We start from the raw sequence: 61,101 nt of genomic DNA, 5'->3' as shown, positions 1-61,101 counted from the left end.
AATAAGCTTTCTACCCCTTTCTCTCTTCTCCTTCTGGAACTTCTATGTTAAGTAATGAGAATGTTATTCTGCTTAATGTTGTCACATAAGTCCTTTAAGATATCTTCACTGTTTTTAATTCTTTTTTTCTTTTTCCTGCTCTGTCTGGGTGAGTTCCATGGCTTTGTCTTCCTGCTCTCTGATCTGTTCCTCTGCTTCATATAGTCTTTTTTGACCCTTCTAGTGTATTTTTCATTTCAGTTATTGTATTCTTCAGCTCTGTGACTTCTGTTTGGTTCTTTTTATATTTTCTATCTCTTTTTTGAAGTTCTCACTATGTTTATCCATTCTTCTCCTCAGTTCAGTGAGCATCTTTATGACCATTACTTTGAACTCTTTATCAAGATTATTTATTGCCGTTTCATTAGTCATTTTCTGAGGTTTTGTCTCATTCTTTTGTTTGGCAAGTATTGCTCTGTCTCCACATTTTTCCCAGCTCTCTGAGTTGGTCTCTCTATATTAGGTGAAACAACTACCTCTCCCAGTCTTGAAGGAGTGGCCTTGTGTAGAAGATGGCATGTGGGGCTCAGAAGCACAATCTTACCTGGCCACCAGAGTCTAGTGCTCAAGGAGCATCCTCTCTGTGGGCTGCTCATGCCCACTGGCTGTGGCAGGGCCACACCTCTGGTGCAAGGGGGAGCAGGACACTTGCCTGGCTGTTGCACAGCTTTGGTGCAGGAGTCACAGGGCATTCACCTGGCTGGTTGTGGTCTGGTTGCAGTGTGGGGTGAGTGGGGTGCTTGCTGACCTGGCTGTGGTGTGGGTGGGCAGGGCACTTCCCTAACATGGCTGTGGCCTGGCTGTAGAGCAGAGTGGTCATTTACTTGCCCAGTCCAGCTGTGGCATGGGATGGGCGTAGCATGCCCACCAGCACTAGCAGGTTAGAGGAGAGTACCTGCCAGCACTGATACTAGCAAGGTAAAGTGAGATTACAAAAATTGTGTGCACCATCACTTCAATCCTCAGAGAGAGCCCCAGTAGGTTCCTGCCTCTCAAGCAGATGTTTTAAGATTAGTAGGTGGGTTTCTTACTAATCTTAAAACATCTTAAACTTATTGTCTGACATTTTTCAACCTGTTGCTTTTACACTGGGTCCCAGGCCCAGTAAATCTGCATGGGAGCCCTTTAAGTATGGGTTCTTCATTCCCTACAGTTCTGTCATTCTCCTAGATGTAATCCCTGTTGATTTTCAGAACCAGCTATTTCAGGCACTTGTCCCTCCAGTCCCAGATTCAAGGGTTGGGTTGTTTGATAAGGGGCACTAACCTCTCACTCCTCAGGGAAAAGTTTTGTATTTTTGAGATCCCTCCTGATTGTGAGTCATTGTACCTGGGGTGGGGTTTTTAGTGAGAGCATGTCTCTACTTCTCCAATCCATCTCAATGAGGTCCTATAATCCTTTGTTGTGGAGGTGTTCATCTAGTTTTCAGATCTTTTTCAGCAGAAATTACGCCATGTGTAAGTGAAGATTTGTTGTGTGAATGGGAGGAGGTGAGTTCAGGGTCATCCTATACCACCATCTTGAACTGCCTTCTCCCTTTTTTCTCTTGTTCACATATTTATTTACTAGTCAAACTCTTGCAGACTTAGGCTGTGGTAGCTGCCCTGAATTGCAGGGGCAGATCCCTCCTGACAACCAAAAGATGACCTTACAAGGAAAACTACTTACTTTGGGCCAGTGGTGGCCTTTCCTATCCAGTTTCCATGGAGACTGATCTGTGGAAATCATCTAAAAGCAACTATTTTAAAAGGCACGATGTGAAAATCCTTACCCTGCCGGCACTGATTTGACATCTATTTTCATCAAAACTGAGATGGTAATCTCTTTTTTTATTGAGGTATAATTGCCATATAACATTATATTAGTTCCAGGTATACAATATAATGATTTGATATTTGTATATATTGTGAAATGATCACCATCAGTAAGTCTAATTAACATCCATCACCATACATATTTACAAATTTTTTCTTTTGATAACTTTTAAGATCTACTCTTTTAGCAGCTTTCAAATATGCACCACACTATTATTTTTTTTTCCTGGCAAGTGATTTTTATTTTATTTTTTACAGTGATGGGTAGTCTATTTTATTTTATTTTTTTACATCTTTATTGGAGTATAATTGCTTTAAAATGTTGTGTTTGTTTCTGCTTACAACAAAGTGAATCAGCTATATGTATACATATATCCCCACATCCCCTCCCTTTTGAGCCTCCCTCCCACCCTCCCTATCCCACACCTCTAGGTCGTCACAAAACATTGAGCTTATCTCCCTGTGCTATACAGCTGCTTCGCACTAGCCATCCATTTTACATTTGGTAGTGTATATTTGTCAATGCTACTCTCTCACTTCGTCCCAGCTTCCCCTTCCCCCCCGTGTCCTCAAGTCCGTTCTCTACATCTGTGTCTTTATTCCTGTCCTGCCCCTAGGTTCATCAGTACCGTTTTTTTAGATTCCATATATATGCATTAACATATGGCATTTGTTTTTCTCTTTCTGACTTACTTCACTCTGTATGACAGACTCTAGGTCCATCCACCTCATTACAAATAACTCAATTTCATTCCTTTTTATGGCTAATATTCCATTGTATATATATACCACATCTTCTTTATCCATTCATCTGTTGATGGACACTTAGGTTGCTTCCATGTCCTGGCTATTGTAAATAGAGCTGCAATGAACATTGTGGTACATAACTCTTTTTGAATTATGGTTTTCTCAGGGTATATGCTCAGTAGTGGGATTGCTGGGTAATATGGTAGTTCTATTTTTAGTTTTTTAAGGAACCTCCATACTGTTCTCCAAAATGGCTGTATCAATTTACATTCCCACCAACAGTGCAGGAGGGTTCCCTTTTCTCCATACCCTCTCCAGCATTTATTGTTTCTAGATTTTTTGATGATGGTCATTCTGACTGGTGTGAGGTGATACCTCACTGTGGTTTTGATTTGCATTTCTCTAATGATTAGTGAAGTTGAGCATCTCTATATATACACTACACTTTCTTTAAGCATTAATCCATCAATGGACACAGGTAGCTTCCATGTCTTGTTTATTGTAAAAAAAAATGCTTCAGTGAACATGAGGGTACGTGTATTGTTTTCAGTTAGTGTTTTTGTTTTCTTTGGATAAATACCCAGAAGTAAAATTGCTGGATCATATGGCAGTTCTATTTTTAATTTTTTGAGGAACTTCTATACTGTTTTCCATAGTAGCTGCACAAATTTACATGCCCACCAACAGTGCACAAGTGTTCCCTTTTCTCCACATTCTCTCCAACACTTGTTATTTCTTATCTTTTTGATAATAGCCATTCTAAAAGGTGTGAGGTAATATATCATTGTGGTTTTGATTTGCATTTCCCTAATAATTAGTGATGTTGAGCACCTTTTCATGTACATGCCGGCCATCCGTATGACTATTCAGATCGTTTGCCCATTTAAAAATTGGATTGTTTATTTATTTTTTGCTCTTGAGTTGTATGAGTTCTTTATATATTTTGGATATTTACCTCATATCAGATACAAGATTTGCAAATGTATTCCTCCTTTTGGTAGGTTGCCTTTTCACTTTATTGATGGTTTCCTTTGCTGTGCAGAAGCTTGAATTTCAATTTGATTTAGTCCTACTTGTTTATTTTTGCTTTTGTTGTCATTGCTTTTGATTTCAAATGCAAAAAAATTATTCAAGACCACTGTCTAGGAGCTGACCACCTATGTTTTCTTTTAGGAGTTTTATGGTTTCAGGTCTTATGTTCAGGTCTTTAATCCATTTAATTTTTGTGTATGTGTTAGACAGTGGTCTAGTTTCATTCTTTTGCATGTGGCTGTCCAGTTTTCCCAACACCATTTATGGAAAAGACTGTCCTTCCCTAATTTTATATTCTTGGCTTCTTTGTTGTAAATTGATTGACCATATATGTTTGGGTTTATTTCTGGCTCTCTATTTTTTTCCATTTATCTATGTGTATTTTCTGTGTTCTTGATGCTCTGGCATCTGGAGCCTCACTAATTCAAGGAGAAGCTACCCCTCTTAGGGTTAGCCAGTTCTTAGAGCTAGGCTCTTCTGGGAGCATACCTTTCATATGCAAACTAATCAATCCAGAGCGAGTACTCCAAACCACCTCCTCTATCTGGCTTTTACACTCAAAGAGTCCATATCCTTATGCCCTAATCACCTCACATGCAGGTACTAGACAACTAGGAACCACCCCTATAGCCCAGAGCCCACCAAAATTATTCAAACTAACTAATCTGAAGCTTGCTCTTCTGCTTATCCTGCCTCACCCATTTCTTCCTGTTAAAACCATAATAAAGGCTTTTGCCCATGCTTTCCCCTTGCTTTCTCTGCCTCCTGATTGACCCTGGCACTTCCACATGTAGCCCTACATGGCACAGCATTCCCCCTTCTCTTGGAAACTGTGAGTAACAAACTATTTTTTCAATGGCAATCATCTCCTGATCTGTTGACTTCACCATACCTGAATAAAACAAAATCCCAGGTACATTTTAAAACAAACTGAAGTTGTAAAAAGTTGATACCTCAACTTTTGTTGATATCACAGTAGTCTGTAATAAGTTACATATGTATATTGTAATAACAGTAGGAACTAATAAGGTAACTACACAAATTGATACATTAAAAACAATAAAAACAAATGTTCAAGTAACACAGAGGAAGCAAGAAAAGAGAAACAGAGGAATGGGAAACAGAGAAAACAAAAACAAATAATAAAATGTCACATTTAAGCTCTAAAATATCAATAATTACCTTAAATGTTAATGGTCTAAATACATCCATTAAAAGACATTGTCCGAGTGGATAAGAAACAAACAAACATGATCTGACTATTTGCTTTTGACAAGAAACTCAGTTAAGTTCATTGATATAAGTAGTTGAATGTAAAATATATACCATGCATACATAAAAAGGAAGCTATATTAATATTTTATAAAATAGACTTCATAGCAAAGGAATTACTATACACAAAGAAGGATTTGCATAATCATTAAAGAATCATGCACCAAAAAGACACAGTGGTTCCATACTTGCACCCACCAAACAATAGAGCCTCAAAAGACATGAAGCAAAAATTGATAAAGCTGAAAGGAGAAATAGAGAAATCCACAATTATAGTTGGGAACTTAAATACCACCCTCTCAGCAACTGATAGAGTTATTTTACAGAAAATCAGCAAGGGTATAGAAGAACTGAACAATATCATCAACTAATAGGATCTGATTGACATGCATTGGGCACTCCACTCAACAACAGCAGAATATACATTTTTTTCAAATGCCGATAGAACATTCACCAACATACACTGTATCTTGGGCCACTGAACAAATCTCAAAAATTTCAAATAATTGAAACCATACAGAATATATTCTCTGACCATTATGGAATCAAACTAGAAATCAGTAACAGAAAGACAACAGTACAATCTCTAAACTCATGCAAACTAAACAATATACGTCTAATTAATCCATGGCCAAAGAATGTCTCAAAAAATTATTAAAATATATAGAACTGAATGAAAATGAAGGTACAACATATCAAAATATGTGGGATATAGGTAAAGTAGTAGTGAGAAGGACATTTTTAGCACTAAACACTTATGTTAGTAAAAAGAAATGTCTCAAGTCGATACTTTAAGTTCCTACCTCAAGAAACTAGAAAAACTAGAGCAAAATAAAACTCAAAGCAAACAGAATGTAGGAAACAATAAAGATAAGAGCAGAAATCAATTAATTGGAAACAGGAAAACAATAGAGAAAAATCAATAAAACAAAAAGTTGCTTCTTTGGAAAAAATTTTAAAAAAGAGAAGACATAAATCACCAATATCAAGAATGAGACAGGATATCAATATAGATACTAAAGTTATTAAAAGGATAATATGGGAACACTGTGAACAACTTTACACTCATAAATTCAGCAACTTTGAAGAAATGGTCCAGTTTCTTGAAAACCACAAACTGACACATCTCACACAATAAGAAATAGATAATTTGAATAAATCTAAAACTATTAAGGAAATTAAAAACTCCTGAAAAAGAAATCTCCAGGCCCAGTTGGTTTCACTGGATAGTTCTACTGAACATTAAAAGAGAATTAACACCAATTTACACAATTCCTTCCAGAAAATAGAAGAGGAGGAAATAATTCCCAACTCATTTTATGGGGCTAGTATTACACTGATAACCAAAACTAGGCAAAGACAGTCTAGGAAAAGAAAACCACAGACCAATATTCCCCATAAACTTAGATACAAAATCCTCAACAAAATGTTAGTAATCTGAATCCAACAATTTATATAAAGAATTATATACCATGATCAAGTGCAGGTTATTCCAGGTATGCAAGGCTTATTTGAAAATAAGTCTAGGTAATCCACCATATCAACAGGTTCTTTTTTTTTTTTTTATAAATTTATTTATTTATTTATTTATTTTTGGCTGTGTTGGGTCTTCGTTTCTGTGCGAGGGCTTTCTCCAGTTGCGGTGAGCGGGGGCCACTCTTCATCGCGGTGCACGGGCCTCTCACTGTCGCGGCCTCTCCCGTTGTGGAGCACAGGCTCCAGGCGCGCAGGCTCAGTAGTTGTGGCTCACGGGCCTAGTTGCTCCGCGGCATGTGGGACCCCCCCAGACCAAGGCTCGAACCCGTGTCCCCTGCATTAGCAGGCAGATTCTCAACCACTGCGCCACCAGGGAAGCCCAACAGGTTCTTTTTTTGAATAAAAATTTTTATTAGTATAGTTGATGTATGATATTATATAAGTTACAGGTGTACAATATAGTGATTCACAATTCTTTAAATTGGAGTATAGTTGATTTACAATGTTGTGTTAGTTTCAGGTGTACAGCAAAGTGAACCAGTTATACATGTACAAATATCCATTCTTTTTTAGATTCTTTTCCCATATAAGTTATTACAGAATATTGAATAGAGTTCCCTGTGCTATATAGTAGGTCCATATTAGTTATCTATTTTATATATAGTAGTGTATATTTTAATCTCAATCTCCTAATTTATTGCCCCCCTTCACCTTTGGTAACCATAAGTTTGTTTTCTACATCTGTAACTCTATTTCTGTTTTGTAAATAAGTTCATTTGTACATATGAACAGGTTTAAGAAGAAAATTCATGTGATCATATCTATTGAAGCAGAAAAAGCATTTTACAAAATTCAATACCCATTTATGGTAAAAGTTCATACCTACTTAGGAATATAGGGAAACTACCCGAGCTTGATAAAGAGTGTCTACATAAAACCTACAGCTAACAGTATACTTAATGGTGAAAGACTGAATGCATGTCCCTTAAGATTAGGAACAAGTCTAAGATGTCCACTTTCACCTCTGTTATTCAATATAATATAATAGCCAGCATAATAAGGCAAGGAAATAAGATAAAACACGTATAGATTGGGAAGGAATATATAAAACAGTCCCTGCTTGCAGATGACATGATTGTCTACATAGAAAATCCCAAGGAATCTATAAAAAAGAACTCTTTGAATTAGTAAGTTCAGCAAGGCCACAGAATACAAGATCAATATATGAAAATCAATTACATTTCTATATACTAAAAATGAACATGTGGAAAGTGTTATTCAAGACATAATACCATTTATAATTGCTCCAAAGAAAATGAAATAATTATACACTTAACAAACATATATAGAATCTTTATGCTGGAAACAACAAAGTGCCAATGAAAGAAGTCAAAGACCTAAATAAATGGAGAGACATACCATGTTCATGGATTGGAATACTCAACAGAGTAATGATGTCAATTTCCCCCAGATTGGTATATAAATTTAATGCATTTTCAATCAAAATAGCAGTGGGATTTTTTATAGATATAAGTAAACTTATTCTAAAATTTATATGGAAAAGCATAGGACCTAGAATTGTTAAAACAATATTGGAAAAGAAAATAAAGTGGGAAGGGCCACTCTGTTCAATATTAAGGCTTACCATGCAGCTATAGTAATCAAGTCGGTGTGGTATTAGCAGTAGTAAGACACACAGCTCATGGGAACAGAATAGGGAAACCAGAAATAAATAGATCCTCATAAATATGCCCAACTGATTTTTGACAGAAGTATGAAGCCAATTCACTGGAGAAAAGAGTCTTTCAATGAATAGTGCTGGAACAATTGGACACCCATAGACAAAGAAAAAAAAAAGAAAGGAAGGAAAAGAAGCTTGACCTAAGCCTCACAACTAATACAAAGATAAATGTGAAATGAATCACAGACCTAAATCTTAAATGTAAAACACAAATCTGTAAAACTTTTAGAAAAAAAAGGAGAAAATCTTCTAGATTTAGGGCAAGTCAAAGAGTTCTTAGGTTTGCACCATAGAAGGAAAATTGAAAAATTGGAACAAATCAAAATTAAGAACTTTTGCTCTACAAAAGACCTTGCTAGCAGGATAAAAAGAAAAGCTACAGAATGGGAGAAAATACTTGCAAACCCTATATCCAATAAAGGACTAGTATCTAGAATATATGAAGAACTCTCAGATCTCAACAAGAAAAACACAAAACAAGCAAAATAATTAGAAAATGGACAAAAGGCATGACGAGACACTTTACCAAGAGGATATATGAATGGCAAATAAGCACATGAAAAGATGTTCAGCATCATTAAGTATTGGGAAATGCAAATTAAAGCCATAATAAGATATCACTACACACCTATCAGAATGACTAAAATAAAAAGAATAGTGACAAAACCAAATGCTGATGAGGATGCAGAGAAACTGGATACCTTGTACTTTGCTGGTAGGAATGTAAAATGGTACATCACTATGGAAAACAGTTTGGCAGTTTCTTATGAAACTAAATATGTAACTATCATGTGAACCAGCAACTGGATTCCTGAGAAATCCATTCCAGAGAAATGAAAACTTATGTTCACAAAAACTTGTTCATGTATGTTCATAGCAGCTTTATTCATAATATACAAAACCTAGAAAAACCTAGATATCCTTCAATGGGCAATGGTTAAACATTCTGTGGTATATCCATAGCAGGGAATATTACTCAGCAATAAAAAGAATTAATTATTAATAAACATAACCTGTTGGATGAATCTCCAAGGAATTATGCTGAGTGAGAAAAACTTAACCTTACAAGGTTACTTACTGTATGATTCCATTTATATAGCATTTTTGAAATGACAATATTATAGGGATGGAAGACAAATCAGTGGTTGGTAGGGAGTAGGTATGGGAGAGGGGGCAGAAGGGAGGTGGTTATAAAAGGGCAACATGAGGGATCCTTATGGTGATGGAAATGTTTTATATCTTAACTGTAGTGGTGGATACATTAAATTACACATGTGATAAAATTTGCATGGAGCTAAACACACACACACACACACACACACACACAAGTATAACTGGGGAAATTTGAATAAGATCAATATCACTGAGTAAAGGATATGCATGTGAATCTACAATTATCTCAAAAATTTTTATTTAAAAATATTTTTTTCAAAGATTGTATTGCTCATTTTCTCCTTTTTCATTTTTATTTTTATTTCATTAACCATGAGACACACTTGTTATATATTCCATGTCTGATAATTCCATTTTATGTATTCATCGGAGTGTAATCCTGTTGTTTGTTTTTTCTGATGAATCTCACTAATGGTGTCATATTTTCTCATGCATTTTGTTTGTTTGACTTGTGAGCTCCATTTCATGAGGTTTTTTTCCTCTTGGTGTTCTCTATGGCCTGCGTTGAAGTTCCATACCCCCAGAGATGATTTATCTTTGCTTCTGCTATGCACTCCAGGGCACTACCAAGCTGGGAACACGTCTGCTAATTTCAAAAAAAATTTTATTGGAGTATAGTTGATTTTCAATGTAATTTTTTTATTGTGGTTTCCTGGGCACACACAGAGTTTAAATTTGAGCCGTGACTCTTTGTGGTTATGAATCTCAAAAGAGACCTCATCCATTAATATATATATATACACTAATGCTAAAGCCAAAACAGCAAAGTTTGCTTGTTTTCTCATTTAATTATCAAGTGGAATTTTCTTCTAGTCTATACTTTGCTAAGGGTGTGGTCTTTTGGGAGTACTCATTTTTGTGTGTGATGATCTTAATTCCTACTCGTCCTTCTTACAAAGGCCCAAGGCCTTGTCTACTGCAAGAAGACATAATCAGAGCATCATAATCAAAGATCTTAACATTAAAGGCAAAACAATAGAGCTTTTAGGGGAAAAAATAGAGAATATCTTCATGACCTTAAGATAAGCAAAGATTTTTTTTAAATTGTAGTTGATTTACAATATTGTGTTAGTTTCAGGTGTACAACAAAGTTATTCAGTTATATATATTTTCCAGTTAGGAAAATATAGGTTATTATTTTCCAATATAAGTTATTATAAGATATTGAATATAATTCCCTGTGCAATACAGTAAATCCTTTTTGCTTATCGATTTTATGTATAGTAGTTTGTATCTACTAATCCCATACTCCTAATTTATTCCTCACCCTCTCCCTTTCCCCTTTGTAGCCACAAATTTGTTTTCTATGTCTGTGAGTCTGTTTCTGTTTTATATATAGATTCATTTGTATTATTTTTTAGTTTCCACATATAAGTGATATCATATAATATTTGTTTTTGTCTGTCTGACTTACTTCACCAAGTATAATATTCTCTAGTTCCATAGTTCCATCCATGTTGCTGAACATGGCAATATTTCTTTCTTTTTTATTGCTGAGTAATATTCCATTGTGTGTGTGTGTGTGTGTGTGTGTGTGTGTGTGTGTGTGTGTGTGTGTGTATATATATATATATATATATATATATATATATATATATATATATATATACCACATCTTCTGAAGTCAGTTGTCTGTTGATGGACACTTGGATTGTTTCCATGTCTAAATAGTGCTGCTATGAAATTGGGTTGTGTGTATTTTTTTGAATTATAGTTTTCATTTTTTCCAGATATATACACATGAGTGGGATTGCTGGATCATATGGTAGTTCTATTTCAGGTTTTAAAGGAACATCCATACAGTTTTCCATAGTGGCTGCACCAATTTACATTTCCACTAACAATGTCGGAGGGTTTCCTTTTCTCCCCACTCTTTCCAGTGTTTATTATTTGTAGACTTTTTGATGATAGTCATTATGACCAGTGTGAGGTAATACCTCACTGTGGTTTTGATTTGCATTTCTCTAATAATTAGCGATGTTGAGCATCTTTTTATGTGCTTGTTGGTCATCTGTATGTCTTCTTTGGAAAAATGTCTATTTACGTCTTCTGCCTATTTTTTGATTGGATTTTTTTTTATATCAAGTTTTGTGAGTTGTTTACATATTTTGGATATTAACCCCTTGTCAGTCACATCATTTGCAAATATTTTCTCCCATTCTGTAGATTGTCTTTTTGTTTTGTTGATGGCTTCCTTTGCCGTAAGATAAGCAAAGATTTTTATGATCAGGACATGAGTGCTAATCAAATAGGAAAATATTGTTACATTGGATTGTATTAAAATTAAGAAGATCTGTTTATCAAAAGATACCACTAACAAGTCTAACAAGTGAAAAGACAAGTCACAGAGTATGTAAACATATTTGTATTACATATATCCAACAAAAATTTGTATCCAGAATATACATAATCACACTATGGAATACTATACAGTAACGAGAATAAATGAATTATTGCTACACATTATAACATGGATATATGAATCTCATAAACACAATATTGGGTGAAAGATACCAGACATGAAAGATTACATACAATATAATTCCGTTCTATAAAGTTCCAAAACAGATAAAATCAATCTATGATGTTAGAAGTTACCTTTGTTAGAGTTACCTTTGAGAGATAGTGACCAGGAACAGGATATAAAGTAGAGGAGGGGTTCTGTTCTATTTTTTGACCTGGGTGCTGGTTACAGGGTGTGATCACTTTAAGAAAATTCATCAAGTCATACATTTAAGATATATGTACTTTTCTGTTTATGATATACTTTAAAAATTTAGTTTAAAACTTGGATTGGCAAATAGAAAAATGAGTGTGCTCCAGGTTTGGATCTGGAAAAATAATTTGTTGTTTTCTATTTTGTTGATGTTTTACTTTAAAATTGGTTTATTGGATAATAGCTTAAAATATAGTAATATTAAAAGTAAATCCAAAAGACAAAACAGCAAAGGGCCTTTTTTATGGTAAACGTGATGTTTGATGGTATACCTCTCCTCTACCCCAAAAAATAAAAGGTCCAAAATAAACAAACTCAAATCCCTTCAGCGTCTACTTGGTTAGTAATCCATACCTGCCTCCAGGGCATTCATAAAGCAGCATCAGCCCAGGGCTCTTCTTTTAAGCTTGGCTCTTTGTTTTGGCTCTTGGGGATTTAGCTTGATTCCTTTTGAGCTCGGTAATGTATTTAAAAGGATATTTGTTATCTTTTATCCAGTATTTTTAAGTGTTTTGTAGGAGAAAGTTATTGTCAGGATATCGCACATACAACGTTGCCAGAAATGGAAGGTGTAGTCCCATTTCTATATTCTGATAACTCCCAAATTCCTGTCTCCTCCCCTGACCTCACCCTTCATATCTAAGAAATATCTCATAAACCTGTTTCACATCTTCACTTGGATGTCTAATAGGCATCTCAAACATATTCAAAATAGAACTTTTGATTTTGCCCTCAAACCAGTTCCTCCCCTAGTCTTCCCCACCTCAGTGAATTGTAGCACTATATAAACATATACTGAAGCCAGAAATTTGGATGTAATCCTAGGTGTTACATCCAAAAGAAAAATCCTCCTTTTCCCTCACCCCCTACATCAGCACATCCTGTCAAATGCACTCCAAATAATATACTTAATTCCTTCACTCCTTTTTATCTCCACTGTAACCCATTTCCCAGATCCCATCATCTCTTTCACAGGCTACTTCCATAGCCTCCTTATTTGTTTACCTGCTTCCACTCTTGAATCTTTCTGCACAAAAGTGGACTGACTGTATCAATCCCCGTCTTAAAATCTGCCCATACTCCTAGAATGAAATCCTAGCTAACTCCTTATCACAGCCTTCAATGCCCTTGACCATTGATCCAAAACTCAAAGAGGACTGGTTAACTGGACAGCACGTAACCCTTCTATAAATGGGGCATCTGCTACTCACTTCCAACAGATTGTCACCTTGTCAAATGAGGATCCACAATTATCAGTTCTTTTGATATTTTTTCCAAGAGAGCTAGAAATCTAGGTCTAGATATGAGATCTTCTGATTTTTAATTATTGGCAGTTAAAGATAAAACGAAAATGAAACAAACAGAAGTAAGAGAAAACATTGTGCAGGCCAAATCAAACACCTCTGCCAGCTACTAATTTGCAGCTAACCTTGGCCCTAGATGATCTGCCCTGCTTGACTCTCCAAATGGTCCTTTTTCTGACTCTGCCCCAGGCTTACTAGCTATAGCAGACACTGTCAAAATCTTCTCATATCACTTAGATCTGTCATTTCAGTGCATTCTCACTTTCCAACAGCCAGTGTCTGCATCTTTGAGCCTGGCTGCTTTTCTGGAGATTTGGAAGGTCACTCTGCTCATGGAGAACAGCCATTGACCAATGACTTCAACTCTCTTACTCCTTGAGTTGGGTAATTTTGAGACGTGTGTTTTGCCCCATTTCCAAGAGTTTTCCTGAGGTATTAGGACTGCTACCCACTATGTAGCTGGCTTATTAACATACTCTTTACTGGCTGCCTTTACTGGCTACCCTTTATTGGCTGTGTTTCTTTCCCTGTGTCATTTTCTCATTGACTACTGGTATTCCCCTCATCTCCCAATAAACTACTTGCACTCAAATTCTTGTCTCAGGGTCTGCTTCTGGAAGAACTAAAACTGAGATAATAGCCTTTTTTCATTTTCTCCAATGAGTCAAGCTTGTTCCTGCTGCAAGTCCTTTGCCTTTGCTGTTTCCTCTGCTTATATGCTCTTTCCTCAGATGTTTGCACTGTTCATCCTCCTCTTTGTTCCTATCTTGGTTCAAAAGTAACCTCTGCAGATAGGCCATTCAAGACTACCCAAACTATAATAGTTCCTCTGTCCCTTTCACTGTCAGTTTTATTTTCTCTGTGACCTTTTCACTGCCTGAAGTTATCTTGTTAATTTACTTGTTCACGTGTTTGCTGTCTATTTACCTTCAGTATTAGCTCCATGAGAGCAAGAATCTTGTCTGACTTGTTTGCTGCCCTATCATGGGTGCAGGGCACTAATTAAATGAACAAATTATTATTTCCACAATTCTTGGAGCTGCAGTTCACTTCCCCTAGTACTCTATCCCTTGATTCTCTATTCTTAACCTGACCCCCAGGATGCCACAAAGCCAGTGCACGTGGGCAAAGGGCAAACTTCCTAACTGGTAGGTAACACAGATCTCTCAGATTTGTGTCTTTAGAAGTCCCCATGAGGGACTTCCCTGGTGGTGCAGTGGTTAAGAATCTGCCTGCCAATGCAGGGGACATGGGCTCGAGCCCTGGTCCGGGAAGATCCCACATGCCACGGAGCAAATAAGCCCATGGGCCACAACTACTGAGCCTGCACTCTAGAGCCCGCATGCTGCAACTATAGAGCCCACATGCCACAACTACAGAGCCCGTGTGCCCTAGAGCCCGTGCTCTGCAACAAGAGAAGCCACCGCAATGAGAAGCCCACACACCACAACGAAGAGTGGCCCCCGCTCACCACAACTAGAGAAAGCCTGCCCACAGCAACGAAGACCCAATGCAGCCAAAAATAAATTAAAAAATAATTTTAAAAAAATTAAAAAAAAGAAGTCCCCATGAGTATATTCCAGTTATGAATCCTTTTCCTCTAAGTCTTAATAATATCTTTGATTTTTTAAACTTATTTTTGTTAAAAATCCCACTTTGTTTTCTGCTCTCACTCTTCACACTGGTATATTGACAGTTGAGGCTTGGAAGCGCCACTCCCAATTTCCTTCCCAGTCATTTTCTCCTGCAAATCACGAGTGTCTCTCTCACTATTATTCTTCTGTCGCTGACATGCCCGCTGTTGTCTATAGTATCTGGTGTTACAGTCTGATATGGGCATGTTTTTCACCCCCCCCCCATTTCCAGTTAAAGTCATCTTGATCAGATCGGCAAGTCTCCAGGCAACCACATTCTTCCCTAGTGAGATGCACTTGATCCTTAGCCAAAAGCCTACCATTCCAGTGTGTTAAGCCATCATCCAAAAAAAAACAAAAAAACAAAAACAAATCTGCACAGCTCTAACCCTTCCCTGCATCATCAGCTGTGCTGGCTGCCGCCACCCCCACACCTAGCCTCAAGGGACCTCTGACCTCCCAAGCTAGCCCTGCAGCAGCTGAGATGTAGACAAATCCCATTTCTCTTGGTTCAGATGAAACAATATTGGAATTTCTCAAAAGGAAATTTGCTAGGAAACAAAGTGAAAAACAAAACCAGAGAGAGAGAGGGAGAGGGGGAGAAAGAAGACAAAAGCTTAGGAAAAGATGCATTATAGAGTCCCGATTCCTTATCCTGAGATAACTATACTCTGACTTCAGATTGGTTTGGCTGGCACAACTAACAGGGCACACAGGATATGAGAATATAATCCTTCAACCTTTTCACAAAGGGGTGATGGGGATAGGGTGGGGGAGGGTCTTGCAGGAAAGCAGAAAGAGTCTTTGTGTATCTGGACTGTTTCATTCCATGGAAATGGTACCCAAGAATGTGGATGGGCTATTTCATCAGCTCTGGAGGGGCAGGAAACCCCATCTACCATCCCCTGTTACACTGGAAGCTGCCTGCAACCTTGCTGAACTTGTTTATTAGTTCTGATAGTTTTTTAGTGGATTCTTTAGGATTTTCTACATATAAGATCATGTCATCTGAAATAGAGGTATTTTTACTTCTTCCTTTCCAATCTGCACGTCTTTTATTCCGTTTTCTTGCCTAATTGCCCTAGAACTTCAGTACAATGTTTAATAGAATTGGCAAGAGTGGACATCTGTGTCTTATTCTTGGTCTTAATAGGAAGCTTCCAGTCTTTCACCATTAAGCATGATGCTAGCTGTTGGTTTCACGTAGATGCCGTCTCACTAACTCTTTCAGGGACCCATGCCTTATTTTAAAGCTCTGCTATACTTTTTGCATTTTCTTTCTTTGTTTTAATTTTAACCTCCTTTACTTTTTGTACATTTTCTCTCAGAAAAAGTCTAACTTGTCTCTGCAGTGCAGAAATCAAGCATGGAAAAGCTTGATTTTCTTTCATTCATCTGTTCAGCAAGCATTTATTAAATGTTTACTCTATGCCAACACTGTCCTAGGTTATTGCAGGTACAACACTGAATAAAATAAAGTCCCTGTCCTCGTGGAGTTCATGTTCTAGTGATGAACTTAGACAGTAAATAAATAGTGAAGATAAATATAAAGAAAGGTAAATTCAGAGAAGGAAGAAAGTTAGGCTCTGTGGGAGGGAGGGCCTCAGGAACTACTTTATAGTGAGAGGTTAGGGAAAGCCCCTCTGGAAAAGTGACATTTTGGCTGATAGCTGAATGATAAGAAGGAGCAAGCCATCGGAAGAGCTTGGAGAAGAATGTTCTAGAAGAAGGAAAAAGTGCAAAGGCCTTGAGGTAGGAATAAACCTGCTGAGTGAGGGAGAAGGGCAACTAGGAAGGCAGCCCAATGTGGCTGGAGCAGAGGGAGGGAGGAGGAGAGTGGGAGGTGATGAGGACAGATAAGTCATCAGGCAAGGATGTTGGAGTTTACTGAGTGTGATGGGAAGGTGTTAAACCGGGGGTACTGTAATCTGATTTAAGTCAGTAAAATTCCATCTGGCTGACATATCTATACATATCTTGGATATCAGCCTTTGTGAAGCACAGGGTTCACTGGAGTTGGTTCAGAAAGTCAGGGTAGTTGGAGAGCCCCTGTTAATCTCTGAAGCTTCTCCTCACACAGCAGCAGAAGGATTCTTCTAAAATATAAGTTAGATCATGTTTCTCCTTGCCTTAAAACTCTCCCACTGCTCCCTATTTCTTTGAAAGTAAATACCCTCTCAATGATCTTCCAGTTCCTACAATATCTGCCCCTCCCCATGTCTCTCTGCCGTCCTTGCCATCACTCTCATCCCCACTTACACTCCTCCAGCCATACCAACTCCCTTGGCTAGTCCTCAAACTAGCCAAGCATGCACCCACCACAGGGCCTTTGTACTTACTGGTTGTTCCCTTTGTCTGGAATGCTTTCTTGCAAATATCTGCTCAAATACCGCCTTGTCAGAGAGGCCTTCCCTGACTGATGCTATTTCCTCTCTGACCTCATCTACCACTCTCACACGTTTGCTCACTGCATTCCAGCCACATTGGCCTACTTGCTGTTGTTCCATGAGCTTAGCAAGCATACTCTCACCTGAGGGCTTTTGTTACCACCTCTTCTGCTCCAAGCATGATGGCATTCATTTAAGTAAAATACCAGTGCGACAGAAACCAGGGGTCAGTGAAAAGGAAACATGTGAACAAGAAGGTGGCAGGCTGAGCCTGGAGTGATTATCTGAGTCAACTAGTATATGATGGCTACAGAAACTTTTGTGGTTTCTTTTGTCTATTGTGAAATTTTTATTTTTATGATCATAAAAGCAGTAGATATTCATAATAGAGAGTTTGGAAAATAAGAAATGTAACAGTCTGGCAGTTTCTCAAAAAGTTAAACATAGAGCTACTATAAAACTCAACAGCTCTCGGATCGCGCGGCCGGCGTGCAAAATGGCGCTGAAGAAAGACAAGAAGCCTAAGAAGTCAACCTGGAAGTTTCATTTGGACCTTACTCATCCAGTAGAAGATGGAATTTTTGATTCTGGAAAATTTGAACAGTTTCTACGAAGGTTAAAGTGAATGGAAAAACTGGAAATCTTGGGAATGTCATTCACATTGAACGCTTCAAGAATAAAACCACAGTTGTTTCTGAGAAACAGTTCTCTAAAAGGTATTTGAAATACCTTACCAAGAAATACCTTAAAAAGAACAATCTTCGTGATTGGCTTCGTGTGGTTGCATCTGACAAGGAGACTTATGAACTTCGTTACTTCCAGATTAGTCAAGACGAAGATGGATCCGAGTCTGAGGACTAGGTGAAGCCGTCCCTTTCAGGGCTTTGCTTGCTAATAAAACAGATGAAGTATACAAGAGAGACATCTTGAAAAGGACCTTTAGTATATCAGTGAATAAAAAACATTACTCTGTATGTTAAGCATTCATCTCTTTGATTTAAGTGTATGCTGTTTATAGTGTTGGCTTTCCTTTAATACTTTTTAAAAAATTTTTTTATTGGAGTGTGGTTGATTTGCAATGTTGCGTTAGTTTCGGGTGTACGGCAAGGTGAGTCAGTTACACACGTGCACTCCTTTTTTTTTTAAGATTCTTTTCCCATATAGGCCATTACGGAGTATTGAGTAGAGTTCCCTGTGCTGTACAGCAGGTTCTTATTAGTTATCTATTTTATGTATGGTAGTATGTACATGTCAGTCCCAATCTCCCAATTTATGCCCCCCGCCCTTATCCTCTGGTAACCATAAGTTTGTTTTCTACATCTGTTACTCTACTTCCGTTCTGTAAATAAGTTCATTTGTACTCCCCTGTTTTTTTTTTTTAATCCTTTCTGTAAGCAGTATTTAAATAGCCTATAGCTAGTGGAATTTCTTCCAGGATTTCTGAAGTGTACTGCTTCTACAAATGTCCTCGAGTTAAAGTATATAGTGAAAAAATGAAGCACAATTTTGGGTATAACTTTATATAATAAAATATTTAAATTCTAAAAAAAAAAAAAAACCAAAAAACAAAAACTCAACAATTTCACTGGTAGGTATCTACCCAAGAGAAATAAAAACATATGTCTAAACAAAGACATGTAAACTAATATTTATAATAACATTATTCATAATAGCCAAATAGTAGAAACAACCCAAATGTCCAGCAACAGATGAGTGGATACACAAAATACGGTATATCCATAAAATGAAATATTATTTGGCCATAAAAGGTAACAAAGCACTGTTACATGCTGCAACCTGCATGAACCTTGAAAACATTCTAAGTGAAAGAAACAAGTCACAAAAGGCCACCTCTTGTATGACTCCATTTATATTAATTGTCCAAAAGAGGCAAATCCATAGAGATGAAACAGAAAGCTGATTAGTGGTAGCATGGGGAGTGATTGCTAATAGTTACGGTGTTTCTTTTGGAGGTGATGAAAATGTTCTAAAATTGTTTGTGGTGATGGTTGCACAACTTTGTGAATATACTAAGAACCACTGAATTGTACACTTTAAAAGGTGAATTTTATGGTATATGAATTACATACCAATAAAGCTTTTATTAAAAAATAAGGAATATATAAAGATTTAAATAAAAATCACTCAATACCTTACTACCTCAAGGTAAGTCAGTGTTGCATTTCAGTGTTGTTTGTATCTCCCTATATATTTATTGGTAAATAGATGTAGAATAGACATATAACTTCAGAATGGTAAACATAGACAAAACTGCACATACAGTTTTGTCTCCTTTTACATTTATTACATTGTGAGCATTTTATAGGCCATTAGATATTTTCCCCCCAAATATGATTATAATGGTTGGTTGTTTCTCAAGTATTAATGTTCTCTCCTCAAGAGTCATACTTTCTGGTATACTTTGGGGGAGGAAAGGAGGTTCATCTCATGTTTACACTGAGTTGTACACTGAGTATTTCTTCTCTGTTCCATATGCTTATCCCTGCTACTATCTCCCTTTTCTTCCTTCTGTCACCACCTATAAGTTCTTAAATATAGCTCCCCTTCATTTGATGTTGATACCTCTGCACAGGCCTCAGTGAGTGGGAAACAGGGTGCAGGACACCCCCTTTTTTAAAATTATTTTTAAAATTTTGATTTTATTGGAGTATAGTTGATTTACAATGTTGTATTAGTTTCAGGTGTACAGCAAAGTGATTCAGTTATACATATATATATATATATTCATTCTTTTTTAGATTGTTTTCTCATATAAGTTATCACAGAATATTGAGTAGAGTTCCCTGTGCTATACAGTAGGCCCTTGTTGGTTATCTATCTTATATATAGTACTGTGTATGTTCATCCCAAGCACCTGACTTATCCCTCCCCCTGCCACGTTTCCCCTTTGGTAACCATAAGTTTGTTTTCAATATCTGTAAGTCTGTTTCTGTTTTGTGAATAAGTTCATTTGTATCATTTTTTAAAATTAGATTTCACATATGAGTGATATCATATGATATCTATCTTTGTCTGACTTACTTCACTTAGTATGATAATCTCTAGGTCCATCCATGTTGCTGCAAATGGCATTATTTCATTCTTTTTTATGGTTGAGTGATATTCCATTGTATACATGTACCACATCTTCTTTATCCATTTATCTGTCTATGGACATTTAGGTTGTTTCCATGTCTTGGCTATTGTAAACAGTGCTGCAATGAACATTGGGGTGCATGTATCTTTTCGGATTATGGTTTTCTCCAGATATACTCCCAGGAGTGGGTTTGCTGGATCATATGATAGTTCTATTTTTAGTTTTTAAAGGAACCTCCATACTGTTCTCCATAGTGGTTGTACTAATTTACATTCCCACCAACAGTGTAGGAGGGTTCCCTTTTCTCCACACCCTGTCCAATATTTATCGTTTGTAGACCTTTTGATCATGGCCATTCTAACTGGTGTGAGGTGATACCTCATTGTAGTTTTGATTTGCATTTCTCTGATCATTATGATGTTGAGCATCTTTTCATGTGCTTTTTGGCCATCTGTATGTCTTCTTTGGAGAAATGTCTATTTAGACCTTCTGCTTATTTTTTGATTGGGTTGTTTGTTTTTTCAGGACACCCCCTTTGAAGTTCTGTCCCTTTATTCAACACAGTTCACCACAAAAGGCTGAATGGGCATTTCTTTACTAAAGATTTGAAATGATAGAAGGAAGCTACATTTTCCCCAAGAGCCAGCTGACAGAGGCCAGGGCAGAGCTGCTCACCTTGTGTTCACAGTCCTGATGATCTCAGGACTCAAGTTAATGTCCTTTGGCTTCCAACTCCAGGTTTTGTCTGTGTTGCTATAGACTTTCATGGAAATTCTGGGTTAGTGGCATGTCTCATGTATCTCCTAACCTCCTAAGTGGGTAGTGTTGGGAGGCAGATAGGTAGTAGAAAGATAGTTTGTTTCTTATCTATAGCCTGGTAGCCCCCTCAAGAAAGATTACATGATATTTCTAGCCATATTACATCCGTGTCCTGATAGAAAAGGCTAACACCACCCTTTCTGCCTCTACTATAGGTAAATGTCAGTAAGCCTTCATTCCATCACATTCTGCTGACAGATGAATAATCTCACCCTGAGGCCATGCTTCTAAGAGGAAGTCTTATCTGAAACAAACTAGCCTAGACTATCGAACCAGCCAAAGTCCTAGACATTCTAGGCTTAAGCGCCTGCTGGTAGCTCTGATACAGGGACTAGTGTACATCACACCCAAGGCAGATGAGGAGGAGTCGTTGCATGAGGATATGGGTTGGAGATAGATAGAGATATTCCTGCTTGATAGTAGCTTAGTGAGCAGGCCACAAGGGGGGATTGTGCCACAAGTCCTGAACGCATAACTGGAAAACATTGTAGCTGCCAGTAACAGGAAAATGGAATATGCTCAGGCATAACCCTTATTTTATCTGAGCCTCACACTGAGTCAGGAGATGTTCTGGTTATTAAAGAAACTGTCAAGAGGGGGTGGTGGTTCCCAGTTAAAAACAAATGTATTCAGTGGTCTTTGGGGGTATTGGGGAATTAGGTATAGCAAGCCCAGCAATTGACCTGTCTCAGGCCCGCCCTAGTCCTGGCAAAATTTATTACAGAACTTTCTAATCTTTATCACGCCAAAATGCACATAGAAAATGATAACATTTATATAGTGCAGTGGGGCAAATGGAGCCTACTCATAGTCAGAGGTGACTGGTCCAGGCTCCAGCTGCCTCAGGTTCTGCCAAGCCACCTAAGGCTGAGCAATGCAGCACATGGCTTGGGAAGCTCTGCTTTGTTGAAGGGCATTTGCTTCTGATGGCACCTGTACTCTTGAAGCTCAGAGATAAGTAATAATAACGATCACTCCCTGGCCATGTGTCTGTTTGACCTTAGATGTACCTATCTTGAGACCTACAAACTTATCATTTCCTGGAACAATTGAGACCCTGAACATCACCTGTAAGTACTGCCAACATTATCTTTGGGTCAGGCTTATGGCCAGAGAACCCATTTTTCCAAGTAAATTGTCACTTACTTGAGAGGTGTTTTCAGAACAGGAGATGGAAATGCTAGTACAGTATACATCTTCAACTGGTTTTGGGGTCTTATAGTCAGGATGCCCATCCTTGAAAAGTCAAGGTACTCATACTCTGATTCAGGAGTCCAGGCTCAAGGACACCACATACAAAATCTATGGCAGAGGTATATTAAATCTTCAAATTCCTCCACTCAGGCACTGGCTCTTCTGTAAAAGGTTAAGAAAAGGTTTCAGGACGGGACTTCCCTGGAGGTCCAGTGGTTAAGATGCTGCGCTTCCACTGCAGGGGGCATGGGTTCTCTCCCTGGTTGGGGAACTAAGATCCTGCATGCAGCTCAGCATGGCCAAAAAATTAAAAAAAAAAAAAAAAGATTTCATGGGATGACAGGTCTCCAGTGGTTAAAGGCAATGGTGTTATGAGAGGAGCCCAGGTATTTATAAACCTGGACCTGCTGGGTACCTACATATAGCCTCATTTGAGTTAGAAGGATGAAAAATGTCATATCACTTGGGGGTTAATATAAGGTATTATATTAGTATCATTTTGATATGCATTAACCTTTATTGTTTTGTCACTTAAACAATTAGATCTTTTATTCTTGTTGGATCTAGGGCTCTAAATTTATAATTTAATCCCTAAACCTGTTTTCCCTTTAGTTCTTGGTTTGAGTTATATTGGGATACTACAGCAGCACCACCTGCAGGTCACATCAAAGAAATGCATTTTTTTTTTTTTTTTTTTTAATGAAACTCTCTAGGAGTTAAGCCAGCATTTTATTTATTTATTTTTATTTTTGGCTGTGTTGGGTCATTGTTTCTGTGCGAGGGCTTTCTCTAGTTGCAGCAAGCGGGGCCACTCTTCATCGCGGTGCGCGGGCCTTTCACCGTCGCGGCCTCTCTTGTTGTGGGGCACAGGCTCCAGACGCGCAGGCTCAGTAGTTGTGGCTCACGGGCCCAGTTGCTCTGCGGCATATGGGATCCTCCCAGACCTGGGCGCGAACCCACGTCCCCTGCATTGACAGGCAGACTCTCAACCACTGCGCCACCAGGGAAGCCCCAAAAGAAATGCATATTGATGGCTTGGAATTTGAATCTTAGAATTCTATCTAGACTAGTAGTTTCTAAATCTTTCTGTGCATCAGAATGGCTGAGAAGCAGAAAACAAACAAACCAAACAAAAAATCCAAACAAGTGTCCAAACAAAAGAAATACAAAAACAAACAAATCCTCAGGCCTCACTCAGACCTCCTAAATCAGAAATTCTGGGATGGAGACCAGGATTAATTCTTTCAAAATAGTTCTGATGCCACTGACTTTTATAAACCATTGGTTTAGCTGATAGTGAACAAAGCGCCTGCAGGGTTTGAACAGCAAACCCCTAAATGACCAAGGACATACAAACTTGGGGTTTACTTGCAGGCTATCATTGCAAGTTTATAACCCATGTCTCAAGCCTAATCATGGCTCTCACCATCATTTGCACGAAGCAGTGAGGCATCATTTGGACTATGGTGCAGCTGAGAAACTTTTGTTTTAAATTTTATCTTTAAATTAACACATCAGTCTTCCGGTTTCCAGCACAGTATGTAAGGAGCTTAGAAGTTGCCACAGCATCCTAACAACAAATATAAAGATGAACAAACTGAAAAATCAATAACTTGTCTTAGATCTGTTAGAGAAGTGAGATCACAGGGAAAACTGATGCCCCCCAAATTGGACAAACAGGCAGGAGGATACAGAGAATCATAACTTACCAGAGCAGAAACTCATGAGCAGAAACATCTGTGGGACCAGTGCTTGGATAAGAAAATTTGAGCTGTAGTTGATGAATTGTTGGAGGTTCAGAGTGGCAAGGAGACCCATTCATAGTGGGACCCCCCATGGTTTTGAGACTTTTCGTTTCAGGAGTTCTATCAGGTTCTCACAGTGAATATTGGAAAAAAATCTCCTCATGCTTCCAGCAGGAGGGGAAGAAAAGGAACCATTTTGAAGTATGTCAGAGCATGACGTTCTTCTAAACAGGGTCTACCCTCAGGACAAGCTACTTAACCAGAGCTTATCCTACTGAGATATTAGCAAAGCCTAACCCACCTGGAGAAGAGAAATAGCCAACTCCAGCCAGCTCTAGTTTCCATGTGGGAGAAGGGAAATACCCAATTCAAGCCCCCTCTAGCCTTCCTGTTCCACCTAAGATGGGGGGAGGGGACTGGGAAGCACTGAAGTTCACAGTCCAGGAGCATAGGTTTACCAAAAGATTGAGAGCTAATCATGGGACTATAAAACACTTCCCCCCACACACACCTTATCACTAGACTACTAAAGACCTATTTACCACAGTTCCTTTTACCCAGTACATCATGTCCACCTTTCAACAAAAATTACAAGGCATACTAAAAGGCAAAAAACACAGTTTGGAGAGACTGAACAAGCATCAAAAGTAGATCCAGATATGATAGAAATGTTGGAGTTATCAGACCCCAAATTTTTTTATACTATTATTAATATGCTAAAGGCTTTAATGGAAAAAATAGACGACATGCAAGAACAGATGGATAATATAAGCAGAGAGATGGAAATTCTAAGAAAAAATAAAAAATAAATGCTAGTGATCAAAAACACTAACAGAAATGAAGGATGCCTTTGATGGGCTCATTAATAGACTGGACATGACTGAGGAAAGAATCTCTCAGCTTGTGAACATGATAATATAAACTTCCAAAACCGAAAACAAAGAGAAAAAAACTGAAGGAAAAAAAAAACCAAACAGAATTCCTAAAAATTGTGGGACAACTACAAAAGATGTAACACACTCATAATGGGAATACTGGGAGAAGAAAGAGAGAAAAGAATAGAAGCAATGTTTGAAGCAATAATGACAGAATTTCCCCAGATTAATGTCAGACATCAAACCATAGATCCCCAAAACTCAGAGATCATCAAATATGATAAATGTAAAAAAATTACAACTAGGCATATCATATTCAAACTTCAGAAGATCAAAGATAAAGAAAAATATCTTGAAAGAAGCTGGAGGGAAAAAAAAACCTTACTGATAGAGGAGCAAATCTAAAAGTTATACCTGACTTCTCAGAAATCATGCAAGAAGAGAGTGGAGTGAAATATTTAAAGTGTTGAGAGAAAAAACCCACTAACCTAGAAGTCTGCACCCTGTGAAATTATACCTCAAAAGTTAAGGAGAAATAAAGACTTTCTCAAATAAAAATTGAAAAAAATATGTTGCTAGTATGCTCACCTTGCAAGAAATGTTAAAAGAATTTCTTTAGGGAAAAGGAAAATGATACAGCTCAGAAACTCAGATCTACATAAAGAAAGGAAGAGCATTGGAGAAGGGATAAGTGAAGTAAAATAAAAACTTTTACTTTTCTTATTCTTTATTGATATAACAGGTGTTTGTTCAAAATAAAAATAGCAACAATGTATTTATGTATGCTTATATATATCTTATATATATAAAAATATGCTTATATATGCATATGTGTAAGTTGAATGAATGACAGCAATGATATTAGGGAAAAGAGGGAGGAATTAGGAATATTTTGTTATTACAAGGTACTTGCACTACCCATGAAGTGACATAGCATAATTTGAATGTGGATTTATATTAATTTTAAACATATACTGAGAACTCTAGTGCAACCACTAGAAAAAGTAAAAAAGAGAAGTATAATTGATATGCTAAGAAAGGAGAGAAAATTGAATCATATAAAATGCTCAATTCAAACCACAAAAAGCTGACTGATATCAGCAAGATAGCACAGTTGAAGGTCCTCTGCTGTGTATCCTCCCTTAGAAACAATAATTTGGCAGCCACTCATGGCCAAAAGTGCCTTTGTGGGAGATTTGGGATCCAAGTAGGAGATTGTGAAACCACACTGGACCCCAAGAAGAAGGAGGGCTGTTTTGAGAAAGCAGGCCCATGTCCAGGTAGCAGACTCACTGACCATGGTCCAGCTACAGATCTAGAAACAGCCCTATCCCCCTGTGGACTTGGCTACAGCCCCATTTGGCCTTGGTCCTGCCACCAGTGCTATCTGCCAAGGGACTCGGCAGTAGTCAGGCCTACTTGTGTCTTGGGTAACAGGCCCACCAACCTTGGTCCTGGCTGTAGACCCTGAAATGGCTCATGACCCAGCTCCAGCCCATATTGCTGCCAGTCCTGCCTACCCAGAGATTGGGTGGGAGATACTTCCATATGTGTCCCCAGACTAGGCCCACTGACTTCAGTCTGACAGCAGATCTTGAAGTGGCCCTGAAACCTCACTGCAGGTCCTTCCACAGTCTGGGAGTGGACCTGCCCTACCAGGGACCTGGAGGGAGAAATGCCCATCTGTGGCCCACCAGGAGGCAGGCCTGCTGATTGTAAAGCCTGAAGTGGCCCTGTGACTTGGATCCAACCATGGTTCAGGAGCAGTCCTGCACATACAGGGACCCAAAGGGAGACACATTCTTCTGTACTCCCAAAGGTAGGCTTGCTAACCTGGGTCTGACTGTTGATCCTGAAACAGCACTGTGACCCAGCTCCAGTCCTGCTCAGCTGTCATGTAGGGGGACTTCTGCTACCAGGAACCTGGCAGGAGGCATGCCTGTTCATGCCCCTGGAGGCAGACTTGCAGACACTGGTCCAAGCTGTGGACCCTGTGTCTCAGTTCCAGCTCCTATAAGCTGTAGTCCAGGGCCAATTCTGTCCACCCAGAAAAGTGCCCAGTGACCTGTCAGGAGCCCTCCCAGGGACTCAATGGGAGTCACATGCATCTATACACCTGGTAACAGATCTGCCATCTATGGACCATGAAGCAGACCCTTCTCCCAGCTCCAGTCCAACTGAATGAGGTCTTGGATGCAATCCTGTATACCCAGGGACCAGATAGAACTCATGCCTGCTCAGATAGAATTCATGCCTGTATACCCAGGGACCAGATAGAATTCATGCCTGTCATGTGTTTTCAGGCCCAACAGGCCTGAAAACACATGACTCAGTTCCAACCTGGTTGACTGCTGTCCCAGAGACAATATCATCATCCTGGATACCTGACAGGACAAGGTTTTTACCTGCTGAAATCAGTCTGTAATGGCTGGAGGAGGTGTTTGTTCCTTCAAATGCACAGACACCAACACAAAGCTACATGAATCATGAAGAATCAAGCAAACATGGCACCACCAAAGAAAACGAATAAAGCTCTAGTAACCAACCCAAAGAAATGGAGATCTACAAATAGCCTGACAAATAATTCAAAATAATCATCTTTAAAAAGCTAAATGAGATGCAAGAGAACACAGACAACTAAAATAAATCAGGAAAACAATACATTAAAAAATGAGAAGTTTAATAAAGAGATAGGAAGCATAAAAAAGAATCAAATAGAAATCCTAGAGCTGAAGAATATGGTGACAGAACTGAAAAATCAATAGACAGCTTCAATAGCGGAGTCAATCATGCATATGAAAGAATCAGTGAACCTGAGGACAGGTCATATGAAATCAGCCAGTTAGAGGAAAAAAAAAGAAGAAAGAATGAAGAAAGCACACAGGACTTATATTTGAATGAACAAATATATGCATTTTGAGAGTCCAAGAAGCAGAAGAGACGAGAGGGGTGGGGGGAGGGACAGAACACTTATTTAAAGAAATATTGACTAAAAACTTCCAAAATCTAGGGAGGAATATAGACATCCAGGCAAGTGAAGCTCAAAGGACCCTAAGCAAAATCAACCAAAAGATTATTATGACAAATTATAATCAAATTCTCAAAAGTTAAAGACAAAGAGAGAAGTTTGAAAGCAGCAAGAGAAAAGTGACATAAGTGGGATTTATCCCAGATATGCAAGGTTTGTTCAACATTTGAAAAGTAATCCATCCCATCAATAGGCTAAAGAAGAAAAAAATCACATGATCATATGAACACCTGAAAAAGAAGCATTTGACAAAATCCAACACTTATTTATGAATAAAATCTCAGCAAATTAGGAATAGAGGGAATCATTTGCAACTTGATAAAGAACATCTACAAAAAATCTACAGCCAGCATCATACATAATGGTGAGAAACTTGAAGCTTTCCCACTAAGATCAGGAATAAGGGAAGGATATTCCTCTCACCACTTGTTTTCAACATTGTACTGGAAGTCCTACCTCTTGCAATAAAACAAGGAAACAAAAGGTATACAGATTGGGAAGGAAGACATAAACTTGTCTTTGTTAACAGATGAAATGATTGTCTATGTAGAAAATCTGAAAGAACTGACAAAATAAAGCCTCCTGGAAGTAATAACCAATTATAGCAAGATTGCAGTATATAAGATTAACATACAAAAGCCAATCATTTTCCTGTATACCAACAATGAGCAAGTGAAACTTGAGATTAAAAACACATTAAAAGGGCTTCCCTGGTGGCGCAGTGGTTAAGAATCCGCCTGCCAATGTAAGGGGCACGGGTTTGAGCCCTGGCCCGGGAAGATCCCACATGCCGCGGAGCTACTAAGCCCGTGTGCCACAAATACTGAGCCTGCGCTCTAGAGCCCGTGAGCCACAACAACTGAGCCCACGTGCCACAACTACTTAAGCCTATGCGCCTAGAGCCCGTGCTCCACAACAAGAGCAGCCACAACAGTGAGAAGCCTGCGCACCGCAACGAACAGTAGCCCCCGCTCACTGCAACTAGAGAAAGCCCGCACACAGCAACAAAGACCCAACACAGCCAAAAATAAATAAATAAATTTATTTTAAAAAAACACATTAAAATTTACATTAGCACAAAATTGAAATATTTATAAATCTAATGAAATATGTACAAGCTCTAAATGAGGAAAACTCTAGGAAAGATATCAAAGAAGAACTAAATAATTGGGAAAACATTTCATATTCATGGATAGAAAGTCTCAATATTGTCAAGATACCAGTTCTTCTCAACTTGATCTGTAGATTCAAAGCAATCCCAATCAAAATCCCAGCAAGTTATTTTGTGGATATTGACAAACTGATCCTAAAATTTATATGTTTAAAAAAAAATTATATGGAGAGGCAAAAAAGCCAAAATAACCAACTCAATGTTGAAGAACAAAGTTGGAGGACTGACACTACCTGACTTCAAGACTTACTGTAAAGCTACAGTTATCAAGATAGTGTAGTACTTGTGAAAGGCTAGACAAATATATCAATGGAACAGAATAGAGGGTGCAGAAATAGAAGCACATAAATATAGTCATCTGATCTTTGTCAAAGGAGTAAAGGGAATACAATGGAGCAGAGGTGGAATTTTCAACAAACTGTGCTGGAACAACTGGACATCCACATGCAAAAAAAAAAAAAAGAATCTAGACACAATCCTTACACCCCTCACAAAAGTTAACACAAAATGGATCATAGACCTAAATGTAAAATGCATAACTATAAAACTCTTAGAAGATAACAAAGGAAAAACCTATTGGTATGGCCATAACTTTTTTAGGTATAACACCAAAGCCACAATCCATGAAATAAACAATTGATAAGCTGGACTTAATTAAAATTAAAAACCTACTTTGTGAAAGACCACGTCAAGAGAATGAGAAGACAAGCCATGGACTGGCAGAAAATATTTTCAAAACACAAATCTGATAAAGGATTACTATCTAAAATATACCAAAAAACCCTCTTAAACTCTTAAAACTCAACAATAAGAAAACAAACAACCCAATTAAAAAATAGGCAAAAGACCTGAACAGACACCTCATCGAAGAAGATATACAGATGGCAAATAAGCCTATGAAAAGATGTTCAACATCATATGTTGTTAGCAAACTGCAAATTAAAACAACAATGTGATATCACTACACACCTATTAGAATGGTCAAGATCCAAACACTGACAACATCAAAAGCTGGTAAGGATGTGGAGCAACAGGAACTCTCCTTCATTGCTGGAATGAAAAATGGTATAGCCATTTTGGAAGACAATTTGGCAGTTTTTTACAAAACTAAACATACACTTACCATATGATCCAGCAATTGTGTATTCACTCAAAGTAATTGAAAACTTATGTCCACACAAAAACCTGAACACAGATGTTTATAACAACTTTATTCATAATTTCCAAAACTTGGAAGCAACCAAGATGTCCTTCAGTAGGTAAATGTATAAATAAGCTATGGTATATTCAGATAATGGAATATTATTTAGCACTAAAAAGAAATGAGCTATTAAATCATGAGAAACATGGAGGAAAATGCATATTACTAAGTAAAGAAGCCAATTTGAAAAGGGTATATATTGTCTGATTCCATCTATATGACATTCTGGAAAAGGTGAAATTATGGAGACAGTAAAAAGAAACAGTGGTTGCCAGGAGTTAGAGGAAGTGAGGGATGTATAGGCAGAGCACAGAAGATTTTTAGGGCAGTAAAATTATTCTGTATGCTACTATAATTGTGGATATATGTTATTATATATATGTCCAAACCTGTAGAATGTATAACACCAAGAGTGAACCCTAATGTAAACTATGGACTTTGGGTGATAATGATGTGTCAATGTAGATTCATTGATTGGAACAAATATACCACTGTGATATGGGATGCTGATAGTGGGGGAGGTTGTGTGTATGTTGGGATATATTTGAAGTCTCTGTACTTTCCAGTCAATTTTGCTCTTATCCTAAAACTACTCTAAAAAGTTAAGTTTATTAATTAAAAACATAACATACAGTAAAATAGATTTTTTTGTGTACAGTTCTATGAATTTTAACACATACATGGATTTGTGTGACCACCACTCCAATCAGGAACCAGATCAGTTCTACCCTCCAAAAAAATTCCCTCACGTTGTCCTTTTGTACTGACAAGTGCTAATCTATTCTCCATCAGCATAGTTTGTCTTCTCAAAAATGTCATATAAGTGGATCATGCAGTATTTAACCTTTTGAGACTGGTTTCTTTCGCTAGCATAACTACATCTAATGTATTAATAGGGTACTCATAGTTTGTTACATTTTATTGCTGAGTAGTATTTCATGGTATGGATGAACCAAAATTTAACCATTCACCTAGTGAAGGACATTTGGGTTGTTTCCACTTTCTGGCTATTATGAATAATGCTGCTATGAACATTACTATACAGATTTTTGAATGGATGTATGTTTTCAATTCTCTAGGGAAAATATTCAGGAATGGCGCTACTGGGTGTTATAAACTGAATATTTGTGTCCTCCCAAATTCATATGTTGAAACCTAATCCCCAATGTGATGGTATTTGGAAGTGGGACTTTTCGGAGGTGATTAGGCCAAGAGGGAGGAACCCTCATAATGGGATTAGTGCCTTTATGAAAGAGACCTTAGAGAGCTCCCTTGCCCCTTTAGCTATGTGAGGACACAGCAAGAAGATAGCTATGTATCAGAAAGCGGGCCCTCACCAGACGTTGTATCTGCTGGTGCCTTGTTCTTGGACTTCCCAAGCCTCCAGACTATGAGAAATAAATATTTGTTGTTTAAACCACCCAGTCTATGGTATTTTTGTTATAGCATCCCAAACAGACTGATACTGGGTTATATGGAAAGCATATATTTAACTTTGTAAGAAACTGCCACACTGTTTTTCAGAGTGACTGCACCATTTTGCATTCCCATCAGTAATATATGTTCATCTCTCCACATCCTTGCCAGTACTTGGTATTGTTTTTAATTAAATGATTACATGTTGAAATTTTAGCCATTCTAATAGGTGTATGTTTTTTTAAAATTAATTAATTAATTAATTAATTTTTGTCTGTGTTGGGTCCTTGTTTCTGTGCAAGGGCTTTCTCCAGTTGCAGAGAAAGAGCAGGGGCCACTCTTCATCGCAGTGCGTGGGCCTTTCACTGTCGCGGCCTCTCTTGTTGTGGGGCACAGGCTCCAGACGCGCAGGCTCAGTAGTTGTGGCTCATGGGCCTAGTTGCTCCGCGGCATGTGGGATCTTCCCAGACCAGGGCTCGAACCCGTGTCCCCTGAATGGGCAGGCAGATTCTCAACCACTGCGCCACCAGGGAAGCCCTAAGTGTATGTGTTTAATTTGCTTTTCATCATGTTTTTAATTTACTTTTCTCTAAAGTTGTTGACTGTTTTTTGTGTGCTAATTTACCTTTCATATATCCTCTTTGGATAGTCTTTTAAAGATTTTTAAAATTTTATTTCTTTAATTGAAGTGTAGCTGATTTACAATGTTGTGTTAGTTTCAGGTGTACAGCAAAGTGATTCAGTTATACAATATACATGTATATATATTCTTTTTCAGATTCTCTTTCAAAGATTTTTTGATTGGGTTTTTTTCTTACTGTTTGTTATATATTCTAGATATGAGAGATTTGTTGTATATGCAGTTTGCAAATATTTTTTGCAAGCTTGTCTTTTCATTCTTTTCACAGTGTTTTCGTAGAGCAAAAATTTTTAATTTTGATGAAATCTAACATCAACTTTCTCCTTTAAGGATCATAGTTTGGTGCCATGTCTAAAAACCCTTTGTTTAACCCCAGGTCACAAAGATTTTCTCCTATGTTTTCTTCTAAAAGTTTTATAATTTAACTTTTGCATTTAGGTCTATGATCCATTTTGAATTAATTTTTCTATAAGGTGTGAGATTTAGGTCAAGATTCTTTTACTGAACATGGGATATGCAATTGTTTCAGCACCACTTGTTGAAAAGATCCTTCCTACACTGAACTGCCTTTGCATGCTTGTCAAACATCAATTGGCCAAAGCTGCAAGCTTAGGTTATTGATTTTAAATCTTTCTTCTTTTCTAATGTGTGCATTCAATGCTAAAGATTTCCTTCTAAGCGATTTTGCTGCATCCCACAAATTTTGATAAGTTGTATTTTCATATTCATTTAGTTAAAAATATTTTAAAATTCCTCTTGAGACTTCTTTAGAAATATGTTGTTCAATCTCTAAATATTTTGGAATTTTCCAGCTATCTTTCTGTTCTCTGCTAGTTTAATTCCTTTGTGATTTGAGAGCATACTTTGTATGATCTCTGCTAGCTTAGATATATTAAGATGCATTTTATGGCCCATAATGTGATCTATCTTGATGAATGTTCCATGTGAGCTTGAGAAGAATGTGTATTCTGCTGTTGTTGGATGAAGTATTCCATAGATGTCAATTATATCCAGTTGATTGGTGGTGCTGTTTAGTTCAACTATATCCTTACTGATTTTCTGCCTGCTTGATCTATCTATTACTAAAAGAGTTCTGTTGAAGTCTGAAACTATAATAGTGGATTCATCTATTTTTCCTTCCAGTTCTGTTTTCACTTCACATATTTTGACACTCTGCTGCTAGGTGCATACACATTAAGGATTCTTATATATTCTTGGAGAATTGACCCCTTTATTATTATGTAATACAGCTCTTTCTCCCTGATAATTTTCCTTACTCTCAAGTCTTCTTTGTCTGAAATAAATAAGCTATTCCAAATTTCTTTCGATTAGTGTTAGCATGGTATTTTCTTCTCCATCCATCTACTTTTAATCGATCAGTGTCTAAATATTTAGAGTGGGTTTCTTGTAGAAAAAATATAGTTTGGTTTAGTTTTTTATCCACTCTGCCAGTCTTTGCTTTTTAATTGGTATATTTAGACCATTTACATTGAAAGTGATTAATTATATAGTTGAATTAATATCTACCATATTTATAACTGTTTTTTATTCATTGCACTTGTTCTTTTTATCCCCTCTTTCTTTGCCTTCTCTCATTTTAACTTAGCACTTTATATGATTCCATTTTCTTTCTTCTCTTAGTACACCAATTATACAGTGGAAAATTCCGTGGTTAAGGATGCTAATCCTCTGCACAGTTGAAAATCCGAGTATAACTTTACAGTTGGCCCTCCATATCCATGGTTCCACATATATGAATTTAACCAACCATGGGTCATGTAGTACTGTAGTATGTATTTATTTTAAAACATCCATGTATAAGTGGACCCATGCAGTTCAAACCCATGCTGTTCAAGGGTCAACTGTACTTAATTTTTAAAAAATTAGTGACTGCTCTAAGGTTTGCAATATATATTTACAGCTAATCTAAGTTACTTTCAAATAACACTATAATGCTTCACAGGTAGTGCAGTTACCCTGTAACACAGCATTCCCAAATTCTCCTTTTCATCCCTTATATCCTTGCTGTCATTCATTTTACTTATCCATAAGCTATAATCAACCAATATATTGTTGCTATTATTAGTTTAGTTTAGTTTAGTTTATTGTGGTAAGAGCACTTAACATGAGATTTATCCTCTTAACAAATTTCTAAGAGTACATTATTGTTGACCACAGTTACAATGTTGTTCAGCAGATCTCTAGAGCTTATTCATATTGCTTAACTGAAACTTTATGCCTATTGATTAGTAACTCCCCATTTTCTCTTTCCCTGCAGCCTCTGGTAACCACCATTCCACTTTTTGATTCTATGAATTTGACTATTTTAGATACCTCACATAAGTGGAATCTTGCAGTATTTGTCTTTCTGTGACTGGCTTATTTTACTTAACATAATATCTTCAAAGTTCATCCATGATATATATTGCAGAATTTCTTTCTTTTTTTAAGTCCAAATAGTATTCCATTGTATGTATATACTACATTTTCTTTATTCATTCATCTGTCAATGGACGTTTAGGTTGTTTCCACATCTTGGCTATTGTGAATAGTCTTGCAATAATCATGGGAGTGCTAATATCTCTGCAAGATACTAATTTTAATTCTTTTGGATAAATACCAGAAGTGGTAGTTCTGTTTTTAAAATTTTGAGGAGCGTCCATATTGTTTTCCATAGTGACCACACCATTTTACATTCCTACCAGTGTAGGAACTGTGTGCAAGAGTTCCAATTTCTCCATATTCTTGCCAACACTTGTCTTTTGTTTTTTGATAATAGCCATCGTGACAGGTATGAGGTGATATCTCATTGTGGTTTTGATTTGCATTTCCCTGATTATTAGTGATTTTGAGCATTTAAAAATATATCTGTTAGCGATTTGCATCTTCTTTGGGAAATGTCTGTTCAAGTCCTTAGCCCATTTTTTAATTGTGTTACTAGGTTTTGCTTTGTTTTGTTTCTTTGTTATTGAGTTGTAGGAGTTCCTTATATATTTTGGAGGTTAGCCTCTTATCAGGTATATGGTTTGCAAATATTTTTTCCATTCCATAGGTTGCCTTTTCATTTTCTTGATGGTTTCCTTTGATATGCAGAAGCTTTTTAGCTTGATGTAATCCACTTGTTTATTTTTACTTTTGTTGCCTGTGCTTTTGGTATCATATCCATGAAATCATTGCCAAGACTCATTCCCATATGTTTTCTTCTAGGGTTCTACAGTTTCAGGTCTTAAGTTTAAGCTTTTAATCTATTTTGATTTGATTTTTTTGTATGGTATAAGATAAGGGCCCAATTTCATTCTTTTGCATATAGATGTCCAATTTTCCCAACACAATTTGTTGAAGACAATCCTTTCCCCATTGTGTGTTCTCAGCACCCTTGTCAAAGGTCAGTTGACCATATTTACATGGATTTATTTCTGGGCTCTCTATTCTGTTCCATTGGTCTGTATGTCTGTTGCTATTATTATTTTGAAGAAACAGTTTTCTATTAAGTCAATTAAGAAGAAAAATTGGTGCAGTCACTGTGGAAAAAAATATGGAGGTTTCTCAGAAAATAAAAGTGGAACTACCATATGACCTGGCAATTCTACTCCTGGGTATATATCTGAAAAAAAACAAAAACACTAATTCGAAAAGACACATGCATCCCAATGTTCATATCAGCATTATTTGCAATAGCCAAGATATGGAAGCAACCTAAATGTCCATCAACAGAGGAATGGATAAAGAAGATGTTGTATATATATATACAATGGAATACTACTCAGCTATAAAAAAGAATGAAAATTTGCCATTTGCAGCAACATGAATGGACTTGAAGGGCATTATGCTAAGTGAAATAAGTCAGACAGAGAAAGATAAATACTGCATGATATTACTTATAAGGCAAATCTAAAATATACAACAAACTAGTGAATATAACAAAAAAGAAGCAGACTCACATATATAGAGAACAAACTAGTGGTTACCAGTGGGGAAAGGGAAGGGAGGAGGGGCAATATAGTGGTAGGGGATTAAAAGGTGCAAACTATTATGTACAAAATAAGCTACAAGGATATATTGTACAGCACAGGAAATATAGCCAATATTTTATAATAACTATAAATGAAGTATAACCTTTAAAAATTGTGAATCACTATACATCTGTACATTGTACATCTGTAACTTATATCATATTGTACACCAACTATACTTCAATCTAAAAAAAGAAGAAAAATAAAATATTTTATTTTACCATAATTATTACACTCTAGCACTCTTTCTTTCTTCATATAGGTACTAGTTTCTGACCTATATCATTTGCCTTCTCTCTGAAGAACTTCTTTTAACATTTCTTGCAAGGCAGGTCTACAGGTGACAAATTTCCTTGGCTTTTGTTTGTCTGAGAAAGTCTTTATTTCTTCTTCACTGTTGAAGGAAAATTTTGCTGAATATAGAATTCCCTGTTAGTAGGCCTTTTTCTTTCAATGTTTTAAATATTTCATGATATCTCTTCTTGCTTCCATGGTTTCTGAAGTAAAGTCTCTTATAAGTTTTATTTTATGCCCCAGTATATGGTATATCTTTGTGAATAATCCATGTTCACTTGAAAAGAAAGTTTGTTATGCTGTTGTTGAGTGGAGTGCTTTATTAAAATCAGTTAGATGTAGTCGGTTGTTAGGGTTCAGTTTTATATCCTTGCTGATTTTCTGTCTACTAGTTTTATCAATTAATGATAGAAGAGTGTTAAAGTCTTGACCTGTAATTGTGGATTTGTCTATTTTTCCTTCAGTCTTTTACAATATCAGTTTTTATTTCATATATTTTGAGGCTCTGTTGTTAGCTGCATACACATTTAGGATTGTATATTCTTGGTGAGTTGCCCCTTTAATCATTGTGTAATGTCCCTGTTTTTATTTGTAATTTTATTTGCTCTGAAGTCCACTTTTTCTGATATTAATATAGCCACTCCTGGTTTCTATTTATTCATGTTTGTGTGATATATCTTTGGTATGTCATTAAAGATCAGATTCACACCCAGGAGTTCCTGGACAATTTTATGGAGCCACTTTCCTGAGCTCCCCCCTTTCTGCAAGTTCCCCGGTACTTTCCAGTTAGGGGGTCCCCCTTCTTGGTCCTCCAGCCAGAAAAGTAGGGTTTTTTTTATGCTATTCTGCCATGCATTTCCTATGATTGTGTCTATATCAGGAGCCCAATGACAGAGAGAGAAAATAAAAGCAATGTGGGTTCACTCCACCCTCTTGGGATCACAGCCCCTTTGATCAGAGAGGAAAGTCCTGCTAAACTCCACTGCCATCACTGTGGCTTCCAGGAGACCCCTTTCTTAATCCTGAAGCTTGAAGTAAATGGCCTTTCCTGGAGATCTCTCTGTCTGCACTGAAACCGACTTCTGAGTTTTGGGCTACCTTGAGTCCAGGCTGGAGGATAGCAAAGGAAAAAAAAAGTGGTAAGCTTATCACCACCTCAGTGACACTTTGAATTCTAGTCTTGTTCCCCCAATTCACATGCTATTTACTTTTCAGGGATTTTTCATTTTGTTTTGGTTTTTGGCCGCACTGTACAGCATGCAGGATCTTAGCTCCCTGACCAGGGATCGAACCTGTGCCCCCAGCAATGGAAGCATGGAGTCTTAACCACCTGACCAGGAGGGAAGTCCCTACTTTTCAGTTTTTAAATAGTTGTTCCATGTGTTCTGTACAGCAGTGGTCCCCAACCTTTTTGGCACCAGGGACCTGTTTCGTGGAAGACAATTTTTCCACGGACCGGGGGCGGGGTGATGGTTTCGGGATGATTCAAGTGCATTACATTTATTGTGCACTTTATTTCTGTTATTATTACATTGTAATATATAATGAAATAATTATACAACTCACCATAATGCAGAATCAGTGGGAGCCCTGAGCTTGTTTTCCTGCAACTAGATGGTCCCATCTGGGGGTGATGGGAGACAGTGACACCTGAAGTGTTTTGCTTATGTCCAGTCTACCCCGTAATCTCACTTTGGTTGCTGTCTCTGCAGAAAACCCTGCTTTACAAAGACAGGATGTTGGAAATGGAAGCAGGCTTTTCAGTGCTTTTGTGGCAATCTCAGGATATTCCGCCTTGACTTTAATCCAGAACATATGCGGATTTGAAGTTGTCTCAAACACACTTTTAAGGACACCATCATTTGTTATCTCAAGCAGTTGATCGTCTTCTAGCATGGACAAAGTTGATTCACCTGGCTTATTCACAAATGGGTCGCAGATCCATTCCTTTCCAGTTCGGGGGTCTTTTGTGGTTGGGAAGTAATGCTCAAACTCTTTTTAGATAGGTGATCATGCACCAGGTGGGAGAAAGAAGGCCCTGGCTCAGTCTCTTTCAAAATCTCTGCGAATGTTTGAAACATGTCAAAAACCCCATTGTTCACTCATCACCCCCATAATTCCAGTTTGGCTTTGAATGCAGCCACTTACCTGCCGACTTGAACACAGTTGTCGTTCTCCTCTGAAGTGACAGATTGAGTTCATTGAGCAGGTTGATTATGTCACACAAGCATGCAAGTTTTGAGACCCATTCTGTGTCACTGAAATGTGCTGCCAGTGGTGACTGTTCTTCTAAAAGAAATCTCTGGAGTGGCTCTCATAACTCAAAAACTCTGGCAAGTGATCTGCCTTTAGAAAGCCATCTCACTTCTGTGTATAAGAGAAGACGGGGCTTCCCTGGTGGCGCAGTGGTTGAGAATCTGCCTGCCAATGCAGGGGACAGAGGTTTGAGCCCTAGTCTGGGAAGATCCCACATGCCACGGAGCAACTAGGCCCGTGAGCCACAACTACTGAGCCTGCGCGTCTGGAGCCTGTGCTCCACAACAAGAGAGGCCGCGATAGTGAGAGGCTAGCGCACCGCGATGAAGAGTGGCCCCCACTTGCCGCAACTAGAGAAAGCCCTCGCACAGAAACGAAGACCCAACACAGCCAAAACTAAATAAATAAATAAAACAAACAAAAAAAACCACGCACATGATGTTTAAAAAAAAAAAAAAGAGAAGACGTGTGTGCTCTGCGTCCATCTCCTCACAGAGCTGCGCGAGCAGACATGAGTTAAGGGCACGTACTTTAATGTGGTTGATAATTTTAATCACATCCTACAAAACGTTGCTAAGTTCAGGTGACATTTTTTGGCTAGCCAGCATTTCTCTATGGATGACACAGTGCGTAGACTCACATTCATAAGTGACCTCTTTGACCTGAGTACTGAAACCAGAAAGCCGTCCAGTCGTGGCAGCCACTCCATCCGTGCACATACTGACACAAAATGACCAATTCAGTTTTCCTCATATGTCATCATTCAAAGACTTAAATATTTCTGCAACTGTGGTGTTGGTTGGCAACAAAAGTGCACATAACATATCCTAATGCACATCCTCTTGAAAAATATATCTCACAAAAACAAGCATTGTTGCCTTGTTGTCAACATCGGTAGACTCATCAACTTAGATTGCGTACCACGGTGACTCATTAATCCTCTCTAAAAATTGTGCCTCAATATCCTCTGCTATTTCATCAGTTCGTCTAGTTATGGTGCTATCCGGAAGAGGAACACGTGCCACCTGTTGAACTGTAGCCTCTCCTAAAAGTTCACGACAGATGTCCTTAGCAGCAGGCAGGATCAACTCTTCACCAATAGTAAAGGGCGTCTTAGCTTTAGCAATGTGGTTAGCCGCTAAGAATGATGCTCTCAGTGCAGACACATTTGATGAAGTGGTGGCCTTCAATAATTGCTTCTGTTCTTCATGTTCACCTTTTTTCTTTGGAAAACTCCAAAGACTTGTCTTTTAATGCAGGGTGCTTGGTCTCCATGTGGCAAAGCCGTTTTGAAGGTTTCATGGCTTTGTTGGTTAGCTGGTCACCACATATTATACAAAGTGAGCTTGGAGAATGTGAATCACCTGTTGCAATGAACCATAATTTAAGTAGGACTCTTGGTATTTCCTTTTAAACGCAGTTTTCTTTTTGTTGGCAGTCTTAGAGTCTTCTGCTCTCTCATCATTTGGTCTTTCCCCCTTTTCAAAGATGCTCTCCAGCGATGTGTGTTTTTTACTCATTTTGGCTAAGGTTAGCTTGTGGGCTTACCAAAACTGTGACTGAGACAAGTGTGCAGGGCAGGAAAGAGGTGCGGATGGAAGTGGTAAATAAAATAATGGGCAGGCTACACATGGACTAAAATAAGTGTCAGATTCTGACTTAAAGCCTGCCAGCAGATGCAGCTGTACAATTGAAGTACATCACCTCAATTGCCACTATAAAGTCTGCCACCAGATGTAGCTTAATTGTCACTTGCCACTCACTGATAGGGTTTTGATATGTCTGCAAGCAATCGATTTATTTTGGTCTCTGTGTAGTCAAACCTGTCTGCTATGATAATCTGTATTTGTAGCCACTCCCCAGCACTAGCATCACCGCCTCAGCTCCACCTCAGATCATCAGGCATTAGATTCTCATAAGGAGCACGTAACCTAGATCCCTCGCATGCGCAATTCACAGTAGGGCTTGCACTCCTATAGGAATCTAATGCTGCCGCTGATCTGACAGGAGGCAGAGCTCAGGCGGCAATGCGAGCGATGGGGAGAGGCTGTAAATACAGGTGAAGCTTCGCTTGCTCACCCGCCGCTCACCTCCTCCTGTGTGGCCCGGTTCCTAATACGCCACGGACCAGTTCCGGTCTGTGGCCTGGGGTTGGGGACCCCTGCTGTACAGGTTTTATAGCTGCATTCAGTGGGAGAGACAAGGAATATGTTGATTCCATCCTTCCTGGAAAGAAAACCCCAGGCCATAGAAATGTAATTGTCTCTTTACCTTCACCCTGATCCTGAACTTGTCTGAACTATTTCATTTAGGTGTGCTAAATGGACAATTATATCTTCTGCAAATAATAATGTGTATTTTTCTTACCCTTATTTTATACCTCATTCATTTTTCTTGTCTATTGCATTAGCTAGAACTCCCACAACAATACTAACAGTGATAGTGGTCATTTTTGTCTTATTTCAGTCTCTGATACATCCTGCCTGGCAGAATTTTCCACACATCTCTCATAATCACTGAAGGCAGAGTGCTGTAAACAGATACATATTTCATGGGAAGATGAGCACACAGTGAAGAAACACCAAACATTTGAGGTAAATCAACATTATGAAAGCCAGACATCGACCTCAACGAACAGAATTAAATCCAAAGAAGCAGATACTAGAGCAAACAGAATAAGACTTAAAAATAATTAATATTCTCAGAGGGTTAAGGAAGGATATTGCATTTATAAATCATCAATAGGTTTTTACGAAAAAGAAAATTAGAGACTTTGGAGATTGAAGAAAATGGTTATAAAAATATTGAAAACTCAGTCAATGTACTTTATAGCAGAATAGGCATAGGTGAATAGTTAATTGGTGGGCTAGAAGATGGGGCCAAAAATTTTACTAGAATGCAGCCCCAAAAGACAGAGAAATAGAAAATGTAAAAGAAAAATTAAGAGATAGGAATAATAGATCCATAAGTTCAAATAATCATCTAATACAATTTCCAGGAGAGAATAAACTATTCAAGGAAATAACAAAGGAAAAATTTTCTTAGCTGAAGAAAGAAAAAGTGTACAGATTGAAAGGTGCCAGAGTGCTGGCTGGGGTGAATGAAAAATGACCTACATTTTATACATCAGATTACCCTTTTCCACCTTGTTCTATACACCTGGAGGCTGACTACTATTGACTTCATCATCAGGGCTATCTTGCTTTCTGGCTTCTTTTTGGGTTTGGCCAGTTAGAGGTAGTGGCAAGAGATTGAAGGGCAGGAGGAAATCAGGATGCTTATTTCCCTAGCCTCCTCCCAGGTGAGCCATGGTTCAGCAATGGTTTATTATGCTACAGCTCCTGACAGGAAGTCTCTCTCACACAGCTACAGCTCTCACTAGTTTCAAAAGTTGTTCTCTTCCCCTTGCTTCTTTAGGCCTACAGTTGATAATGCTTTCTTGCTATTTCTATTCTACACCACCCCTTGTTGTTTCCCTTAAACTAGTTCATACCCTTGTAAATTGACCTTTCATTAAACTCTCTTCCCTTATTCTTTTGAGTGTGCCATCTATTTCCTGCTACAATATTATCTGATACCAATATTGTGGTGACATTTTTAGAATGTGAAGGGCTAAGATTGTCCTAATATATTCTAGAGGGAACAAAACAGATTGGCTACAAAGAAATGAGATTAAGAGCTACACTAGACTTCTCATGGACAATATTGGATGCGAGAAAACTGTTGAGAAATATCTTCAACATTCTGAAACAAAAAATGAAAATACAAAGAAGAAACAAAATATACCTGAAAGTTAAAAAAATAAGTAACTCTTGAGTTAAAGATGAAATCAAACAGAAATATGCAAACTATTTATAAATGAATAATGACAGCATTGCCTTTCAAATGTTTTAGTATGTGACTAAAAGCTCTACTTAGAAGAAAAATTATAGTCTACTATGAGCTATTTTAATTAAAATTGTGTGGAACTGGTAACCATGAAAAGCTAGCAGCCTGACAGTCAAAGGAGAGGACTGACCAATTTTGGAACTCCCTTAAAAGCCCCATGCCCAGAAAACAGTCAGTATTTTGACCAAACTGGAAGCTCCCTGGAAAATCTCCATTTTTAAGGTATTGTGGCTATTTGATTTCACTCTCAGCACAGCTTTGTTGGTGATGTTGCAGCTGCCTAAGGCTGTGATTTCAGTTAGGGCAAGTATGAGTCTGGTCAAAAGTTTTAAAAGAAAATCTTTTAAACTAAATAATTATTGGGAAGTTTGAAAAGGTTCAATGTTGTCCTGGGGATTTAAAAGCCTGTGCATATATCCAAGAAAGCCTGGAAAAGGACAAGGCCCTAGTCACTCAATTATCTGATCCTGGCAAACAAAAAGTAAAAGCTAAGGCTGACTTGTAAACTGCCTGAAGTTTGAAGGCATGTTTTCATACACAGGTTTCCCTGGTAAAGAGTGGAAAACTTACTTGTTCAAGGCATTTAAGGAAATCTCCTGACTGATCTTTGGCTGACCATGAACCCAGGTGTGATCTCTAGGAAACCGAGCTTAAAAATAAAAACAAAAACTTAAAAAACAAACCTCTCTGAGAACTTAGTGGCCCCAGAACACAGGGAATACAAAGTCTACAGAATTAACCCAGGAAAGTCACTAAACAAATGAGTTGCAACAATAACAACAATAATTCCCCAACAACAACAACAAAAACATGGCAATAATAAACCTTGGGGAGAGTGTGATCTAATACTAGAATTGTTATAGTATGTTACCTTAAATGTCTGATTTAAAAAAAATTATTAGACATGCAAAGAAACAGGAAAGTGTGGCACATATACAGGAAACAGCACAGTTATAAGAAACTGTCCCTGAGGAAACCCAGACAGTGGACTTACTAGAAAAAGACTTTAAATCAGGTATTAGAAATATATTCAGAGAAGTAAAGAAAACCATGTCTAAAGAATTAGAAACGTAGGAGAATGATTTCTTACCAGAGAGGAAATATCAATAAAGACATATAAATGATGAAAAAAGAACCAAATACAAATTCTAGAGTTGAAAAATACACTAACTGAAATGAAAAATTCACCAGAGGGACTCAACAGCAGATTTGAGTTGGCAGAAGAAAAAATCGGTGAGTTTGAACTCAGGTCATTTGAGATTATCTATTCTGAGAGGCAGAAAGAGAAAAGAATGAAGAAAGATGAATAGAGCCTAATGGACTTGGGGGACACCAGCTTATACCAACCTATATATAATGGGAATCCCTGAAGGAGGGAAGAAAGAGAATAATGCAGAAAAATATTTGAATAAATAATAGCTGAAATCTTCCAAATTTTATGATAAACATTAATCTATATATCCAAGAAAGTCAATGACCTTCATAAGAAACACAAAGAGATCCACACCTAGGCACATCACGGTCACATTGATGAAAGCCAAAGAAAAGGAGAAAACCTTGAAAGCCACAAGAGAAAAGTGGCTTATCACATACAAGGAATTCCTTACTTTTCATCAGAACAAAGGAAACCAGAAGACAGTATGATGGCATATTTAAAATGTTGAAAGAAAAAGACTGGCCAATCAAGAATTCTATATCCAGCAGATTTATCCTTCAAAAATGAAATATATATTTCCAGATAAACAAAGATAAAGAGAATTTGTTACCAGTAGGTATGCACTACAAGAAATACTAAAGGGAGTCCTTCAAGCTGAAAAGAAAGAACATTAGTAAGAACATTAGTAAGCAAGAACATGTAACTTGAATCCATATAAATAAAGAGTGCTGACAAAGGTAACTACATAGATACATTTAAGGACAGTATAAAATATATAGTTTTACTCTTTTCTTCTTCTAATTTAAAAGGTGCGTGCATACAACAATAATTACAAAACTGTGTTAATGGGATTATAGTCTACAAAGAGTAATGACAATAATAGAACAAAAGAGGGAGGGTAGAGGGAGCTATATTGGAAGATACAGTTTCTATATACTATTGGAATTAAGTTAGTATTAATCTGAGCTAGATTGTTTTAAGTTAAGAGGCACATTGTAATCCTCAGAGCAATCATTAAGAAAATCACTCAAAAATATAATAAACAGTAACAACAAAAGAACTTAAATGGTAGACTAAGAAATAATGGCAGTAATGGAAGAACTGAGGAACAAGAAAGACATAAGACATATAGAAAACAATTAGCAAAATGACAGACATGAATCCTACCATATCAATCATAACATTAAATGTGAATGGATTAAAAACCTCAATCACAAGGCAGAATATATCTCCCATGTCCTCCTAGACCAAATGTGATAGACCACCTCCATGATATCTTAACACACTCTCATTCCTGCCTCCCATGAGTATTCTGAGCTATTATTCTGTGGATAGGGAGATTATAGATGGAATTGTCAAACCAACTTTGAACGGTCCATGTGGTCCATCTCTAGACCAATCTAGAAAAAGTTGTTCAGGATAGGGGAAGGAGAGTAAGAAAATGTCAATCATGTTGTCCTAATTTCTAGAATGCTGGACCTGTGAACCATGGAGGATATTTGGGGTTGCAGGGCACACTTACAAATTTATAGCTACTTTCCAGACAAACTCCCCTTCTTTGTTGAGGTTTCTTAAGAGTGGTTAAGGCCTCATTCAGGGCTTCCACAGAAGCATAAACCTTTCAGAGGGTTAGGGAACGTTTCCTTTGGCCCCATCTTGGACTACCACAGCCTGATTCCTCATACATCATTAAAAGGACCATCTCCAAAAATGCAGTAGGCACAGCCTAGTGCCAGAAGATATGCCTAGATGAGGGACTCGCACAATGGATGCTTTTCAAGAAGTCATATCTGATCCAGTGCTATAGAAGACCATCTCTTTAGTCTTTTGAATGGATCTGCTGTCTCCCAATGCCAAGCCTTGGCTGGTGTTTGTTGCCTGTTGCTGTAAGTCTGGTAAACTTTCCTGCTGTATCACATGGGATTTCTGTTAGGTTTTCCTAGGTGGTCTGTGGCTATGATGGCACTCTGTGGTTTGAGGAATCAAAGAGTGAAGCCTGTAATTAGAGGGCCAGGACATGCTCAGGGTGGAGAGGGACAAGGAGTTCTTAGAGATTGTCTTTGTGGTGGGAGGTAGGTGGAGCCTCCTTAGTGGCTGTAATGTCTAGACCTGGAGGTACCCTTTTATGGTACCGCTATTGCACTCAGTATGTACTCTGGTGGTGGGTAATAAATAAGCTACTATGGACATAGAGGGCTTTGAAGACTGTCAAACCTACAAACTTGAGAGACAAAACTGAAGTTCTTGATAAAAATCTAGATGATATATGCCACCATGATGAGGGCGTCTACCACCACCATAAGGCTCTGTGGCCCTAGGAGGGAGGTTAGGCTCAACACGGATCATGAAGTGAGAATCTTATGTTAGAAAGTGTTGCAATGGTCTCAACGGGACTTCAGTAGCCCCAGTGGCCTCCTGAATTTGTAAACTCCCATGGATATCAATGTCCTGTAAGGTGCAAGCCTGATCTGTGGGTCACCAGAAGTCCTGGGAGGCATAGCTAGTGCCTGGACCTCCGTGGTCTGCTAAAGATGTATAATGGTTGAGATGTCTGAAGGCATCCCCTGATAGGATGGGCTGTGATCTTCTGGTGGAACAGCACCTTTCTCTTCCCATTCTTCTCATCTATTGGAAGGTATTCTGGGAGGCTGGAGACCTTATCCTGATGGTGTAGTGTTTGCCTACTAATGACCCTTTATCTTGACACATAGCTCCTCCAGGGTCTTTGGGGCCACAGTATCTCAGTAAGGAGGAGCTCACAACCAGGTGGTGATCTGCAAGTACAATTTCCAAGGAAGAGGATCAACTGCACTGATGTGGGCTGAGGGGACGCTGCTCTAGGATGTTTTAGACATTGTGATCATGGATTGTCCAGAGCCCCCTTGAAGTAAGGTTTGTAGGCAGCTGGAGCAGCTTTGTTGGTGAACAGTTTTTATTCCCATCCTGTAGAGTTTATCTTGGCTGCAGTCTACTTCCTAGAAAAATAAACAAGAGAGTGAAAGTACTCCGTACCAGTCAGTGTTCAGGAGCCTCTTATGACCAGTATGATTTTCCTGTCACTACTGGGAAGCCTATCTCAATGATGTAGATCATAGAAACAGCCTAGAAAAACAGAGAGATGGGTTGTGAGCCTCTATAATCTCACCAAGTCAAAAGCCCCTAAATAATTCCCTGGATGGCTTGGAGATCTGGTTGACAAGCCCATGCCCATGAAAAAGATTTTTGGCTTTCAGGTGTATATAACTGAGTTGGCTCACAGGTGATGCTGCCAGAGATGACTAGGGCTTTGCCAGACTAGGGACTTTTGAGGGCGAGGCTTGGAGAATAAATGGGAATGTGATGCAGCTTCACTATTGCCTCTTGGTCCAGGAGGGCTGGAGAAGTTAATCTAGGAGCTGTTGCAAAGGGAAACCTTGACTATTCAAACTGTCCAAAGTGTCTGCAGTGTCTGATATTTTAGTGAGGGCTGAGACCAACCCCTTCAGAAAACAAGGCAATGGTTGGGTAGCTGCTATAGTTTAAGTTCCAAGGACCAGAGCTGAGTGGTTGTAGAGGTGGTAAAACATGGCTTTTATGTTATGTAAGCACGGGATGCATTTAATTGGAACTCTGGAACTGTCATTTACTAGCTGATATTCCCTCTGACCCTCACTTTTTCTCATCTATAAAATGGAAACTCTAATAATACCTACTCTCAGGGCTGTTTTGAGAATTAAATTAAATGAGGCAATGCTTAGCAAAGTACCTGGCACATAATAGGTGCTCAATAATGGGAAATATTATTGTGACTGCTGTTATTTTGTGGTGCCCAGGAGTGGCAAGAACAAATGAGTAAATGCCAAAGGTTTTGACTTTGGAAGGATGAAAGTCAAGGAAGTCAAGTCTAAAGAATAAGAACAAGACTGGAAATGGAAGCCAAAGTCAGGATAGAAGACTTGGAAGGGGTGAAAAGGAGAAAATAAGAGCTAGAGTGCCCACCATTGTTGGCTGTTAGCCACATGCTCCATAGGTGACTCAGGCTTTGAAGTGACAAGGTCCTCAAAGGTAACTGGAAGGCTATTTTCTACTCACCATCTTCCTATATTTACAAACATCTCCAGGTTTACAAACCTGGAGACCTTACAACATAGGTCCAGGTTTGTGAATAACACTGTGAGTTGGCCCAAGAAGCTGAGACTACTCAAAACAGGAAGTGTTTTTTTACAGTCACTATGTTGAGGCTAAGTAATTCTGCCAAAGTCATATTTTCCTTTACCCAAAAATCTGATGTCTCAGGAATGGGGATGGTCAGAGAAGCTGAAATCCTATAGGTCTTATCTGTATCCTTGAATTCCTGAGTCTCTCATCTCAGAGGAAGAATACTTGTCTGTATTAGTCAAGATAGGCTGCAGTAACAAACAACCCCAAAACTTGTGCTTAAGACAATAAAGGTTTATTTCTTGCTTATGCTATATGTCCATTGCAGGTCAGCTGAGGGCTCTGCTCATCATAGTTATCAGAGACCCAAAATGACAGAGCCTCCATCTCAACTCACTTCCATGATTTTTACATCAAAGGAGAGGAACAAGTTGAATCAACTCACTCATCATTAAAGTTTCTACCCAGAAGTGACCTTATGTAAATTCTACTAGTTTTTCATTGACCAAAGCAAGTCACATGGTCATGCCTAATTTCAAAGAGGAGAGGGAAGTGCTTTTCTACCATGTGCTGAAGGAGGAAAGCCAGAAGTAACTGGTAAATAGCATTTATGGCTACTATGCTGTCTGATTGAAATATAAGTCCTGATACATCAATGTTTGGCATAGTCAAAATCTCAGTGCAGACATAATTCTTCTGTCTCTTGTCTTTTTCTGATAAGTTCTACTGTTCTGGAAGGCTGTGTCCTTGGTCAGTATTCCAGGTAACTTACAGGCAGATAAATTGTCTCATGTTCCTGCCAAGCTCACTGAAAGTACATGTGACAGTGTTCTGGGGTTAACTAGTAGAATGTGGATTGTGGACTTCTAAACAGGTTAGTTTGAGAATCTATAGGAAATGTCAGGGTGGAAATGAAAGGTAAAGACTACCAGTCACACAGAATGGCTATTCCTATCTACGCCACACTAACCTCCATGAGAATAGTCATAAGCCCTCCTGGATTTGTGTTGCAGCTTTGTAATGTCTTGACATTTACAGTTTGGGGGCAAAGCTGAAGAATTTCTAGCCTGACAAGCGAGGACAAAACATTGGCTTTTCCACATGCCAGAGCTTCATTCCAGACCATCAGAGTCCTGCTATGACCCTGACTTGTTAATGTGATAAACACAACTCATGCCACAATATCAATGGGTGAAAATGGTTTAAAGTGTTAGCTTGCAATATTGGGGCCTAGACTGGACTTTTTAAGGCCTTATATAAATGCAAAAACTGAACAGAGGTATCTTTTTTTTCCCCCTCTGGCTTAGGTACTGAACTTATGCATAGATCTCTGAGAGAAAACACAGGTTAAAAAATAATTCTTTTACCTGGTTTTAAAATATAAGGAGTTTTTTGTTTTGTTTTTTTACTTTACATTCTCATTTACTAACACTCTAAACTCTAAACCATTTCTTTTAAGTTGATCGTGATTCATGCTGAAATTAATAGTATTTACCTGCTGAAGGTTTTATACTGAAAGGAAAAAAGAGAAAATGTGTTTCATGTCTTAGCAAATACTAGGTATTTTTTCTGAATATGGTGCTTTTTCTTAAAGGTCTAATATCTTATATTTTATTTAAGTGAGAGATAATAGAACTTACAGATTTTCCAAATTTCATATTAACTTAGAATAAAACTTATTCACAAATTTAAAAAACAAAACAAAACAAAACAAAACAAAACATTGGCTTTTCCATGCTAATGGTCAGGAAACCTTCCCCTGCATGGTGGTTATGCTGGTTCCTGGAAAAATTGAAGAGAGGTTGTATCAATCCCTACCAAAGGTGAACTGCCACTAGGAGCCAAGGTGGGGCCAGTTGGCCCCTATGCCTTGAAATTCCACAGTCTTCCCCAAGCCCTCTAGAATGATGCTACTTACTTATTGTAGTAAGCACTTTTAGAAGGTTTTGACAGGGCTGCTACACGATGAGTTGTCTCAGGTATTGGAAGTGGGAAACCTCACCAAACGGGTGCCCTGTGGATATGGCTAGAATGTGAAGTGGAGGCCGCAACTGTTTTCCAGTATGGCTAGGACTGTTACTTGTGCCCTTCTCATAGCTAGAAAGAGTGCATGTATTTGGGTGATCCTACCATCTCCTACACACAACCAAGCATACATGTTGGGAGAGCCATCATCAAATCTGGGCCATGGGGAGTTGAATCCCTGGGCTTGCTCTTTCCCCCATCCCACTTTCATGCCTGCCCCATTTTCATATTCAGGGCTTGCCTGCCAATCCAAGCCATAGTATATTCCAGAATGGCATGCAGTTTTATCCAGGGGATCTAGTCCAACAGACTTACTGATTCCCTGCCCCAAACTTGTTATATTATGAATGGATACCTTCTTTGTGCAACATAGCAAAGAGGTTAAGACCTCAGGCTCTGAGGTCAGATTGCACATATTTGAACTTGGGCTCAGCCACTTACTAGCTGATAATCTTGGACGAATTACTGACCCCTTCTGAGTTTTGGTTTCCTTAGCTGTAAAATGAGGATAATAAGAGCCTTTCAGAATTGTTGTGATGATTAAGTGAGATAATGAATATAAAGCACTTATTATAGTATCTGGCACACGATAAGTGCTCAATAAGTGGTAACCATCACATCATCATCATTACCATGATCATCATCATGAGCCCTGCTAAGAGGCCTGTTACATATGAACTCCTTCCCCAGGGGCCCTGAGTAGGACAAGGATAAGTTGCTGACTTTTGTGGTCACTCATTCCCTGTCTTCCCCACTGTAGGGAAGTGGCTTTTACCTTGATCTACTGTTGTCAGCACTTAATGTGGGCCTCTCAGGCAGCTGTTCAGTCTACCCTACCAGTAGCTGAAATGCTGGCCAACTGTGTGGCTCTGGGAAGGTATTCTTGGAGCGTTAGCTCAGGAAGCTTCCTCCTCCTGGGACTGGGAGCAGTAGCATTGTTTCCTCATTTCCAGAGCCTGGGCCTTTATGAAATAGGGATATTCTGTGCCAGGGCCAGAGGCATGCATGCCTCTGAATTGTTATTGACAGAAATCTCTGGGGGAAGTGAAGGAGTCTTTACCCATCCTTCAAAATAGTAAGCTAAGACTCCTCTAGGACAACCAAGGCCTAGAAAGCATGACCACAGAAGACTGGCCCCACAACTGTTTATCCATTTTCTGTTGGCTAAGCTCAGAGCGGCCTGGGTATTCAGGAAGCTGAAGGTCTCAGGAGACATGCACCTTCATCTGTAACCCCAGAAGAGGTAGGTAAGTGGAGGAATATCTGCCAGGGTCTCATCCTGCTTGGTGGGATTCCTAGTATCAGCCACCTCCACCTCCACCCAAACCTCAAACCACATAGCTGGAACCAGCCTCTAACACTGTTGAATGCTTTGCAGCTTACACCCTGAACCACTTTCATTGACCCAGCATATTCACTGCTTCACAACCTGTTGTTCATTTTCTTGGCATCAAACTTGTGATTTGTTTCCCACCCTCCTCCCATCTCCCATGTTATCTTATGGCCTAGTCCAATCCCCAGATAAAATCTTACATTCAACCCCACCTCTCTAGACTATACTTTTACGTCTTTGACCACAACTAGAACTTTCTGTGGCTACGGTGCCATTGGCTGGTCTGGCAAGCAGTAATCCTGGGGTTCCATCCTGGCTCAGGCTTTCAGGAGCAGTGATATAGGCAGGTTTGCAGAAGCCTCACAAGTAGGTAGGACCCCAGACCACCAGATCAAGTAGCATATCTTGGTCATCCTAGCAGTGCTAGGAGTGTTCCACCAAGTCATAACCAGCATCCTGCAAGTACTTTGAAACTATGAAGTTGAGATACATTTGGGCAGCATGCTTATTTACACCTTAGCCCAGATAGTTTGGGTGATCTGCAGAGCAACCATCTTTGGCCACCCCAGAGTAGAGTTCCCTGGGACCATCTTCTTTCCTCAGAGCATTTGGATAATGCTGACAAAGATGACTGTGGTCTTGGAGCAGGAGCTCACTTAGAACCTTGTAATTAAAAGATTTCTTAGCTACATGAGCTACTATTACCTTCTATCTACAGTAGTTTGACTTGTCTCCATCTCCAGTGCTACCACTGATCCAAACTGTCACCATCTGTCTCTTGGACCACTGTGGTAGCTTAACCAATCTCTTCACTGCCACCCTTGAACACCTACCATCTGTTCTCCATAAGTAGCCAGAGTGATCTTTTAAATACTAATCATACCATACCACTCCATTGTATAAATCCCACCAATGTTTGTGGTTATATTAAAAAAATAAAGAGTCCTCATCTTTTAAGTTATATATAAAGTATTTATGGAATGAAAGGATATGCTGTCTGGATTATGCTTATTAATTCAATGTGTATGGGAGGAGTAGAGGGTACAGGTGAAATGAGATTGGTCATGTTAATTCTTGAAGCTGCGTGGTAGGTACATGAAGGTTCATCATGTGATGCTTTTTAATTTGTTACATGTTTGAAAAATTCCATGATTAGAAGCAAAATAAAACAAAACAAAACAACAAAAACAAAAAAGCGGCAACAGCAACAAGACCCTCTGAAGACTTCCTACTATACTTAGAACAAAATCAACCCATAACCATGGCCTACAAGGCCCTACTTAATCTTGCTGATAACCACCTCTCTGACTTTATCTCCCACCACTTCCCTTGTCTGTCTACTTTCCTTTAGCCATATGGGCCTTCTTGCTTTACCTTAAACACACCAAGATCCACCTCAAGACATGTTCTTTCTACCTGGAATGCCTACCCCCATAGCTACATGGTTTGTTCCTTTTCATTATTCAGCTTCTGTGATCCAATATCCCTTCCTTAGAGAAGACTTCTCTGAATATCTTTTATTATAGTGAGACACATAGACAGTGAGACACATAGGTGTACTATCTATAGCCCCCTGTAGATATAGACAGATCTCCTCATATAGATAGTCTTACGTGACTATCCTATCTAAAGTAGCTCCCACCCTCTTGTCACTCTAAAGTAGTCTATTCTATTTTCTTACAGAACTTACCACTATCTGAAACTTAATATTTTTTCGTATTTATTATCTGCCTTCCTGACTAAAATATAAGCTCCAAGAGGGCAGAAACTAATACATATACACTGAGGTGTGCAATGAATTTTGGTTAACTGAAAAAATGAATGACTCCCCACATGGAGACTGGTGGATCACCTAGCATGCTTGGGAAGATGAGTGCTCACTTTTGCTGCTATGTCCATGTAGAAGAGAGAGATGCCTCCAATACTGGGCAGGGAGTAGTCTTGCCCAGTGTAACTCACAGATACATTGTGCTTACTCTCTGTTCAAATTGATGGCAATGAGGTGTATAAAATTGGAAGTTCTTTGAATAGTGCCTGGCACATAGTAAGTAAGCTCTCAATAAAGGTTAGCTAATATTATCTGAATTAGAAAGATCCCAGATTTTGAGTTTGCTTATTTATACCCTGCCTCATTCCAGAAAGGACCTGAGACAGTTGGCTTTGAAGTAAATTAGAACTGGACTTTAATCTTGGAAAACTCAGTCAAAGTCACCAAGTCCCTAAAGTCATACTTAAGTGTGTGACCTTGAACTAAACACTTCACCTCTCTGAGCCTTCTTCCTTCTTTTCAAATGTTTAGGTTCAAATTGGTAGAGAAAATAATGGGAAAAGAAAATGTTATCTTCAGTTCAGAAAAAAGCAGATCAAATCAATATAAATAGAAAACACAAAATAAGGCAGATTTAAGTCCAAACACATCTGTAGTAAAAATATATGTGAAGAGGTTAAATTCACCTGTTAAATCACAAAGGTTCTAGCTAGAGTATAAAAGAAAAATAATAGCTAAAATAAAATGACACAAGAAGGTTGAAAATATAAAGGGATAGAAAATGATATGCCAGACAAATAACTAATAGAAAGTAAGCATTATTATTAGCAGATGAAATAGCATTAAAAGGGACAAAGAGGGAAATTTCATATTGATTAAAAGAACCATTCTCCAGGAAGATATAATAGAGGCAGAAAATAATAATATGCACCTAAAAAGTAGTTCTAAAATATATGACAAAAATTACAAAGAAAAGTTGACAATTCCATAATTAAAGCAGGAGACTTTAACACACAACTTTCAAAAATGGAAAGATAACTAGATTTAAAAAATTAAGGATAGAGAGGTGTTGACTAACAATATTAACAAGCTCAATGATGTAAATGGTGGGTATAGACATAAAACTTTGCACCTAGCAGTTAAAAAATACACATTCTTTACAGAAGCATGTGGAATGTTTATACAAATTGACTGTCTTGATAATTTTTTAAAATTTTTGTTATACTGACCATATTTACTGATTACAATGCAATAAAATAAAAAGATCAATAAAAAAGATAAATATTCATATATTAGTATATTCAAAAATATTCTAAATAATTAATCAGTTAAGGAGAAAATGAAAATTGCAAATTATTTGGAAGTCAATGGTAATGAAAACATCAAAATCTGTGGGAAGCAGCCAAAGCTGTACTCAGAAAAAAGTTATAGCCATAAAGACATTTATCAGTAAACAGGAAGGTTTAAAAATGGGTGGACTAAGCATACAAGTCAAGTAACTAGAAAAACTTGAGTTTTCAGCTTGAAGTGAAATATCATAGGTAAATTATTCCAAATCTGGATATAAGTTCTTTAATTTATGTTCTTAACAGTGCTAAATTGAATGTTATTGGGTGGCTGCCTTAGCAGTATTCATTATCAATTGGATAAGTAACAGAGATGTAGGGACTCTTTCCTATAAAGCCCAAAAGCAATTGATTAAAAAAAAGGGGGGGGGTCTCTTTCTCTCTCTGAACAAGAAGGACATGACTTCAAGCCTAAGTTACTCTTGTAACCTGTGTCAAGAACAGTTATGAATTCTGTTGATTTAAGCGAATTTCACTTTCTTTGATGGAGAAGGGACACATTTTAGTGGTATGATTTGGAGCTTCAGGCTGTAGAGGAAGTGTAAGAATAAGCCCCTCTGGTGGGGAATGTGAAGGCTGCCTCCCAAAGTATGAGTGTTAGGAAAGGCACAGAATGTCCCTAATGAGTAGAATATTGCATAAGATGCTACAATGCCCCTGAACATGCCATAGAGGTGGGTGGAATGACCCCAGAAATATGACCCTATGGTACGTGGGCAATGTGTAACACTGAACAATTTGGGGAAGGAATGGATATAGAGCTAATTAAGTTTCTTTGGTCCAAAATAACTGAGGAAGTTCAGGCAAAATGTGACAACTGCATCTCAAGTATTCCGTAAAGTCATTGACCATGCAAGTAACCTATAAGAAAATAAATTAGCTACCAAATCCCTAGAATGAATTGATCTTTTCCCTTAGAATAAGATAGACGTAGCCTGGGCAACATATTGATGTCTTGCCCTGGTGAGCCTTACCTGGAATCAGAGAGCATCTATGATGGCACAGGTGTGCTGGGAGGCATTTTTGCTTGGATGCATTCTGCTCATGAGAGAGTTTGAGAGTTGGTTGTTATGGAAACTATTTCAATTGGCAGGAAACAAAAAGTGAGAGGTACTCCTGTCATTATCCAAAGAATTCCTTAATTGAAATTTAAAGAACTTTAATAAACATAGAGGGGTCCCTCTGGCTAAAACAGAAGCAGGTAGAATGAGTATGTGGGCTTTTGAGTCCATACATATAATGCTATGAGGGGGTTGCCCCCAGTTTCCCACCTACCTTCTTAATATTTGGAAGGGAGCCTTATCTGACCATTGGCATCTGTTTGGGATTAGTGGCAAGAGCCCAGATGGGTAGATAAGGGCTTTGTTCCCAGATAAGCTAAGAAGCTCGTCCCCATCTGCTGATGATGGTGGCAACACATTACCCCAGACATAAAGGAAAAACACTGTGACACTTGTGTAAGGCACCCAAATGACTGTTCAGAGATCAGGTTTTGCTACAACACGTGAAAGCTACTGTATTGCTGGACAGCAATTCTGTATCGAGTAGTGAACTGGTTAGAGTGCTTACCACTTTACAAAGTGCAGCTGGAAGGGGGAACGGAAGATGTACTCATTACGCAATGATTTTCAAAACTCAAGTGGCATCAGCATTGCTTGGAGGAATTGTAAACACAGATGGCTAAGGCCCACTCCAGAATTTCTGATTGAGTAGGACTGGGGTGAGGCCAAGAATTTGAATTTCCAGCAAGTTTCCAGGTGAATGCTGATGCTGCTGGCCTAGGGATACACTTTGAGAATCACTGACATAATGCATCATAACAAGCTTTACCCATCAGAGAAGTAGTTAGGATAGGGGATACTCCCAACTCAGAGCAATAATGATGATGATCAGATTAGCTCTTTATTCTCAAAGCTGCTCAAGAAAACAGAACATGGGGATAGATAGTGGGGTGTGTGTGACAAATTTTGAGGAGGATCTTCAGGCTTTGATAAGAGCGGGCAACTCTTCCCAAAGCACCAGGAATTAGCAAGCCTCCTCCCACAAAACATTGTCCAGTCACCTCAGAGTATGAGCCTTTGGAACTGGAAGATGTTTCTATGGCAAGAATGTAGATAGCATTCTTCAGAAGAGGATGGTCTTTGTGTCTAACTGGAGAATCCAGGGATAATCCTCCTCGGAGCAATGTTGGGAAATCCAACATGATGACTAACCTGAAGTTAGCTGAGAATGCCCAAGATCCATCTCATGTGACTAGCTGCTGCCTGGTGTGCAGAGACTCCTGATGCCCACCCCTGCCCCAGACTCTCCTAACTCACTGAAGCAGGTGGCAGTACTCTTCTTTGCAAGGGTGCAAAGTGTTCCACTAGGATGCTTGTTCCTCATCATCCTTACTCCTGGTGAGAAAAGAGGGGGTCTTTTCACATCATAAGTCACCAACTATTCCTCCCCACCTTCCTCTCAGATGAGGAGGAGGCCATTTATCACAATAATGTATTGACATTTTTACAGGAGAGGGAATGGACAGCAATAGAGAGGCTTGTTGGTCTGGAGGTACTTCATTTGAAGAATGAGAAGTACCCCTCTTCTCCCAGAGCCAAGAGCCTTTCCTGCTGAACTTGGCCACAAGGAGGCAATAGATCTTGCCATCTTTGACCACAACAATTGGTAGCAGAATAGGACCAGGCCATGGGGGTGGAAGTGGGGGCAAAGGAGTAACAGAGGAAAGAAAGAGGGGCACCGAGGGATGAAAGCCTTCCAGGCACCCACCTGAGGCAAACTCTATGGACTAAATGAGCATTAGTTGGCAACAGTGGAGAAATGGTTTACATCATTTTCTAGATTTCAAATGTGTTTGGGTTGGCCATAAGTAAAATATTTCTTTTTTAATCCTATAATTAATTCTGCTCTTGCAAGCCATGATGGACCATAATTGCAGTGTTACATAGATAAAGTGCCAAGTACAGGACCTGGCACAAAAAAAGTAACAGAAACTACCACTTATTAAACACTGACTTTGTGCCAGGCTCAGTACTAAGCACCTTGTCTGCATTATCTCATTTCATCCTTCCAACAATCCTCTGTGATAGGCTCTAGCATTTTACAAATGAGGAACTAAGGCTCTGAGAGATAAAATGACTTACCCAGGATGGCACAGCAAGAAAATTGGCAGTGTTTGGATGGGAAAAAGAAGAGCAAACTAAACCTAAAACAAGGAGAAGGAAGGGAATAATAAAGATTAGAATGGAAATAAATAAAACAGAAAGTAGAAAAACTATAGTGGAAAGCAATGAAACCAAAAGTTGGTTCTTTGAAAAGATAAAGAAAATTGACAAACTTTTGGCTAGGTTGATTAAAAAATAAGCAGAGAGGACTCAAATTACTAAAATCATGAAAGAAAGAGGGGACATCACTACTGACCTTTTAGATATACAAGAATTAGAAGGAAATACTACAGATAACTGTATGCCAATAAATAAGACAACTTAGATGAAATGGACAAATTCCTAGAAAGATACAAACTACTGAAATAGACCTAGGAAGAAGTTGATAATCTGAACAAAGCTATAACAAGTAAAGAGAATGAATTAATAACAATAACAACAACAACTACCAACAAAGAAAAGCCTAGGCCCAGATGGCTTCACTGCTGAATTCTACCACATGTTTAAAGAAGAAATAACATCAATCCTTTGCAAACTTTTCCAAAAAATAGAATAGAGAACACTTCCCATCTCATTCTATGACAACATTATTGCCTTGCTAACAAAGCCAGACAAAGGCATCAGAACAAAAGAATACTACAGACCAATATCTTTCAATGAATATAATTATAAAAATTTTCAACAAAATAATAACAAATCTAATTTGGCAGCATTTAAAATGGATTATCCACAATGACCCAATGGGGCTTATGTCAAGAGTTCAAGGTTGGTTCAACACATGAAAACCGATCAATGTAATACACCATATAAATATAATAAAGAAGAATTCACATGATTATTTCATAGATGCAGAAATAGCATTTGACAAAAATCCAACACCCTTTCATGATAAAAACATGAAACAAACTAGGAATAGGAGGGAACTTCCTCAACCTGATAAAGGGTATATATGAAAAACCCACATCAAAAGCTCTTCTCCTAAGATCAGGAACAAAACAAGGATGTCTACTTTCACCACTTCTATTCAACATTGTACTGGAAGTTTAAGCCAGGGAAATAATCCAATAAAATAAAATAAAATAAAATAAAAGGCATCCAAATTAGAAAAAAGAAGTAAAACTATCTTTATTTACAGATGACATGATCTTGTTTATAGGAAATCCTATGAAATACACACACACACAGACACACACACACCTATCAGAGTTAACAAACAAGTTCGGCAATGTTGCAGGATACAAGGTCAATATACAAAAATTAATTGTATTTCTATACAGTTGTAATCTGAAGTGAAATTAAGAAAATTCTGATTACAACAGTATAAATACTTAGGTATAAATTTAACAAAAGAAGTATAAGACTTGTATGCTGAAAACTGTAAAACATTATGGAAACGAATGGAAGAAGACCTAAATAAATGGAATGACATCCCATGTTCAAGAATTGGAAATCTTAATATTATGGTGACAATACTTCCAAATTAATCCCAATTCCTACCAAAATCTCAACTAGATTTTTTTTTTTGCAGAATGAGAAGCTGATCCTTACAATTATATGGAAATGCAAGGGACCCAGAATAGTGAAAACAATCTTAAATGAGAAGAAAAAAGTTGGAGGACTCACACTTCCTGATTTCAAAACTTACTACAAAGCTACAATAATCATAGAAGTGTTGTACTAACGTAAGAATAGACATTGAGATCAATGGGATAGAATTGAGAGTCCAGAAATAAATCCTTGCATTTATGGTCAATCGATTTTCAACAAGAGTGCCAAGACTATTCAATGGGGGAAAGAATGTTTCTAACAAATAAAGCTGGAACAACTGGAAATCCACATGCAAAAGAATGAAGTTGAATCCCTACCTCACAACATACACACAAATTAACTCCAAATGCATCACAGACCTGAATGTAAAAGCAAAAAGTATAAAACTGTTAGAAGAAGACCTAAGAGTTAATCTCCATAGCCTTAGATATGATACCAAAAGCACAAGTGACAAAATAAAACATAGATAAGTTGGACTTCATAAAAATTAAAAACTGTTTTGATTCAAAGTGTACCAGCAAGAAGGTGAAAGGATAGCACACAGAATGGGAGAAGATATTTGCAAATCTGATAAGGGATTTGTATCTAGAATATATAATGAACTCTTACAACGTAATAATAAAAAATTAAATAACCCAATTAAAAATTTGGCAAAGGAATTGAATAAACATTTCTCCAAAGAAGAATCACAAATGGTCAATAAGCACATGAAAAGATGTTCAACATGTTAGCCATTATGGAAATGCAAATCAAAAGCACAATGAGATACCACTTCATACCCACTAGGATTGCTATAATCAAAAAGGCAAATAATAACAAGTGTTGGTGAAGATGTGGAGAAATTGGAATCCTCATCCACTGCTGGTTGGAATGCAAAATGGTGCCACCACTGTGGGAAACAGTCTGGTGGTCTCTCAAATAGTTTAAATTACCATATAACTCAGGAATTCCATACTATATAACCCAGAAATTCCATTCCTAGCAAATGAAAACATGTCCACAGAAAACTTGTACACAAATGTTCATACAGCAGTATTTGTAATAGACAAAAGTGGAAACAATCAAAATGCCCAATAACTGTTGAATAGATGCATAAAATACAGAATATTCATATAATAGAATATTATTTTGCAATCAAATGAAATAAAATACTGATAGATGCTACAACATGGATGAACCTGGTAAACATTAAGCTAAGTGAAAGAAGCCAGACACAAAAGGCCACATACTGTATGATTCCATTTATATGAAATTTCCAGAATAGGCACATCTATAGAGACAGAACACAGATAGGTGGTTGCCAGGAGCTGTAGGGGTGACAAGGACTTTCTCCTTGACCACACTTTAGTCAGGCTCCTCTAAGCCCTTTTCTTGACTAGATCTTATCCTTGGGCCTTGTTCTCAGGCCTGCATAGCTCAGTTTTAGCAAGAATCCCCCACTCTCAATATCTGATCACCCTCGATATCAAATTCCTCAGCCCCCATTATCCCCCAGGTGATATCTGATTACCCTTGCCTGCCTTCAGCAAGAATCCTGTTAGATCAGTTTAGCAAGAATCCTCTTATCCCTGACATCACCTTTTAGTAATTTTCCATTCATCAGCCCCCCTCTGCAACTTGTTCCTTGGCTATAAATCCCCACTTGTCCTTGC

The 61,101-nt window shown here is 38.2% G+C and overlaps 1 protein-coding gene across 1 annotated transcript; it reads left to right on the top strand.

Annotated features, from left to right (window-relative positions):
- Nucleotides 1-17,817: 17,817 nt before the first annotated feature.
- LOC118888825 (60S ribosomal protein L22-like 1) lies at nt 17,818-18,302 on the top strand. Its single transcript, XM_036840301.1, is given in 2 exon segments — nt 17,818-17,943; nt 17,946-18,302. Coding segments are annotated over 2 exon segments (363 nt in total). The 5' UTR covers nt 17,818-17,831; the 3' UTR covers nt 18,197-18,302.
- The last annotated feature ends 42,799 nt before the right edge of the window (nt 18,303-61,101 follow it).

Source organism: Balaenoptera musculus, chromosome X (genome assembly GCF_009873245.2).
Source record: "Balaenoptera musculus isolate JJ_BM4_2016_0621 chromosome X, mBalMus1.pri.v3, whole genome shotgun sequence".
Taxonomy (NCBI): Eukaryota; Metazoa; Chordata; class Mammalia; order Artiodactyla; family Balaenopteridae; genus Balaenoptera; species Balaenoptera musculus.
The sequence above is the reverse complement of the archived record's forward strand: the minus strand, read 5'-3'. Positions and strand labels throughout refer to the sequence as shown.